The sequence below is a fragment of the Sphaeramia orbicularis genome, chromosome 22, assembly GCF_902148855.1.
Source record: "Sphaeramia orbicularis chromosome 22, fSphaOr1.1, whole genome shotgun sequence".
NCBI lineage: Eukaryota > Metazoa > Chordata > Actinopteri > Kurtiformes > Apogonidae > Sphaeramia > Sphaeramia orbicularis.
This window is the reverse complement of record NC_043978.1, coordinates 2,559,403-2,631,491: the sequence shown is the minus strand read 5'-3', so window position 1 is coordinate 2,631,491 and position 72,089 is coordinate 2,559,403. Positions and strand designations below refer to the sequence as shown.

Below are 72,089 nucleotides of genomic sequence, written 5' to 3'. Positions count from 1 at the left end.
ATCTGTGGATCAGGCTACACTCTGGGTATATGTGGAGTATCTGTGGATCAGGCTACACTCTGGGTACAAATATACAATGACTGTATTTAAATGTATAAACTAATACATATATGAACAACTAAATAGATAAATGAACTAATTTAACGCAATCTCTGCAAACAAACAAACAAACAAACAAACAAACAAACAAACAAACAAACAGGGATTATAATTAAATTCTACAAAGCCTAAATAAAAAGTGAACACATGTGATATTAAAATGACCCACTCTGGGTCTGATCATCCCTGGCAGGACCTTTCTTGGATGAGGGGTGTAGTGATAATGCCCCAAACACCTGATGACTCTAGGGTCCACTACTGATGATGTGTCCCATAGTAAATAACAAACAAACTGTAATACAAACAATTAACAGCCACACAACGATTGGGACAAAGGATACGTATTTTTGGGGTTTGAACATTAGTACAAGAGTTAAAGAAAACCAGATAGAGAATTAAAATAGTGAAAAACATACTTTAATAATCAAATCAAATCTTATTAATATAGCACCAAATCATAACAAAAGTTATCTCATAACACTTTATATATAGAGTTGGTCAAAACCAGACTCTAAGCCAATTTACAGAAACCCAACAGAATCCTCCAGGAGCAAACACTTGTGACTGGTGACAGTGGAAGGAAAAACTTCCCTTTAACAGGCAGAAACCCCCTGAGTAAAGCCATTACCAACTGGCTGGCCACCGCCATGCCTCATATTGTAGGGATAGACCAAACAAACACTGTAAAAAGAAGAAAAATATCCTGGAATATCAGTTACACAGGGATGTTCTGGCATATTTAAAAGACAGACATTTATCAGCTATCTACATCAGCTTAAACCAAGAAAAAGCTTTTGACAGAGTTAACCACTCCTTTCTCATGAGAACTTTACATGCTTTTGGGTTTGGATCACAATTTTTACATTGGATGTCTATTTTGTATAATAATTTAAGATGTCGTGTGAATGTTAATGGAAACCTCAGTCGACCGATTAAACAAACAAGAGGGCTACGTCAGGGATGCCCACTGTCTGCATTATGTATGTTCTGTACATAGAACCATTAGCCTGTTCAATTAGAGCTAGCAATAACATACAAGACTTAAAACTGCCAGGTGAAATTTTAAAGATATCACAATATGCAGATGATATAATACTTTACTTAACTGACGATAACAGCGCACAAGAGGTTCTTAAAACCCTTGAAAATTTGTCCTGTGCTTCAGGTTCAAAAATCAAATAAGAAAAAAAACATTTAGCAAATATATGGGGGAATGGCATTGGAGAACAGACCCTGTAGGTGAGTATACTTTATGTCAGGGGCACAGGAATGTCACTTTTGGTCACCCTGAGGGAGATAGTTTTTGGAATTGGAACAAAAGTTAAACTTGGTTGATAAAAACCTTGCTCTGTGTAAGAATAGACACCTGTCTTTGTTGGTAAATCTTTAGTTGTTAAATCAGAAATTTTGCCAACTTTGTTACATTTAGCGGATGTATTTCCGATGCCTGTTTCCATCAGAAAACTGCTTGTGAAACAGATCTTTAATTTCTTTTGGGGAGGTTATGAATACATAAAATGTGACAGAGTGTATCAGTGCATAGAGACGGAGGGAGAGATCTTACTAGTATTCCTTTGAAATTGGATGTGTTATTCTTCTCTGAAACCTGTTTGTTGTTGTCCACAACCTATACTCATAAATGTCAAGTCCTTTTGAAATTCTGGCTCACTATCCCTTTCATGTTTTTAACTAAATAGGATAATAGAACTCCAAAGGCAGAAATAATACCAAAACATCTCCAATATGTTGTGTCTTGGTCCAAAAAAATGGCCTGAATGTCAAGATGTTGAAATGGTTAAAAAGCATTGGTTGCTTGGCAGAACAACTGAGTCCATCAGAGTTCAGAATACGTCCTGATAGATGGATAAGAGCTCAGACCAAAGGACTGGACAACAGGCTCAAAGATTTGAACTGGTTAGTTTTACACAGAAAACTTCCAGTCAGATCTAGTCTACATGCACACAATATTAGTTTGAACAAATAATGTCCCAGAGAAAGGTGTTCTATGGAAGAGACCATATGTCATGTTTTATGGGAATGTAACTTTGCATCATCTGTGTGGGCTTTATTGAAACAGCCTTTGGAATGTTTGAAGACTCTGAATTATGACACAGTGGTTTATTTTAATATGAAGATGTTACAGAAGAATCATCTTTTTCCTTTAATGACATTGATCTCCCTCACAAAAGCAAACTGTGGAACGCCAGCCGAAGATACCACGAGGTTGGATTTATGTTTCTGATCAGATTCATACTTTCATTCATTTATTCTTCATACTTTATTTATTTATTGTTTATTCTGTCTTTAAAAATGTAGATCCTCACTAAGAAAGGCACAGTATTTAAATTTTGTTAAAGCACCTGTTTATTTGGATGCGTTTGGTTTAGTTTTGTATTCAACAAGTGCCCTTATTGGGATGCTTTCCTTTAGTTTTATGTATTATTTCTGTAATATACTTTATCTAATAAAATTTCTAAAAAAAAAAAAAAAAAAAATCTGTTCTCATCAGTTTGAAAGAGTTTGGCAGAATGTGATACAGACAAATCAAGCAACCCCTCAGGGTCTTTAACTACTGTACCATCCTCTTTTGTAAAGGCCTGAATTGTTCTTGTTCGTCGATGAATTTGTGCTTTTTTAAACCAGAAGGATGAGCATTTCTCATTGTTTTCAAACTACTCTCTTTGTAGTGTTGTGGGAGTTTTCCGTCCGTCAAAATCACATGAAGACTATATTCTAACACTAATTTACTGTAACTGAATACTAAGTCCTACTTTAATAGAAGTTAAAAAAACTTAACTATATGCTATACCTAAGTGGTTATCTGGTGCAGACACTTCTGAATCAAAAATGAGTCAAGCCAGTCAGTCCTCAGAGCCTTACATGTGTTTATTCATGAAGCACACAAAGTAAACACACGGGACGGTTCTCCGGAGAAGAGCAGACGTCGTTCTAAACTCACAAGCTTTTATACCCTTTTTCCCATCCTTCTAGAAGGTTCGGGTGTTTTTCCACTGGCAGAAACCATATCACGATTTCCATCATCCCCGGAAGCTCCCCCCATTAAAATCATCTTTGGTCTGGCACATCTGTGCCGTTTACCCTACTTTCTGCATATATACACTAGGTCATTTTCAGTCTTCTTATCACTTATTTTGTTTCTTCTCAATTAGGTAGTGCAGCTGTGCGGTCACATGTCCAGACACGTGCCGGATGAGCCACTAGCTGGTCTGGGCGTATTGCCCAGGAGTCACAAACCTTCTAGGATCAGTTGCACAAGCCAGCACCTACATGGTCTAAGCTCGCAGCTGCAGGGTCAGCAGCCGGTCACGGAACTTCATATCACAAACAGCAGAGAATCCTTCTATCACAAATCGTTTACATAAGCTTGCACCTGCAGGGTCACCAGCTGGTCACCAGCCGGCACATGCAGGGCCTTCTCCATGGAAAAAAACATGCAGGGCCTTCTCCAAACAGAGTATCCCTCTACATTAGTTACATTATTTAAACAGAGTATCCCTCTTTGGTCCTTTATGTTATGTCCCTAAGGGAGTTCCATCATACCGGACACTCTTAGGTCATTACCCAGAAGGGACTAGGATCATGTACATGCCATCTTACTGCCTTCTAAGTTCATCTCACAGCCAGATTTATTTTTCATCAGTAGTTTAAAAGTAAAACTCCTGGCATTCTGCTCCAGTAACTCTTGCTGCTGCTGCTGCTGCTGCAAAATAGAAAAACAGTCCTTATCAAAAGTACTTCCTGTCGTATTATATTGAACATATTTTCTGAATTTGTTGTTGTAAATTGTAGAGAGTTTTCTACTTGCTTTTAGCTCTCTGTTTGCAATAATACATTACATATTTTTTTCATACGCATCTTAGTATCGTCCCATCAAACCCTCAATGTACCATTCATGTATTTTAGTTCTATGCAATGCTCAAAAAAAAATCCAGAAGTTATCTCTGAAACCTTTCTCTGTAAGTATTTCATTGTTTATTTTCCAGTATCCTTTTTCATATTTTGGAGCATTTAACTTTAATGTTACTGAAAGTAAGTTATGGTCAGAATAGAATTTTGGGAAAACCTCATCTGAAATAATTTTTGTACTAACCGATGTAAAGACGTAGTCTATTCTGCTGCGCGTATCCCTCTACTGTTACACCAAGTAAAACCTAGATCGTGTTGGTGAACTGCTTTAAATGCATCCTTGAGACTGAACTTTTTGTATGAAGGATTTCAGAAGTAATACATTGGTACCTTTATTGAGAGCTGAGTTAAAGTCGCCTGCAATAATAACAGTCCTATTTGTCATAAACCATGTATCCAAATTTTCTAACAGTTCTCTGTGTAATACAGATTCAGTATGAGCATACATGTTTATTATTCTTAAATTGTTATCATTCCAGTTTAAATCAACAACTAATACTCTACCTTGAAATGTAGAAAAACTGCCTACAATGTGCGTATTTTTATTACCGCACAACAAACCCACACCTGAGGAGTGCACCCCTCCTACACTCCATCTAGAGTCCCCTTTAAATCATTCCTTACAAAACTTACATGTCTTTATCATCCTTCAGATGAACTTCTTGTAATAAAGAAATATGAAAACTTAAAGTGGACAGATGGGAAAATACTGTAGCCTTCTTATCCCTATTCTGTCAACCCTGGATGTTCAGGGTACAAATTTTAAAGTCCATGTAACTTAATTTTAGATATAAAAATAACAAAAAGGAAAGTCAATATGACTTGATTTAAGTAAATCCCAACTAAAGAAATTAATCCTAAAAAAGGAGGGATACTCAGAATGTATCAATGGTCTGAAAATAATGCTCAAAATTAACACTACACTTCTACAGCAAAAGTACATTTCCAGAGTTTTTCTTGCCTGCCTCTTCCTGGGCAGGAACTCCATGGACATCAAAAGGAGTCTGACAAAACAGGTCACTGAAAGAAAGTATTTCTATCTCCTCAGTCTGACTGTCAGAAGCCAAAGAGGCTCCACTGGGTGGAGCCACTGGCTCTGCTCCAGAGGAGTCTGCACTGGGGGGGACCACTGACTCCACCTCAGATGGTTGCGGGGTGACAATAATGTCACTGGGGGGGCCCTGGACACATCTCCAGCAGGATTTCTGCTGGGTGGAATCTCGGTGCTGCTTCCAGACGGTGGTGGAACAATGGTGTCATGCTCCGCCTCCTCTATCGGGTGCGTAGTAGCTGCTGGTCTGGACCGGCTCCGTGAATCCATCTTGGGGAGGTGAAGGCGGGCTGAGGAGTCGTCTTTTCTTCAAACGACGTCTTCCTCGTCTCGACACAGTCCAAGGCGCCTCGTCTGCCGGTGAGTCTTCAGCATCGTTGGTCACAGCCTCCATTTGAATGTCTATGGGTGTGGCAGTGTGTGTCGGGCATTTTGTCCTCACCTGCCTCCACTTGTTTCTGATTAGCCGTATAGTGCGTCACTTCTTTCACGATTTCCTCAAGGTCCCTCAGTTCAAAAATATCGTTGTGTGTATCACTGTTGTGTGCTGAGGCCTCACCCTCCGTGCTCCTCCGGTCCTTCCTGCCGACGTCCTCATGGAAAGCAACACCATGCTTCACAGCTGCAGCATTTGGTCTGGGCCTGAGGCAATCTCTTGCCAGGTGTGTCTCTGAACCACAGGTCACATTTCTTCACTTCTACATAGTCTTTCATCGAATGTCCCAACGGCCGCAGTTGTGGCAGTGAATCTCCTTCCAATTATCTGCTACATGTTCAACAGTGTTACACTTCCGACAGTACATTGGTTGAGTGGCATAGATATTCGCGGTCCGTTCCAATGTTAACCGTCACTGGTGGTGCACGTAGCCGTCGTAGCCATTTGGGTCTTCATTTAATAAAACCTGAAATTGTTTCTTGCCTGTCGCCTGTTGCCTAGCGCATCTTTAATGTCTCTTTCTCCGGGCAAAACTTTAACGTATCTGTTTAGAAAGTATCTCAGTGTCTCTTCAGTAACCCAAGGGTTATACATGTGGATTGTTATGATAACGAAAGTTTTTTCTACATCTAGACATGTGATAAAATGTATTAGTTAAAACATGATTCATATTACATTTCTATGCTTCTATATTATGCTTTTACATTATTGATCTGCTGCACATGCACATGACTGCGGTACGCCCTCCTGTCAGTACTTTTTCACTTGGGTACAGAAAGGAGCAAACAACTCCTAATTTAGTAACGTGAACTTATCAGGGGTCAGCAGAACAAGAGTGTCAGCAAATGTCACTAGACAGCAAAACTGGATTTAATCAGATATGATATAAGTGAAAAAAACCCTAGACACGAGAAGAGGAATTACTGGTGGGAACGGTGTCACAATATAACTTGCTGTGTTTCCACATGTATTCAGACCCTCGCTTGGCTGCTTATCAGGTGGAGTGCGTTCCACTAAGCTTGGGTCTCCAAGATCTTTGTTCAATAAACGAGTGTGTTTACTAGAAGAACGGCTTTTTCTTAAATCTCTTTGAATTTCATCAACGGACTCGGGGAAGACAAGGGTGTCTTCGACAGACATCACACTAAAGGCATTCAGTCTCGGGTCCTCAGACTGAACTGCCAGGCCACATACCTCCTCCATTTGTCCACTGCTGTGAAAAGTCACATCATAGTAACGGGTAACAGAGTTTTGCTGCAAGCAAAGTATCTCCTCTCGTTTGATCCTCAGGCTTTCGAGGACGACACATCCAAAGTAAACCTTCTCTGGAAAAGCTGCTTCTTTGTCCTTGATCTCAACGTGTTTTTTTTAAACCAGCTGGATCTCCCACCGACACAGCCAACATCCTGTTCCCACTTAATCTTAACCCAAAGGCAGAGAAGCGATGCAGAGAGGAGGTCGACAAGAGCGGCCCATTCTCCCTGTTGTAATTCTCCATCACGGGTTAATGGAGTGTAACCCGAGCCAACGGACACATACTTATGGAGCACTCGCAATACAGTCAAACATGAAAACAAAGGTACGTTACAAGTGTCCATTTCTTATAGATAATTAATAAAACCACCAAAGACACTTCATGGCATTTCTAGTCATGTGACTTGCTACTGTCTAAATCAGCGACATCTGCCATCTTAAGCTTAAACCTAGCCAAAGCTTTTTCCTTCCAGTCACCCTGTATACGTACATGTACTTTGTTCCAAAAGCAACAACATACACTGGCTAAGGAGACGCACAACTCCAGGTTCCAAGCGGCATCTCGGTGGAACTCAGAGCGCCGTCCACTCTCTTGAATAAAAAAAAAGTAAACTTTGTTCTCTGCCGCGCCCTCCCCCTGTCTGAGCCTGAACTCATCCTTCAAGGGGCACTGACCAAAGCAACACAATAATCACTATAGGTTAACTCGGCATGACGATAAGGACGTGCTTTAAAAAGAGACATACAGCTAGCGAACCTGCGGGGCAGAACTCAAAAGGTTTTCCACAAAAACTGAAATGAAAGCTATTTCATTATATGTTAATGATGACATGAATTGCCCGATTTCAGAACTGTTGACTTGTTCCATTCTGTAGCAAGGACAGAGCGACTACTCATTCTCACAGGACCTTGGTCAAGCACCAGCATTACCGCAATACTTTGTCCACAGCTCCTTTTCTTCCCTTGGTGTCAAGGCTCAGTGTGTACCTGTTTTTTTCCTCTTTAAACATATTATCAGGGTAGAGCACAAACGCAGTCCCCCACTACCAGAAATTATGCAGTCAAGATTCCCACATTTGGGGAGTTCGCAGGGGTCAGCACAACCCCAATGCAATGGTTGAGCCTCGCCCTGGGCAAACCACCTTCCTGACTGTGATGTTTCCCCTGCCAGGTAAGTATGATGCACAATGTGCCACAAAAGGGAGTGTTTTACAGACAGGCCCAGCTGACCTATGGTGGCCATCATCCACACGGCACCCAAAGCACAGTCTAAAAGCGCCATCAGTGACATTTTTACCTCCAACAGGTGACCAGCCACATGAGAAATCTGTGAGCAATTTCCATTTGGGGGACAAACATGCACCAAGGAATTCGCACACAAGGCTTTTCTCCTCTCCTCCTCCTCCTCCTCCCCTCCTCCTCCTCCTCCTCCTCCTCCCCTCCTCCTCCTCCTCCTCCTCTCCTCCTCCTCCCACACTGACTGTCGACAATTGTGCCTTCTGATTGGTCCAGGGCCCTGATAAAAAGAGTGTGGTTTTCCAGACCCTTACTTGTCTTGAAACTACCGAGTGAAATCTTACCTAGCCATGGGCGGGCATTTAGATATCCCAGCGGAAACTGGTGTTTAAGCCTAATCAAAAGGGATCATCCTGTTTGAGCCACCACCCTGTGGGGTGCCATTTGGGGCTGAGAAAACCCACACTGGTAAATCTCAGCCCAGGCAAAGTGAAACAGAGGGGCGCAATGTGTCAGAGACCCTCTTCCACTGTTTGTGGGTGAATGGCAGTGGTCTAACCAAAGCCCTTTCCAAGGAGACACGCATGCTTCACTCATGCTTACATCTAACAAGGGCAACAGCTGGCTCTTGCCATTTGACATGCGGAGAGAAAGGGTTGCACGGTTCCAGGAAGTACTGCAAAACCAGGTTGATGCATGGAGTGGGTGGAGGAAGCCCCTATTCCAGCTCCCTGTTGCAAAAATCAATTTAATATATGGTCCTCGGGTAGGGGATGTATCAGAGATAAAACTGTTAAGAACAGATTTTTTTTTTTTTTTAAGAAATTTTATTTGATAAAAGTGTATTACAGAAATAATACATAAAACGAAAGAAAAACATCCCAATAAGGGCATGTGTTGGATACAAAACTAAACCAAACACATCCAAATAAACAGGTGCTCTAAGAAAACTAAAATGCTGTGTCTTTTCTTAGTGGATATCTACATTTTTAAAGACAGAACAAAGAATGAATAAATGAAGTACAATACATGAATTGGTTCAGAAACATAAATTCAACCTCATGGCATCGTCGGAGGCTCTGGGAATATTATTTTCCATCTGTCTTTGATTGTATCCCATCCCCACCTTTGTATGTTTGTCTAAACATATCTTAATGTCCAGTTCAATCCATTTTACAATTCCATATTCAGTCCATTTGTAAGATTCCTTCATGATTGATTGTCTGGCGTTCCACAGTTTTGCTTTTGTGAGGGAGATCAATGTTATTAAAGGAAAAAGATGATTCTTCTGTAACATCTTCATATTAAAATAAACCACTGTGTCATAATTCAGAGTCTTCAAACATTCCAAAGGCTGTTTCAATAAAGCCCACACATTTAATGCCAAGTTTTATTCCCATAAAACATGACATATGGTCTCTTCAATAGAACACCTTTCTCTGGGACATTATTTGTTCAAACTAATATTGTGTGCATATAGAATAGATCTGACTAGAAGTTTTCTGTGTAAAACTAACCAGTTCAGATTTTTCAGCCTGTTGTCCAGTCCTTTGGCCTGAGCTCTTATCCATCTATCAGGAGGTATTCTGAAATCTGGTGGACTCAGTTGTTCCGCCAAGGTTTCATACAGCAACTGATGTTTTATAACCATTTCAAATTTTTTACATTCAAGCCATTTTTTGGACAAAGACACAACATATTGGAAATGTTTTGGAATTATTTCTGCCTTTGCAGTTCTATTATCCCATTTAGTTAAAAACATGAAAGGGATAGTGAGCCAGAATTTCAAAAGGACTTGACATTTATGAGTATAGGTTGTGGGCAACAACAAACAGATTTCAGAAAAGAATAACACATCCAGTTTCTAAGGAATATTAATAAGATCTCTCCCTCCGTCTTCTATGCATTGATACACTCTGTCACGTTTTATGTATTCATAACCTCCCCAAAAGAAATTAAAGATCTGTTTCACGAGCAGTTTTCTGATGGAAAAAGGCATCGGAAATACATTTGCTAAATGTAACAAGGTTGGCAAGATGTCTGATTCAACAACTAAAGCTTTACCAACACAAGACAGGTGTCTATTCTTCCAAGGACCAAGTTTTTTTTATCAACCAAGTTTAAATTTTGTTCCAATTCCAAAAACTATCTCCCTCAGGGTGACCACAAGTGACACCCAGTACATTCTTGTGCCCCTGACATAAAGTATACTCACCTACAGGGTCTGTTCTCCAATGCCATTCCCCAGAAATTTGTATGTTTTATTCTTATTAATTTTTAAACCTGAAGCACAGGAAAAATTTTCAAGGGTTTTAAGAACCTCTTGTGCACTATTATCGTCTGCTAAGTAAAGTATTATATCATCTGCATATTGTGATATATTTAAAATTTCACCTCCTGGCAGTTTTAAGCCTCGTATGTTATTGCTAGCTCTAATTGAACGGGCTAATGGTTCTATGTACAGAACATACAATAACGCGGACAGTGGGCATCCCTGACGTAGCCCTCTTGTTTGTTTAATCGGTCGACTGAGGTTTCCATTGACGTTCACACGACATCTTAAATTATTATACAAAAAACATCCAATGTAAAAATTGTCATCCAAACCCAAAAGCATGTAAAGTTCTCATGAGAAAGGAGTGGTTAACTCTGTCAAAAGCTTTTCGCAGTCTAAGCTGATGCAGATAGCTGATAAATGTCTGTCTTTTAAATATGCCAGAACATCCCTGTGTAACTGAATATTCCAGGATATTTTCCTTCCTTTCACTGTACTTGTTGATCTATCCCTACAATGTGAGGCATGGCAGTAGCCAGCTGGTTGGTCATGGTTTTACTGCGTTCATGCTCTTCCCTCATTATTTGCAGAATAAAAGCTTGTACTCAACAATTACATTAACCTAAAAGTTGTGTAGTACCATAATATACACAAGACTTAAAGTAATGTTAATTGTCCCTGGTTTCAATTAGCTTAGTTCTCCACTAGAGGGCACCACAGCTTCATTGACTATAGTGGAGTTGATTCATAGTACAGAAGGGATTTATTGTTTCTTTGAAGGGAGCTGGATCTGAAGGAGCCGTTCAAAGACTGGCTCATTGTTTTATTTAATTTTTAGAAGTCAATCAGGGGTCACTGGTTTACAATCACTGATGGTAGTTATAAGATCAGATCTGGATCAGAATCATTCAAACTTACACATCCCACCCATTTATTCTCTATTGGTGGGAATTATTTTAAATTATTGGTTCTAATTTCATTTGGTTTGTGTTTTCATTGTACACATTCCATAAGGTGGTGCTGTATCCACATGCTTTGACAGTCACGCCACTATTTTGAATTTTCCCTCACCTAAAAAACTTTGTGGCACAACAAATACTACGCAGGCTACAGATAATGTCCATGCAAAAAAACTTTACTGTCAAATTTTCCACACAAGAACATCTTAACAATACAGAAAAAAGAAGTAAAGTAAATCAATCCCTAACCTCAGTACCTGGTCCAGAGGGTCTCTGTTTGGTCCCTTTAGTCGGCCCCCAAGCCCAGATAAAGGAGGAAGGTTGGAACAGGGACATTAAACTAAACTAGAATGGTCAGAGTAGGTCTGGAGTTCTGAACAGATTTAGGATGTTTTGAGTCTCACTTTTGTCTCTAACTCAATGTTATTCCTCTGTCCTACATTGATCAGTACAATTACATGAACATTTACTATTATGCAAATTAGGTGATGATGTCATTTAGGAACTTCTAGTGACTGTAGAACAGAAAAGAGATACTTTCACTACTGAGGAGTTGGAAACACTGCTAACAGTCAAATGATTGACAAGTCCAGTTTATTCCAGTCCAATTCAATTCAATTCAGTTTTCTTTGTTCAGCCCTATATCACAACAGTGTTGCCACACAGGGCTTTACAGAATTAGTTGGATATGAAAACAAACAACAGTGAAACAAACAGTAGATGAAGGAAATGCATTAATGTCCTGGTCATCCCCGTCCTTAGACCCTCCTTCTCAGCAAAGAAAAACTCCAAAACCCAGTGGGAAAAGAGAAACCTGAGGGAAGAACCACAGTGAAGGACAGATCCACTCCCATGGACAGACAGGCTGTAGATGCACCAGGACTGATGGACGTCCATTTACAGATGTAGTTCCAGTCTGTAAACATGCAGTAGGGTGGAGGCACATGAGGGGGTCCATCTCAGATCTCATCATCCTTGGGCTGCAGGTGGCTACAACTGAAACAGTAGTCCCTCCCCCAGAGGGGAGTGGGGAAAAGGGACACTGGCTGAAAAGTGGTCACATGCGATGTTCTTGGACTCCATATGAGTTTTTCAGAGTTTCTTTACCGAGGCAGGTTCCAGGCTTTGGTGGGTGTGGCGTCCTCTGATTGCTAATGCTGTTCAGTCTTCCACTGGATGTGCGCAGAGAGGTGAAAGCCTTACTCAACCAGCTGTTCTTTGATTCCTGCAGATTGTTGGTCAGGGTTCCTTTCTGGTGTTCCAGCTCCTGTTCATGAAGAACACAGAGGTGTGAGTGTCACTTAAGGACTACTTTATTTTCATTGACACAGCCTAGTCTTGTTTAGTCTGTAGTTTAGATGTTGATACGCATGTTTTGTGGCGTCAGTTCAGTAAGCTTATATCATGTCATAACATTGATTTCCATCTCTTTTTTTTTTTTGAAGAACCTGGATTTGACCAACTGAACCAAACCCAGATCATAAATCAGCTTAAAGAATTATATAAAACTAGTGCGCTGACATGTGGGGAACCACAGGCTCTAGATGTGGTAGTTTTTTATGCTGGGGAGAGCAGACTTTTGGGAAAAGATCTTCCACCTCCTGGACTTCATCATTATCAATACTGAAGGTGGGATGCAAGGGGGGGGGGGGGTTTCAAATCCATATCCCGACCCCTCAGGGTCGGGATATGGATTGTGTGTTCATGCATGGTTTGTTGTGTATTCATGCATGCTGTACAGAATTTGTCCAGCAGTCACCGCCAAACTGTAATGTTACCCCATTGTTCTAAGTGTAGGCAACATGATTCTGGCCATAGCAACATGATTTTAAGACTACTGTATTAAAACTTACTAATATCTCCCAAAAAAATTGGTCTGATCAACTTGCTGTTTTTCCTGGTTTCTTCGTGAACAAAAATACATAAGTATGACAAACTGCAGCAGTCAGCTCTGTACGGGTTTAGTTTGATGTCTGCGAGACACACACACACACACACACACACACACACACACACACACACACACACACACACAGAGTCCACTTCCCTTTTACAATATCAGATACATTTTGGATAAAACAGTCTAATCCAGACCTGTGTGAAGTTGGCCCCCCCACCCAGGGAAAGTCTCTGGCTAAATATTCTCATTCGTTTGTGCTTCGTTAGTGCTGGTTTGTGCCGTTAAAATTTTCGTTTGTGCTGTTATAGTTACTGAGTTATGAACAATTCTTTTATAGGTCATTCTGAGGTCAGCCAGCCCCCCACTTACTCCAAAATTAACCGAAATGGTGGCGTTTGTTTGTGCTTTGTTAGTGCTGGTTGGTGCCGTTAAAGTTGTCATTTGTGCTATTATGGTTTTATAGATATTACAAGATTTTTTTCAGCCGATGACGTCACACAGCCCCCCACTTCCTCTAAACTGAGTGGAGATGGTTGCGTTTGTTTGTGCTTCGTTAGTGCTAGTCAGTGCCTTTTTAAAGTTTTGTTTGAGCTGTTAGCATTAACCCCGTCCCCCTCCAAGTTAACTACAAAAATGGTTTGGTCCGTGTTTCCCGTTCATTAAAATGCATTAAAGACACATGAAGCACAAACAGATTCTAGAGGTTATGTTGTGGTCCACGCTTGTCTTTTGTCCTCCTGGTTCTGTCTGTTTGGGTGAGTTTTTCACTCAGCCTCCAGTCAACCAGTCAAGCTCTTGGGATGTCACCCTGAACAAGAACTCCAGGTAAATATTTTTACGTGTTTTGCTTGTTTTATGACTGTAGAAAACAACTGCAAGGATATGATCATCATCAGATCAGTTAGCGATATCAATATTGTTGTTTAATGTTCAGTTTTCCTTATACATTTGTGTTGCTGTGCTTTGACAAACTGCTAGGCTACACGATATTTTTGGTAACAGCTGTTTTAGGTTATTGTGCTAAACAGTAATTATTTGAGTGATTAGTATTAATTGGTTTATAAGGCATTGTTTTTTCAGGTAGCTAGAGTAGACAGAATATCAAACCAAAGATGAGTATTTTAGGATGCACCTTTGAACAGTGAAGTTACCAACAAAGTGTAATAACTTACGTTCATTTATTACTCATTTAAAATGTATTTATGTTACTTATGACTTTGTAGCTAAATTAATTAATTTCATTACTTTTAATTTAATAATTATTTTCCTTCCCTAAAAATGATCTTGAACAGATTATTCCTTGGGGAACTAAACACGCTTTATTTTATTTTATTTGAACATTACATGACCTTAACTCAGTAGAAGAAAACCTAGAGTTGTAAACACTGCAGTGTTTCATCACCTGATGGGACACAGTATGTAATGTACTGTGAATAATACACATGGAAACAAAAAATCCAAATGAACGAACTCTCTTCTGACTTGTAAAGTAATACTTTCTGCGTTGTCCCTCATAAAAACAGCAAAGATCAGCTCATTGAATAAAATGTAGAATGTGATATAAGAAGAGTGTTTAACATTTTGTTCATCTTTGCAGTGAAACATTTAGCAGGGCCTTAATGTTTACAAGTGAAATAGTGATTGTATCTCATTAGCAGAAGCTTCTCAAACCTCTGAGCAGAAAGTATGTTTCTTCAAGGAGTGAGAACCAAACCTCCTTTAGTACTGGAAAAAAGTAATTTAATTACAGTAATATTACTAGCAGTGCACTACTGCCCAGCACTGCCTACAAACAACAAAACTGTAGATTGATATAAATCTACATGTGTATAGATATATGTATGTATATCTATAGATCGCTGGTCCTCAACCCTGGTCCTCGAGAGCCACTATCCTACTTGTTTTAGATGTCACCGTCTTCCAGCACACCTGACAGTCATTATTAGGCTTCTGCAGTGTGTGATGATATGCTCATCATTTGAATCAGGTGTGTTGGAAGAGGGATACATCTCAAACATGCAGGATAGTAGATCTCGAGGACCAGGGATACAGATATGCATTTGAAGTTGATGACTGCATGAATAAAAATCACTAAGGTTTGTAGTACTGACTTTATGTGCAAAATAAAACATAAAATAGCTGTGTTTTAAACAGGAGGACACAAATTATGAACGTGAACTATGAACTGAAGTAAGGATTTTGTGAGGATATTTACAAGCATGAATTGTACCAAAAAGTAAGAAATGATAAAATAATACTGCAAATGAATTAAATGAAGCAATGAAGTGATCACTGTTTTGTGTATAGCACAGCATGTGGGCATATTTTGGTGTTTTTTGATGCTTTTTTCTGATGCTGTTTTCACTCCACTTCCTAGGTCTTCATCCATCTCACAGATACATAATGTCTAAGAGCATCCTGGGTCAAGCCTCCCTGGAAAGCAACGACTTCCCTCAAAGTAAATGTGTTTCCTTAGAGCACCAGAGTAGAGGGAAATTCACTCAAAGGGAATTCTCTCTACAGCTCTAAATCATCATCAAAACATACTGTTGAGTCAGTTTTCTGTCATAAGGTTCGGATCTCCAAAGTCCATCAGCGTCTTTGCCTGTGATGCCTGCCATACATGGGGTTCCATCCTGCCTTCACATATTTCTCTGGCGATCTGCACAAGCATGTTTCCAGACATGAAACACTTTGAACAGCCAGTGTGCAGGGAGTCACCAGCATTGTTGATGCAACATTTGAACACCATTTGGCTGTTAATTGCTGGCTCTATCTCACATGTTATGTCAAGATGACCATGGCGCTCTTTACAGTAGCTCCTGACTTCAGTGTAATTGTAATTGATGGAAAGACCTTGGCTCTTTTATAAATAAATGTGCAATGACTTTTGACTGCTTTCCAAATCTGCTCATTTATGACATGAGTCCAGGTGCCAGGCTTCAAATGGTATATTCTTTTGTTTTTTTTTTTAGAAAATTTGTGGTACTCAGCCTTTTCTGGAATAAATTCTCTCCATTTGTCAAAAGGGTTACTTTAATACTGAGCAATATTTTGTGAGCAATTTTTGAGTCAATATTCTGCTAACTTAGTTTTAAAACATTTCATTTACATTGACCAGAAATCAGATTTTGCAGAGGGTTGTAAATCCTATGCTGAGAAGCTAAAACTTGTAAAAACATGCAATATTAGATGTGAATTTCCTGCAGCACAAACTTTTTTTCCACAGGTGTACTTCAGGTTCAAACCTGTCCACCTCCCACTAGTGGTAAAATTGTGAAGTCTCATGATGCTCTATTTACATAAATCAGGAACAAAACTACTGAACAAAACATTTACTTTGCATTGCTTTTTTTATTGAAATTTCAAACATTGTTGACAGGACAACTTTACCAGGTAAACAAGGAAGAGGCATCAAGAGGTTATGATCAGGTAAGACCATCGTGACAGCTATGATGAACAGAAGAACAATTTGGAATCCAGTGCAAATGTAGCTCCTGTAAAAATACATTAAAGACCATTGCGGGTGAATTTGTAGCGGGGGTGGGTGGGGGTGGTGGTGTTGCTTAGCGTCATCGGCTGAAAATAAATGTAATATCTATAAAACCATAACAGCACAAACGAAACTTTAAACAGCACTAACTAGCACAAACAAAGCACAAACAAACGCAAACATTTCCACTCAATTTAGAGGAAGTGGGGGGCTTATGTAACATCACAGCTGAAAATAAATCTTGTAATCTGTATAAAACCATAATAGCCCAAACGAAAATTTTAACTGCACTAACTAGCACAAACGAAGCACAAACAAACACAACCATTTCCACTCAATTTAGAGGAAGTGGGGGGCTGTGTGACATCATCGGCTGAAAATAAATCTTGTAATATCTATAAAACCATAATAGCACAAACGACAATTTTAATTGCACAAACCAGCACTAACGAAGCACAAACAAATGCCACCATTTCGGTTAAATTTGGAGTAAGTGGGGGCTGGGTGACCTCTGAATGACCTATAAAGAATTGTTAATGACTCAATAACTATAATAGCACAAACGAAAATTTTAACGGCACGAACCAGCACTAATGACGCACAAACAAACGCAACCATTTCCGCTCGATTTAGAGGAAGTGGGGGGCTGTGTGACGTCATCGGCTGAAAATAATCTTGCAATCCATAAAACCATAATAGCACAAACGAAAATTTTAACGGCACAAACCAGCACTAACAAAGCACAAATGAATGAGAATATTTATCCAGAGATTTTCGTTGGGTGGGGGGCCAACTACACGCAGGTCTAATCCAGAACTGTAATGTTAAAAGAAAGGAATCTAGTTATGTTGTTCTGTTCTGTTCTTTAATTAAACATCGAATTTATCCTTTTTTTCATTCAGTTTTGTGTTGATATGTGAAAACATGGTGAGTTCATGTGTATGTTTGCATCTTTAAAATGATCTAAAATATTATTTTTATTTATTATTTAGATGATTTATGATGATTTTAGGTGTTTTTATTTAGTCTCTTTTCCTTTCCAAAGAATGAATGAATAGATAGATCAGTGGTTCTTAACCTTGTTGGAGGTACTGAACCCCACCAGTTTCATATGCGCATTCACCGAACCCTTCTTTATTGAAGAATAAAATATGATTTTTTTTCAAATTCAAGACACAGGCATATGTTTTACTGGTGCACAAAATGAACCGTGCATTAACATCATTGTGTTCAAAGAACAAAACCAATACAGTGCATGAACTCACAACAATTACATACCTTTTCACAAAGACATGACCTTTTTTAATACTACCACACTGAAATGGTTTTAATTTTTAACCTAATGTATTCCAATAATGAACTTATTGTATTTATGCTATTTATCATTTTCAACCCGGTTTTCATTTCATCTCGCTCCGAACTTTCCGAACCACACAATTTTGACATAAAAAAAAGATAATTGCATGTAGTGTATCAAAAAAAGTTCTCGTTATACTCCTTCAGTATTTTTGTGATTATTGTTTTATTATGGCACTAGCTTGGCTTTAGCATAATACGATTTCTCCATCTGCGACGGGTGGTCGGTCATCACATGATTGTAACTGACCAGTGCGGTGACCAAAAAATGTAAACAAACGCTATACATTGCTGCCTCCGTGGTTAACAGGAAGTAGCAAAAGTCATAACAACGATGTGGAAAATAGTCAAATAATTCATCGTCAGACGAGTGGAAGAGATTATAAACACTTCCAGATGTGTTGTAGTGCTATAAGCAACAACAATACACTACGTATATTGGATGTCAATCAAAGAAAGAGTCTCCGAAGCCGTTTGTTTACATACACGGACCTAGCCCGACACACACACCCGACTAATGAGTCGAGTGTGTGTCTTGACCTCCGCCGAACCCCTGAGACTGACTCACCGAACCCCTAGGGTTCGATCGAACCCAGGTTAAGAACCACTGAGATAGATAGATAGATAGATAGATAGATAGATAGATAGATAGATAGATAGATAGATAGATAGATAGATAGATAGATAGATAGATAGATAGATAGATAGATAGATAGATAAAATGGACTCTGACACTTCTTTGTAGGTCTTGTGGGTTCAGCTGGACTGGTTTAGATCTTTTGAAAACATTTCATCTCTCATCCAGAAGACTTCTTCAGTTCTGTCTCTTGGATGACAGATGAAACATTTTCAAAAGATTTAAAGCCCCACACTAAAATAAAATGACATCATGTGGATGTCAAAGGGTTCGCTTGGATATTAGGTTCACAAAAGGGCATCGTCGGTAAAACTACCCCTGTCTAGTGTGTGATGATTGGATCTCACCTGGATCTTACACTTGGCCTCCACCACCTGGAGTTTGGTCTGGGCCAGCTCCTGTTCTAGATCCCTTATCTGGGCTCTCAGGGACTCCTTTTCCTGGTCCACTCTGGTTTTTGTCACCTTTCTGCGGTCTTTGTTGTCCTTATCCTGGTTTTGTTCTTCTGTAGTAAAACCTTCTGCTGATCCGTGCTCGTCCTGGTCTGATGGTGCTGCGCTCACGGACTCGATAACGTGTCGGCAGCGTCTGCAGGCCTTCACTGATTTCTGGCAGGTGGAAAGTCAGGGTGAGGAGGAAGACATTCAGCAATCAGAAAGCACCCACACCTGCTGCTGTCAGCGGTGAACCATCAACTACTCAAGTCAGTCCAGAATGAACCAGGGGTAAGAGATCCTGCTAATGTGAAAACCTACGATGTTGGGTTTCAAACCATGTGAAAACTGAGATGAAAATAGAAGAGAGTGGTGGTTTTTTTTTAAAATTTTCTCTCATTCTCTTCAACTGCATGCCAGTGCTATTTTTTGTAAGGCTGCTATACCAGGCCATGTTACATTTCTATATATCAATCTGTGTAACCATAGAAGATAACTATTCAAAAGGAAGTACCAGAACAGCTGTATTGTGCATTAGCAACCGATGTTTACACAGAACTGCAATTACACAGGAATGTCAATAGGGGCAGCTGAAGGTATTTTTAAAAAAGGTAATTAGCGAAACATTTGACTCCATTAGATACAGCATGTATGAAACATACCACATATGAACTCGGGATGCAAATTATTGATTAATCCATTAATCATTAGTTGGTTGACCTTATCGATCGATTAACGATTAATTGATAAGCGACGATTTTCCTGAGAACCTGAATTTCTTTCTCAATACTGTCTATAAGAATAAAAGCTAAATATTGTTTATGTAGTTCATGATAAAAACATGTCATTTTCCTTAACGATTGATTTATTGAGCCATTGGATACAGTCAGTGTTTCCTGTGGAATTCATCTGTTGGTGTGGCGGTGTGTAATGGGGGGGTACACGCATGTGCATTTCGCCGTTGGGGGGGTGGGTGCTCGCACATGCGTTTCATCGGTGTGTGTGTGTGTGTTGTGTGGTGGTGGTGGTGGTGGTGGGTGGTGGGGTACTTGGCCGCACACGCACAGTTCGGCCGGGGGATGCGTGCATGTTGGTTGGTGCGTGCATCACTTTCCGTCCTACTTCTAATACTATGGGTGTACAAGGTGGTGCCTCCACAGAAGTGAAAGTGAAACTTTTCGGTCATTTATCTTTTCCCGACCTCCTGAAGCTTCGCAAATACTCGACATACCTGTGGACTAGACCAAGAAAACACTCCGATCCGATACCGACCCCACATTTGTGCACGTATTTAGGTGGGGCTGCACCGCTCCAACAAACAGACTGGCTGGTCTGTGCTTGGCTCCCCTATGTTCATAAAGACATTCTAACTCATCAACGCCATGATCCGGTTCGATGACCGGCTATCCCAGCCGCGGCGTTGCAGCACGGACAAACCGGCAGCCTTCAGACATTTGTGGATGGGCGGAAAAGAGCAATTAACCGACAATTAATAATTTAATCGAGCAATTCTTATCGACAATTAATCATTAGTCAATTATTGTTTACATCCCTAATATGAACTCATGGGGACTTTAAGCGCCCCAGGGGGTAATATATAATATTTAAGTCAGTCTTATTCACGCTGTAAACTGCTTTATCGGACACACCATTAGAAACTAATTTAAACATAAGGCAGGGAAAGGTCATTCTGACACCATTAAAAATAGCTGTTAAAATATGGTAAAAAAGAAAAGGGCATGTTCTAAGGCCATATGCGCCCCATACACACACCAATAAAAGGTGATGTTGTGTTTATAAACTCAGTTGTTGTGCAGAACTGGTCAGTTTTTTACTCTGTACTGAAGAATAAAACTCTCTGGACTCAACTCTGCTGGACTCCAATGGCTCATTTTACTCTGTATTTTTTTCAGAAGAAGATTTGAATACTTACAAAGTTTTAGAAAAATAGACTTGGGGCCAGATCTGCTAAAGGTTTGCATGTATTAAAACATGTGCAAACTCATTGCACATGCAAAAATGTACAAACTGATTTTACTAACAGTGCACACTAAGGGTTGCGTCTTTCAAAGGTGCAATAAAGCGTGTCTGATCCAGTTAATACATTTGGCACAATGAATATGCAATATGGGGCGGAGAAAATGTAAATATATTAATTTAGCATGCACAAAGTGATTTATCAAACCTCAAAGCAACTTTACTGATAGAAACTGTGTCCATATTTAACACATCTCAGAAGGAGGTGAAAATGGTTTGGATGTGGAATTGTGCACACATGGAAGTGGTTAGGAAACACAGACATGATGAAACGAGATGCAGAGAATGCATTTTTCACCCTCGTGAACATTTTTGGAATAATGGAAGCAAAAAATAATAGAGACGTACACACACCACCCACCCCACCCACACCACTTTATGGGACTTTTTTCACTCCTGATGATTGTGATTAAAATACGCACCAACATTCAGGCTACAGTGGGACTAAATTATGGGCACCTTACAGTCATTCAATCCACCAACCTTCACAGCCCTCCCCAGCTCTAAAATGAAAAAATAATTGAATGAATGAGACATGTTAATACCTTCTATGACTACAACTCCAGCCATCTTTACATTTCTTGTGCTGGATCATTCAGTTCACTGTTCCCATTAATGCTGGCAAATCCCAGAGCAGTTTTTACAGTGTATTGTCTCATGTAGCGCACACAAAACCCTCAATAGGGCGGTCTCCAAGACTTTGCACCTGTTGTAATTTTGCACAATAAACTTTGTAGATCACCTGCAAACCACGGTTACACCCCACACGCAAAATTCTGGATTGCACAAGCAAATTAGTACACACAAATTGGAATCTTAGCCGATCCGGCCTTTAGAGTATAAAGAGTAAGGTGTTAAGGCTTAGGCGGGACCAGGCTTACAGTCTGATTTACTAAGATCGCAAATAACAGCATGTGACAAACAGCCGTTTGTCACTTAAGTATGAATACAGGTACCTTTTTTTACTTAAGCACTTTAACTTGCACATGTAGTTTACAGCACAGCACTTTAAACAAACATATTTGCGCAAACAGAATTGCACGTGATTGGTTTAAAAAGTAGTTTATTGATTTTATTGTCTTTCCTTTTCAGTTTTTACATCCAGTGGTACTTGTATTTAATTGATTGATTGATTGCTTGGCCCTGGAGAAAAGGGAGACACAATTAGGTCACAAACAGAAGCAGTGCAACGTAAATGGCAATATTAAATTTAGCTTTGTTTAGTGTTTGTGTGAGTGGATTTTGAAGTGTTTAGTGAATTGGTGTTTGGTGTGTTGTACTTACCCTGTCCTTGTATCCAGGTCGTCAGGGAAAAGAGTCCCTGCATGAACAGCAGCCGTTAAGAAGGTTCTGGCCTGGACCAAAGTGTGTAGGGGAGCCTGGAGATGTATTTTATTGGTTTATGGGTTTATTTAACTTTGGTATTTAGATTTAGAGTTTTTAGATATATAGCTTGGGTTTTAGATAGGTATGTTTGTAGGTTTTAGTTATGAGGGTTTTAGATTAGTTTTAGAAATGTATGTAGATTTGTAAGTCCCCTGTGGAGTTGTAGTGGTTTTATCCAGTCAGTTGAACAGTATAAAAGGCGCCCATTTTCATCAGTTGTGGTTCTGCTGCTGGAGAAGACACTGCTCCTCTAACCTCCATATGCACTTGCACTTTTTTTGGCATTTGCACTTTTTAGCCTTTGCACTTTTCAGCACTTGCACTTTGTGTGAAATAGGTATTATTGAAAATATTAAAAAAATCGTGTACCACGCCATCTCCTGCCTCTGCCTCATCTCCTTCCTCATTTCACTGACCTCCAACCACTAAACGGCCAGCCTACACAGCACAAATTTTCTTGCTCGCATTAAAAATGTGTGCTATTGATTTGCATGTCACAGGTGATCAAGTAAGATTGTCTGACAAATGACAACAGGTGCAGGGTCTTGGAGACCGCCCTATTTATTAGGGGTTTTGTGTGCTACTGGTTGTCATCATGGAGACAGTCTGCTGTATAAACTGCCCTGGGATACGCCAGCACTATTGGGAACAGTGACTGGAATGATCCAAAGCACAAAAATGTACCGTTGGAGGAGTTTAGTCATAGAAGATATTAATGACTCCTCCTGTGACTGGACCCAGATCAGCCCCTAGTTCATCTAGAAGTTCTCCAATGGCACTGTGGTAGGACATACGTCTCAAATATTTTTCTTCCCTCATTCCATAATGTCGATGTGAAGCTGTGCCAGTTCAAACCTCCCTTTCAGACGTGCTAAATTATGGATGCAAAATCAGACACCGCAAACCAGTTTTCAGGTTTGGTCAATCACATTCCAAACACTAAATAAATATTTGCATCTACTCCTCCAATAATTTTGTGCGTTCTGGCAGACACGCCCATATTAACATTCGTCAAGGCAAACACGCTAAATGGGTTGGACGAGTTATTTTGCCTGTTTGAGAGACACAACCCTTGGTGTGTCCTGTTTGTAGATAACTCCAGTGTGTTTTTGCGTGTGGAGTCAAGTTTGAGCATGTTTGTTACGCGTGCAAACATTTAGTAACTCAGGCCTTTAGTCTCCAGCCAGCCCTAGACTGGCCCTAGACTGGATCTTCAAGTGCGGCCTGAAAATCCATATCAGATCCACAGAAACAGAACTCTTCCTCACCTGGTGTGAATCTAGTTCCTCTCTGTGAGCAGCCCGTTGTTCCTCCAGACGCTTCGTCAGCTGAGAACAGATCTGAGCGAAGGAAGAGCAAACACCATCAAGTTCAAACATCCTTTAACCCACAAACCAGGGTAGTTTTTAATGCTCCTTCATGATGTCCTATGTCATTTTGTGAATCTGAACATGTCACTGGACCTGTTTGTATTCAGTGATGATGCCTGAAGACCTTTTCACATCCTGTTCAGCTTGTCCATCTCTCTCCGAAATACTTCTTTTAACTGCGGGAAAGGAATGTGATTCAGTGAATTTGTGATTGCATTCAAAGGCCAATGTGCAATGGTCTTATATTTGTAATACCACTGACAGCCACGAGGACTTACAATGAATTTCTCAGTCCGTCCGTTTTTTCCAGTCTGATCTGTTTTATTTGAGCCTCCTGTAACTAATGTGGTCCACCTTTAATTTGTTTCTGACAGTCAGCTTAACTGTAGTTGTGGTTAATAGGTTCCACTAACAAGACAGTAAAATGACTTTGTTACGCATAAAGTTCACAATTTACCTAGTCAGTAAGCTAACACCCCCTCTTAGCCCTTCCCCTCTGATTCATCAAGTATCAGGACACCCCTACCCCTTCAGGTTCTCGAATTGATTTCAATACATTTGTAGTATTTACATGCCATTCATATTTTTATACATTTGTATATCTTTCAAAAATGGAACAAATTTTGTTGAATCCCAGATGATAATGAAGACATAATTCTGGTTATTCTGCCTCTGGGGTGTGTTACAACATTGTATCGCATCATCTCGTTACGGTCATCTACCCAGTCAGATAATTCTGAATTAAAGGTGCCGTATGTAGGATTGTGGCCAAAACTGGTACTGCAATCACATTCCAAACACTGTAGAGCATGGTATCCTCTCCGCCTCCCCCCAGACTAGGGGTTGCCAGATCCAGCATGAGCATCTTCTACTAGCGTTTCCACTAATCCTTGCCACCACGCCATAAATTTCATAGAAAAAGTCATCACCACACCAATAAGTATAATATATAATAGAATAGGACAAACGTCCTGCCGCTCAAATGAAAGTTTATGAAGATTCAGGAGACAGGGGAAAGGGAAATTAGCCTTAAGTTTCACTTTTGCTTCCGCAAAGTACAAGCGGCATAGATCGCTAACCGTACCCCCCCCGCACATAGTATTATAAGAAACCGGCCGACCCATGACCCCCCCCCCCCAAACGAGCCATGGACGTGCCCCCCACCCCCTTCCAGATTATACACCGCTACATGAAGAGGTCACTTCCACAGAAAACACTGAACTACAAGCAGCTACCATGGCAAGAGGCAAGCTACAGTGGTACCCGGTGTCTTCACCAGTCCTACACCGGTACCCGGTCTCTTCACCAGTCCTGGACCGGCAGTCTCTTCATCAGGGCCAGGAGAAGAGACTGCAGCCAGGCCCCTGGTGAAGACATCGACGAACTGGGACCGGGTGCAGAGGCCGCAGCCCAGCTCTCAGTGGTCAGACTAAGGCATCGGTCTTCAAATCCTTCTCTGCTTTCATCCATCTCCATGTTTCAAAATCATCTCCTATACATATCCTTGTTTTGTTTCTCACTTTGCACGACGTATTTGGAATAATAAGAGGCCTTAAGGTTCATTAACGTCAGACATTTATGATCAGAAATGTTCCAGCTGCAGCTCAGTGGAACTGCCAACTTGATGCTGAAAGGCTTCTGACTCTGTGATTGGCAGACAGGTGATGGGCGGAGCCTCAGACCAAACACACAATAACAACATAAACATCATTTTGGGGCTGACACTGAGCTTTTCAAATGCAAAGGTTCTGGCTGGACTACTACTGTCAGTGACATCAGTATTTGAAATTAACAGGATTCCTTAATGTCTGGTGACAGTCAGGATGATTTTATTATTACTTAGAACAGATTCCTACATACTGCACCTTAAGTTTTCGCAGAAGCTGCTGTTACATTCGAGAGTAGCATGAAGTGCATCTTGGGATATTTCCGGCCAAGTCTACACGAGTCACCAACCAGTGCATCCTTGGTTTACGCTAGCAGACCAGAACAACATCCAGGTATTCCATGTGTCCTTGGTTTGTGTGAACTTTCAGCTGGAACAGAACTTGGGCCGCAACTGATAAAGTTTCATGAGATTCCGAGAACAGAAGAACAGACAAGAACGGATATTGAGAAACAGCTTTAGTCGTCTTTTTTAGGCAGAGGTAAGTTTTTGTTAAATTTGAAGAGTCCGTTTTTTTCTGTGAACTGGAGCAGAGATGTGTGCTGCGGCTGCCGGTGGGTTTTCACCGTAACTTTCCTCATGTGTGTTCTGGGGAGTGGAGGTCTGGAGCTGCTGAGAGCGACAGCAACATCAGGGAGTGACTACCCATCAGAAAGTGTTCAGTCTGAGTGTGTGTTCAACTAAGGGTTCATTTATGCTCTGTGTTAAAGATGCAGACGAATATGGACGGAGCGTTCTGTCCGTCCTCTGCCTACATTCCGTACGTAATTGTGTCCATTTTCCAGGAGCTTGCGGATGCGAATCCAGATGGAGAATAGGGAGCAGTACCACCTGGAAGCACAGGGGGCAGTGTTGAGATTTGAAGAGAATAATTTCACGAGGTAGTGGAACTTTTCAAAGAGTTAGTGAAAAACTACCGACATATTTATGACAACTACCCTTCTGAATATTAGTAAAACCTCCTCCTCTGTCATCGCCATGTTTGTTTTATTGAATTTCTTCTTCTTCTTAAAAACTTTTACTCTTCTTTGTGGTATTTGTCCAGTATGGTAATACAAGCGGCGCCCTCTGGTGGATTGATTGAGAAACGCTCATTCCAACCGAGGTTATTATCGTTAACAAAAACTAACAAAATGACGAAAACTAGAATTGAAAAAAAGAACATTTTCATTAACTGAAATAAATTAAAACTATAATTAAAAAGAAAAAATGATAACTAACTGAATCTGTATTGTGTGCTTACAAAACTAACTAAAATGTATAAAAATTATGGATAAAATTCCCTTAGTTTCTTCGTTGTCAATATTGGATTGATATGAAATCGATTTATTTTGCTCCAGCAATTTGTAGCTAGCGGCACCATACGGCACTTCACGGTCCATCACTTGTGGTTTAGAGTCGTCTTCTGGTCCCCACTCTACCTGGAAACATGGAGATAAAATTGGGAGAAAGCAGCAGAGTCCTGTCTGGGATTTATTTGAGTACGACGGAGAAGAAGAGAAAAGACCAAACTAAAATCAATACTAAAACTAAACTAAAACTCAGCAGAAAATAACTAAAACTAATAAAAACCAGCAAACCTGCTCTAAAAACGAATTAAAACTAATTGAATTAGAGAAAAAAAGTCAAAACTAAATAAAACTAAACTATAATGAAAAATCCAAAACTATTATAACCTTGATTCCAACGCACTGGACATGGAAGTATGAAGGCACTGATGCATGACAATGTTAGAAATGGATGAACCTATTTATGTACAATAAAGGGAACATAATGAGCCCTGAGCACATAAACTCATAATGTGTCTGAAACTGGGCAGGTATACTGAACACATACACAGACACACACACACACACCCACACATCACACATCTATATATCAGTAGATATTGGGTTGATTAGCACGAGAAGGGTATGAGTATTTATTAGAGCTGCAGCTATCGATAATTTTTGTAATCGATCAATCTTTTGACTATTTCCTGATTTGATTAAATGATTATTTGAATAGGCAAAAAAATAATAATAATAATGATAACAACTACTTGTCTTTTATTCCAGAACCAACTGAAACAACAACCACAAATAATATCAAAGTAAAATGATACAGAAACAAGTGTTCAGAGAACGCAAACCTCTGCAAGCACCCCAAACAGTGTGCATGTGTGGACTGACTATTTCTTTTATATTAAACAGTTTCAAGGTTGTTCCATATAGCAGAAAAAGTTGAAGCTTGGTAGCAGTCATGTGTTTGTCAATTATATTAAATTCCAATCAATATTTGTTGAGTTATAATGAAAAATGTGTGGTAAATGGGATTTCAATGTTAAATTGAATATCCACACAGTCCACATTCCTCTGTAGATGTGGACAATTTTGTGCCAGATACAAGATATTGTTATAAGCTACGGGTGGATCAAAATGGAGGCTAATCGGAGTCATTTGAATTTTTTATGAATTTTGAAAATTGCTCAATGATGAGGGATAGGAAAATTTGAGATTTTGTGACCTTGCTGTGACCTTGAACTTTGGCCTACTTGGCCCAAAATTTAATGGGTTTGTCCCGGGGCCTAGGCCTATCTGTGGGTAAAATTTAGTAAAGATGGTTGGAATATTTTTCCCGTTAGGTTGCTAACAAACAACAAACCAACAAACAAACAAACACACAAACAAACACACAAAGCAAAGTGATCACAATACCTTCTGGCTGAAGTAAAAAGATACCTTAGAAGTAACAGCAATAACAACAGTATAAAAGTCTATATATAAATATCTATATACTGGTCCAGTCCAGTCCAGTTCCATCTCTAACCTCTAATCTGTCAGCTCAGTCTGAAACATATTTGGATCCAACTGAACATGGAACGAACATACAACTGGAACAAACATTTAGAATGTTTGTGTTAAAGAGTCAAAGTTTAAAGGTGTAACATATAGACACAACAGTGGAACCAATGTTTAATGGCAGCGAAAATAAGGAAATGAAGCTTTGATTCAGGAAAATTGTAATTGAATATTTTTTTTAATCAATTCAAGTTGATTAATTGATTAAAGCTATACCTACTGATGTGGCATTTCTCACAGCACTTAGTAAAAGTTTGAATATGACAACCTGCCTCCCTCCAAAGCCCGCCCCCTTCCCTCTGCCTGAGCTCTGAGGCTCCTCCTCCTCTCTCCTGCTCTCACCTGATGCGCGCGGAGGAAGCAGAGGCAGAGGTCCGGTCTGCTTCGGTGTGTCCGTGGACCCCTCCCTCAGTAATCAGATACATCATCCACCTGCCACGGGTCCGCGGCCCCTGTTCCATCAGTAAACCCTGTATTTAAGGGTGTGGTCTGTGCGGTACTGGGTCAATGTCTTCACTGCACCACGGAGATGAGATGTCCAGGCGACGGGCGTGCGCACTGTGAACGCGTGGTCTCCACGAATTTTCCGTGGACATTTGAGGTTTCATAGTCCGTACATTTATCATCCTACATAATCCTACACTGTGTGACACCATGTACATGTACCTGTATGAGTCCCACAGTCATAAAAGCTGAGCTTTGTGCAGACCTGTTAGTCCAGTACATCCGACTTCTAGACTTTTATCTCCATCCTTCATTCATTCGGACTCCTGTTTGTTCCCCTTAGTGTTGTTGATGTTAATAAATCCGTTTTTTCCCTTCCACGTGTGCATTTGAGTTCTGTCCATTCACATCCTTAGACAGTAGACTGTGGTCAGTGACAGGAGGAGCAGCGCAAGTGAAGCGTCAGATTTAGAGGGACCATATCGGATGCGGAAACGGCGATAACGGATCGGATGCTGGATGGCCGTATGGATGACTGACAGGAGGCTCAGCCAAGTTCGGCCAATATTCATTTGGACCGAATAAAATGATTGGTCAGACTTTTATCAGAAATATATGACAATTACACATTTTTGAGTTTCAATACCTGGTGGGTTCTTTACATTTTAGTTTGACACATGCTTATTAGGAGCATTTTAAGATGACAAAAGAAAAGTGTAAAAATGCCACATCATACGGTATCACTTTAATTGTTTCAGCTCTAATACAGCCTAGTTCTACGCGGTCCAAACTCAGCAGATTCTAATTCCTGATTAAACTAAAGGACCACAATTATGACTAATATGAATAGTTCTGTGGTAATATATCTTCACAGGTAAATATGATGCAGTCTTTAGTTGTTTTTTCCATCCTTCCCCCAGTGTGTGAAGTTCTTACCATGGCAGCTTCCTCCTCCTTCCCTCTCATCTCATCTTCTGTGGCCTGGAGTCGACGTCTGGTTTGTAAAGGTCTCTGCTCAGTTCATCCGCTCTGTCCTCTGCCTGCAAGAAAAAAAAAACAGCTGTTCTACCCTTTTATGTGCAGTAACATTAAAAGGAATAACACCATTAGGGTATGTACAGCACATTTTAAAACGCTAACAATCTATATTACAAAAGGGAAGTGGACTCTGTGTGTGTGTGTGTGTGTGTGTGTGTGTGTGTGTGTCTTGGGTATCACACTAAATCCGTACACAGCTGACTGCCGTAGTTTGTCATACTTATGTATTTCTGGTCAAGGAAGAAACTGGTCTAAACAGTAAGTTGATTGGACCAATTGGTCAAATTGGACAAATTTTGGGAGATATTAGTAATTTTGAAATACAGTAGTCTTACAATTACGTTGCTAAGGTCAGAATCACATGAACGCTTTGGCAGTGACTGCTGGACAAATGCGGTACAGCATGTGTGCAGCATTGCTTAATATTTTTGCTAGTTTTCATTCAATTTCTTGTCATTTGTTGTATAGTTTCTTCATTTGATCAGCTTCACAACATATAATCGGAGTTAACCTAAGTTCAGTCTTTTTTTTCGTTCTTTTTTCTTATTTAATTGGTGACATGTCCTGTAGTTCCACATAAACATACTCTTTCTCCCACATTGGTTTGGTGGACCTGTGTCAGTTGCAGTAAGACTTAATTTCCTGAATTTAAAGCTTCTTTTTAATGACTTTGGGGAAACCATTTTGGATTTGACATTTCAGAGTGTCCCCGACATCAGCTGGCTGTACCGTGTCCAGGGCGTTCCTCAGGGCGATCTTGCCGGTGATCAGTCTGTAGGCCAGGTTATCGTTCTCCCTGCTCCAGACAAAGGCTGACCTGCTGAAGGCGACGGTTCTCCTTCTGTAAGACAAACAACCACCTTCAGATCGAGCAGAAAACAAACCCACGTTCACAAATGAGATGGTGCGTCAAACTTCCACCAGACAAGACAGATGAGCATGGAGGGGAAGTTTGTTTGAGATTCCTGACCAGGTATTGTCCAACTGGTCCTCTTCTTCGTCGTCCATTATCTGGAGGCAGCTCTTCCTCAGTTTGGCTTTCTTTGTGGGGACCTGAGGGAAAAGAGTCCAGGTGGATTTAACCCTTAAAGACCCAAACAGCGACTGACAACCCAAACCATCACTGATCTAAAATGTTGAATAACCTCTGAAACATAAACCTATCAACATGTTGAAACACTGATAGGATGACAAACGTCCAAGTTGTTGTAATTTTTTTCTTCATAGTCATAATAAGAAAGAGATAAAGAAATGTAATAAAGCCATGCAGAAATAAATAGGCAACGCAGAAATAAATAGAGGAAGAAAATACAAAGGGGAATACTGAGAGGTAAATATGACTATGAATAAAAAAAAATGACAATGAATGAATAAGATGTCAGATTAAAATAAAATATAGAAATAAACAAGAAAAGACATGAAGAAAATCCAAACCAAAAGCAACGCAGAAATAAATACAGGGATAAAAATTAAATAAGGAAAAATCTAAATAAGGACAAAATAGATAGATAAATGGTACGGAAAATGAACTTATCAAGCCATTTTTATATTTCTGTATATATTTTTTAATATGGCAGGTTCAGTCCTTCATATTTAAAGAATTAAAATCCTGACAATAATTGAATGTTTGTAGTTCTGAGCAGGGTTGAAGTTGTTTAAGAGATTTATGAATAAAAAAAAGAGGTATGATGATTCTATAGAAGGCTTTTTTTATGCTATCGTACAGTGGATGGAAAATGTCACCAGGGTTCAAGGGTTAAACCACAGGTGTCAAACATGCGGCCTGGGGGCCAGATCCGGCCTGCCAAACGGTCCAGTCCGGCCCCTGGGATGAATTTGTGAAATGCAAAAATTACAATGAAAGATATGAATCAATTTAGTTCAGGTGCCACAAACAGACCAATTTAATCTGAAGTGGGTTGGATCAGTCAAATACTGTCATAATAACCTATAATTACTCACAAATGCAAATTTTTTCCTTTTGTAAATGTAAACATTTTCATGTCATTTTACTGTATTTACACTAAAACAACATTTCACCAAAAACGCAAAAAACCCTGACAAATATGAACATTTTGAAATGTCTGAAGTTTAATTTGTACCAATATTCTTTCTGTGATTAAATGTTTTGTGTATTTGTTGATCCATTGTATGTTGTAATTTACTGTGTAAATGATAAACTGAGGCATAATATTGTTAAAATTGCGCTTAGTTTTTCTTAACAAATTTCAGTTTGTTCATGTTATTCACATTGTTTTAAAGGATGGCTGGTAGATGTTGGAAATGTAACGATATGAAAATTTCATATCATGGTTATTATGACCAAAATTATCACAGTTATCTTTATTATCGCGGTATTATTGAAATTGTGCTCAAAATGTTCAAAAGTACTTATACACACACTGAAATAATTTAACGAAGTTGTATTTAAAAAAAAAAAAAAAAATTGGCACAATGTACTCTCTTGGCAGAAACATTCAAATATTAACCCTTAGTGGTCTGAGCTTATTTTGGCCGTTTTTCAGTACTTTTGATTTTGCCTGTATATACTATATAAACAAATGTTCACTATACACGTTGGTATCTTTTTTCAGCACAGCTTTATTTATATCATCTGGCTATTATTTTTTCACTTTAACCTACTATAAAAACATAAAAGACCAGAAAACACACAAAAAAAAAAAAAAAAAATCCAATTTGAAAAATGTATGTACTTTATGCATGAATAACACACAGATGCTTAAGCTTTTCAAAGACTTTAAAAGTGAATATTGGTTCCAAATTTAGGCATATAAAATCAAAATTTTAATAAATTAAAACTATACTCAAATATTTGACATAAAACCAGATCTTTACATAGGTGTTTTTTTTTTCCCCTAAAAGTGTGGTAATCAAACACGGTTATCATGATAATTTGAATTTAAAACGGTAATACTACCATCTGCAATTTTACAGCGGTTTAGCATTATACCAGTAATCGTTACATCCCTAGTACACTGTTAAAAAAAAAAAAAAACAAAAGCGCAAAAAAAACTGTATTATTCCGGCATTGTTTTGGGGTGCCAAAACAATACTGTCAAATAGCGAAAAATAACCATTTCATAAAAATATGCTAATTTTCCATAATCAAAATACAGTTTTTTGCCATATCTGTCACGATGGGGGGGAAAAGAGAGGACTCAAATGCTCGGTACTGAAGGGAAAAAAAACACAAGTTTATTAAACAAAAATAAAAATTAAACAACGGAAAGCACAGAACCAAGAACAGAGTCCATAAAGGAAGACAAAAAAAACACACAAAACCTGAGTCAGAGTCCGTAGATGAAAATGGATAATGTCCGGGTTATGAAAAAGAGTGAAGAGGAAAAATGGACCAGCGCTGCATGGCTGCAAACCAAAGCCTTAAATAGGCTAAAGGTAATTGGCTGCAGCCACGCAGCGCCAGCAGGTGAGTCTGATGACGATTATTAAGAGATGGAGGAACTGAGGGTCACACAGGCACAGACCATGACCAAGAGGGAGGAGCAAAGAGTCACACAGTCACAGATCCAAAACCAAGAGGGAGGAGCGGAGAGTCACACAGGCACAGATCCTGACACTAACTTTACATTTGACTTTTTAATGTTTAATAAAGAATATTTACATGTATTAAAACAATCAAATTACCTATAAATATATAGAAATAATTTTCAATGAGACTAAGTTGTACAATCCACTGATAAAACTGTATTTTGACAGTTTATCAGTTTATTATACATGTTATACATTCACAAAAACACATTTATTCAACATTTTTGTTGTAAAACCTCCCGTAACTGCACAAGATATTTGTCAATTAACAAACAAGTCTTGTTAAACTTACAGAACAAATACTTCTTTTAAGGTTAATTGTCAGTAATTTTAACTGGTTTTTATATATGTATATTTTTTACAGTATTGAACTTTAAATTAACAGTTTAATCTCATAAATAGAAAAGAAATATTTGTGAAATTACGATACATTTGCAAATGTATTTTAACTGTATTTTTCTGTGAAAAAAGAAAAAATTTCTTGAAAAAATGGAAATTTTATGGTTATTCGCAGTTACAGTTCTTTCGTGTTATTTTACATTTGACAAGTAAAATCACAGTCTGTTTTTGTCATTTCATTGATATTTTCCTGTATCTTAAAAATACAGGAAAAATCTATAACATAAACAGTAAAATTCTGTTAAATTACAGATTTTTTTACAGTGCAGATATAAACGTTTTTATCGCTTTTTTTTTTTTTTTTGCTCTAAAACATACAGAAAAGTTTGGAGTTGACATTATTTATATATTATTATGTTATTATTTCACTGGTCTAGCCCACTGCTGATTAAATTTGGCTTAATGTGGCCCCTGAACTAAAAGAACTTTGACTCCCCTGGGTTAAACTCAGACTGAATGTAGATATTTTAGACATAGATTCCCATTACGTACCAAAGGTGAATAGTTTGTTCTTACCGTGAATTTGGGCCCAGTTTCAGCCACCAGACAGGCCAGGATCTCCTCCTCACTCATCTGGTCCACAGCCCGGGCATCACAGGCCATGACGGACACCTCCTCCATCATGGTGCTCTGACTACACACACACACACAAACACACACACAAACACACACACACACACACACACACACACACACACCACACACACAGTGCAGATGTTCCGTTCTTCAGATTTTCTAAAGCCAACTCCAAACCATAGCACGTGAAAGTAAACAGGATAAAGTCCAAGACGCCAAGGAAAAAGTCTACTTCAGGTTCAAGGTAACCAACAGAAATCCTCATGAGGCTCGTACCTGCTGGACTGGAGTCAGAGCAGAACACACACCAAACACACGCAGACACACACTGCGTCAGGTTGAGAGTGTGTGTCACAGGTTCAACAGGGTTTTTGTATAAGAGCTGAGACAGTGTGTGAAAGAACGCAAGACACACCCACGACAGGGCTCACCTTTCATATTCACGCACACACACACACACACACACACACACACACACACCACACACACACCCACACACACACACACACAGGTATCATGTCTTTACAACCCAACACATGAACTACAAACCTGTACTTGATGTCCTGTGTTTCTAGTATTCTTCTAAGACTTAATACATATACATCACAAATACATCATTAATACTTTGTTACTGTACTTCTCTGATCACTTTTATCTTACACTCACATGTATACATTAACACAAATATCTGTACTTCCAGCCCATACTTCAGTTTAACACATAAAGACCCAAACGTCCACCTTTAACCCTTCAAGACACAACGTCCACCTCTAAACCCTTAAAGACCTAAACGTCCACCTTACCCATCAAGACCCAAACATCCACCATTAACCCTTAAAGACCCAAACATCCACCTTTAACCCATAAGACCCAAAGTCCACCTTTAACCCATAAGACCCAAAGTCCACCTTTAACCCATTTAACCCTTAAAGACCCAAATGTCAACCTTTAACCTTAAGGACCCAGACGTCCACCTTTAACCTTAAAGACCTAAACGTCCACCTCTAACCCTCAAAGGACCCAAACGTCCACCTTTAACCCATTTAACCCTTAAAGACCCAAACGTCCACCTTTAACCCTTAAGGACCCAAACGTCCACCTTAACCCTTAAAGACCCAAACGTCTACCTTAACCTAAACCTTTAACCTAAACCATCTACTGATCTAAACTGTTTAATTCCTGTTGATCCACTAATCCTATCAATCCATGTCAATAATTGGTGTCAATACAGTTCCTCATCTTTTCATGGTCATCAGACATGACCATATTTGGACGTTCAGAGGCTCCATAGTTACTGTGGAAACACCGTCATCTTCTCCAACATTGATTCACCAGTCAAACCCATGGAGTTGGATCAATGACAGTGGATGGACACACTGGGTTATGTTCAGTTATTTTTGCTTTAAAAGTCCCTTTTTCTTCAGTTTTCTCTGTTTTGAAATAAACCTTTGAATTTACTCTGAGCATTTATGAACAGCTACATGATCAGTGAATTAAAAATAGGAAACACATGATTTACACTGAAAAACGCGAAATACAGAGGATAATATTATTAGAATAAATGATGATAAAATCCCTTAAGAAAGATTAAATACGAGAACAGATCTTTGGGAACTATTAGCTCTGGGTCTTTATGGGCTAAATACATGTCAGAGGTACAGTACATCCACATTAGTGGATGATCTACTGTTGTGTCTCCACCAGGCCCGGACTGGCTAATCGGGAGGACTGGGACAATTCCCGGTGGGCCGGTATAATATTTGGGCCGCGAGGGCCGGAGTTCACTTTAAATATGTATTTAATATTTTATTTATTTATTTTTTTGGGGGGGGCCGGTGTTCAGTCATAGCACTGAGTTGACCACGTAATCTGCAGCTGCTGTTCTTGGCCCCACACCCCTCTACTAGTAAACTGTTTGTTTTCTTCCTGTTTTTTTTGCGGACACACCGTGACCTGGTGTAACATCTCCTTGCATACGGTTAGTAGCTCTGTACTGTAGCTGTGGAGCATATACGATCTCTGCTCTGTAGCTATGTCGATGCTCAGCTGTGTTTGCTGTTGAGACATGGATAATAGAAAGAGCAAAGGTGGTGTGGAGAAGGCAAGAATTAAGAGGAAAGCTCTGGAAGCAATGCAGCCAAATGTGCCAAATCTGCAACTTTTTCACTAAAACGACCTCCCGGTTGGAAACAACTAATGAGGACGATGAACCGGGTAAACCACCTTTCAAGTTAGTTAATTATCAAGTCAGTGAATTATGTGGCATTGTGACGTGTAACATAACGTTATGTAATTTAAATAATAGTATGATGTGACGCCACGTAAGTGGGAAACTTTGTCTTGTAGCTCCTCAGATTCAGAAAGCAGATCCAGCAGCAGACACCAGCCATGAGCCCACAAGTCCAGAGTGGGCAGGTAGGACTGCTCAGAGAGGGAAGATTATGAATAAATAGGCTACAACGAAGAGTATGGTGTAGGCCTGTTCAGTATGAAAGGGGCTCTGAGATGCTTGATGATTCAGCACTACATGAATGAAACTGACACCAAGGCTTTGCAAAATAGAAGATTTGTGCTGAGAATTCTGAGCATTTTTAAACTGTGCTTTAGTGTCAGAAGCAGAGCCAGGAGCCAGTAGTGATGAGGGGATTGTTCCTGTCAGGATGGAAGGAAAAGGTGAGCTGTTGGAACAGACTGTGTGAACAAGCATTAGTTCCAGTAAAACCACTTTCTATACCCAAACGCTAATACTGGCCTATTTTATTTTTTTGTTATTATTAAAAGTGAGACCGTAAATACACAAAGCCCACAACTGAAAGGCAATAGCATAAAGCAATATTAAATAAGCCTGCATATTAGCCAGTGTAAAGATCTGAATTGGTTAAGTAAGTCAAAATGTCTGTAGATATTATTTTTTATTGTGATACAGGTGCAGGAGAGTCTAGAGAAACTGGAGGAAGTGTGAAAGGGAGAACAGAGTCTACTGATGACAGAGGAGCAGCTCAGCAGCACAACCCTGAACCACTAGGCACAAATGACACAGATGAACAGGAGTCTGTTGTTAGCTTTGATTGCTTTGCTCACCCTCAGTCACAGGATATACATATTTTTTCTTATCATCCTCATCAAACCCCTAATATCACTATACCAAAGTTTTCAATAGCATCGATGGAACAAACGCAAGTAAGTTGTGATGGAAATCTTTTGTTGCAGAGGATACAAAAATAATAGTTATTAGAAAGTGCAGCAAGCTTTATTTTTATTTTTTTTAATTTTTAATATTTTTATACTTTCATTTCATTTCAAACATTTTAAAGGTTTGAAAAATGTTAACACTTATAAGAACAAAAATATAGATTCTGTTATTGTTGTGTTGTGAGGAATAATAATGTTGGAGATGTCAATGTGCACTCACTTTTGAAATAAATCCACATTGTGAAGCAACCTTTACTTGCACTGAATTGGAAATATTTTAGAAAATACACTGAATTAGAAGGCTTTGCAGAACAGTGTGTAGACCTAACATGTAAGGTTATAATTGCATGATTTTAATAATAATCGGTCGTGATCTAAAGTGGGCCGGTCTGAGGTATGAAACTCCAGGGCTGAAAATGAGTCTCAGTCCGGCCCTGGTCTCCACCTTCAACATATTAACACTGATTTCTACATCAATGGGTGAAATCTGGAACACAGATCCCTCAGTCCAGGGACATCAAAGTCTTTTTAGTTCAGGAGTCACATTCAGCCCAACAAGTTTAATAATAACAAGGGAAAAAAATCCAATATTCCATTATGAAAATCAGTACATCTACAAAGTTCCCTTAAACATCTGAATAACATGAACATGATTTCAGAAAGATCAGTGTAACTGTAACAATATTATGCATCAGTTGATCATTTACATTGTAATTTACAGATGATAGTGGATTTACGAATAGACAAAACATTTAGAAACAGGCAGAATTTTGGTACAATTGCACTTATTTCTCTGAAGACATTGTGGGTCGTTCGTATTTATTCGAGTTATTCAAATTTTTTTTGTTAAAGGATAGTTCATAAATGTAAACATTTGTATGTAATTTGACTTTTTTTACACTAAAACAAAGAACATTTTAGGTTTATTCTTATTTATTGGTTATTATAACAGTATTTTACTACCGGTAGTTTGGACCCGTGGACCAGACTGGACTCTCTGGTGGGCTGATTCTGGCCCGTGGGCCATATGTTTGACACCTGTACCTTAGTAAATCCATCTGTGAATATAACACATGCAGGGCCAGATTAACACTTCATTGTACCCTGGGCAACAATATTCAAGGGCCCCATCATCACAACCCCAGGATCCCTATAATCTGGCAAAATACAGAATAAGTTCCAGGAATATATGTAAATATACCCCATACTTCAATATCTAACTATCATCAAATGCATTTTGATGTACAAATGTGTAAATGCTCGTAGAACTACAAGTGCACCACTATAGCCTCTTGTCAAGGCCACTCACTTGCATATGATGATATGAAAACAAAACACATTAGCATCAGTATAATCTAAAATTGATCCACTACATTAGAAAGAGAGGGAAGTGTCCTCCATTTTCACAAAAAATAAATAAGAAACCATTTCCAAAGTATCCAGTATATATTTAAGAACACTTTTTGCCAACACAAATGTATTGAATCGTCAGAAAAGCCCACAGACAAAACACAAACATAATCTGATAGACTCAGATATGAATTTTAACTCTTTCCCTGCCAGAGCATTTTCCAGTGAGTTGGTAGCCAGCGCCAGCCTTTTTGGTCATTTTCACTAATCTTTGGAGGCTCACTGAAAATGTTGTGTTAGGAGTATGTGAACACTGAATACATCAAAAGAAAGAACAGAACTTCAACTTTTAAACACAAAAAACGATTTTATTCTATCTTCATTCGTTCGTGAGATATGAATATTTGAATATTGGTCATTTTCAGGAAAAAAATGAATTTAGAGCAAAAAACTGAGAAAATTGAATTTTTTCAAAGACATTGATTTTCAAGATAAAACTGATTTCCTATTTACATTTTTGACTCTTTCTTCTTTACCAACAGTAACACTGTATTCAAAATCACAAAATAAAATAATTATAACAACAATAATAATAACAAACAGCTCTAAGATATCCCATCATTCCACAAAATGTTAGTGGAATCCACACCAAACTTTAGACCAAACACCTTCTAAAGCACCAGGTTCCTTCTAAACTTTACACTTTGACATACATCAGTTATAAGTAACAACATATTAGTTTAGCTTTTTGATATAAACACTTCAATATTCCTCATTTTCAAGAAAAAAAGAAACAACTTCACTAAATACTGCAGATTTCTGGCCTTTGCTTGGCTGCACCACATCCTCCTGTTGGACCACCTGCTGTGTTTGATCTGTAAATAATTATATGGACATGTAGTTATTTATCTTTGGATGAATATATGTATTTATTTATTTATTTCATACAAAAGCTAAATCCAACAGTGTCTTACCTCTGTCCCTGCTGACATTACGGAGCTGAAGCACATCTGTGTCCTCAGTCTGAATCTGAACTCACTCTGTCTAACAGATGAACACGAGCTGTCCTTTATCTTGTCCCACGTCTGGTTGTCTGTCTTCTCCTTGAATGTCCCCTAGAAATGTCTCTTTTCTCTTCCTCCTGTCCTGTCATTTTCTCCGTGTCGCTCCGTGCCCCCCCATCCCATCTCTGTGTCGGACCTGAGCCGCTCCGTGTTTCCCGTGTTCCGTGTCCGTCTCCCTCACCTTCTATTTCTCCGTTCCTGTCTCTAAATGGTTCTTCTGTAGCTCCATCACATATTGAACTGTCAGACTCTGTCTCCATAATCATCTTTAAGGCTTTGAAACTGCACGCGGTTCCTGCACAGTCTGCACTTCCTCATTCAGTGACTGCCGCTGGATGCGTTGCCATGGGATACGGAGACTCCAGTGCAAAAACCCGGTCCTTCATTTTTCCGAAAAAACTGCTTACTGTTTGTTTTTGGACTAAGGAAAGTATTTCACATGATCCGCAACACCTCCAACTATAGCATAACAGTGAAAACACGGATTGACGGAAAATCTCGTCATTGGCGAAGAAAGAGTTAAACAGAAATCCACTTGTCACCTCAGAATTCAACAAGAGAGTTAAAGTAAGTGCAATGTAAACATCGTTTTGATTCGCGTACGTATGTCGCATAGTTCTTGACGTCTCACATCCCGCTCAGTGCACGCACGTTGATTTGCGTCACAGCTGATTTGCTTTTGGACTGACCAATGAGGAGAGGGTCTCAGCTCACGGTCACAGACAGCAGGAGCAGGGTTTCTGTGCAGTGCAATAGCTCCGGACAGCGGACAGTTTCATTTATAAGCAAAAGATAACCAGATATTTTCGTTATGCCCGAGCTACCCAGGGCCCTTCAGACATCGCGGGCCCCTGGGCAATTGCCCAGTTGCCCATATGGTTAATCTGGGCTTGAACACATGACAAATGTAACAAGATGAAACATGCAGAAAAGACATAATAAAACCTATAACAGTGGTTCTTAACCTTGTTGGAGGTACTGAACCCCACCGGTTTCATATGCGCATTCACCGAACCCTTCTTTATTAACTCTTTCCCCGCCAGAGCATTTTCCAGTGAGTTGGTAGCCAGCGCCAGCCGTTTTGGTCATTTTCACTAATCTTTGGAGGCTCACTGAAAATGTTGTGTTAGGAGTATGTGAACACTGAATACATCAAAAGAAAGAACAGAACTTCAACTTTTAAACACAAAAAACTATTTTATTCTATCTTTATTCGTTCGTGAGATATAAACATTTGAATATTGGTCATTTTCAGGAAAAAACTGAATTTAGAGCAAAAAGCTGATATAATTGCATTTTTTTCAAAGATATTGATTTTCAAGAGAAAACTGATTTGCTATTTACATTTTTGACTCTTTCTTATTTACCAACAGTAACACTGTCTTCAAAATCACAAAATAAAATAATAATAACAGCAATAATAGTAACAAACAGCTCTAAGATATCCCATCATTCCACAAAATGTTAGGGGAATCCACACCAAACTTTAGACCGAACATCTTGTAAAGCACCAGGTTCCTTCTAAACTTTGCACATTTACATACATCAGTTATAAGTCTAACACATAGTAGTTTAGCTTTGGATATAAACACCTCAATATTCCTCATTTTCAAGAAAAAAAGAAACAAATGCACTAAATACTGTAGATTTCTGGCCTTTGGCTGCACCAGGTCCTCCTGTTGGACCAGCTGCTGTGTTTGATCTGTAAATAATTATATGGACATCTAGTTATTTATCTCTGTATGAATATATGTATTTATTCATTTCATACAAAAGCCAAATCCAACAGTGTCTTCCCTGTGTCCTGCTGACATTCTACAGCTGAATATGTTCTGTGTCCTCAGTCTGAATCTGAACTCACTCTAACAGATGCAGACTAGCTTTCTTTTGTCTTGTCCCATGTCTGTATGTCTGTCTTCTCCTTGAATGTCCCCTACAAATGTCTCTTTTCTCTTCCTCCTGTCTGTCATTTTCTCCGTGTCGCTCTGTGCCCCCGCCCCCCCCCACCCGCACCTCCGTGTCGGACCTGAGCCGCTCCTTGTTTCCCGTGTTCTGTCTTCGTCTCCCTCACCTTCTGTTTCTCCGTTCCTGTCTCTAAATGGTTCTTCTGTAGCTCCATCATATATTGAATTGTCAGACTCTGTCTCCATAATCATCTTTAAGGCTTTTGAAACTGCGCGCGGTTCCTGCAGTCTTCATTTCCTCATTCAGTGACTGCCGCTGGATGCGTTGCCATGGGATACGGAGACTCCAGTGCAAAAACGTTAACCCGGCCCGTCATTTTTCCGAAAAAGCTGCTTAATTGTTTGTTTTTGGACTAAGGAAAGTAATTCACATGATCCACAACACCTCCAACTACAGTATAACAGTGAAAACACGGATTGACGGAAAATCTCGTCATTGGCGGGGAAGCGTTGGAAGCAATTGACGGAATATCTCGTCAATGGCGGGGAAAGAGTTAAAAAATACAATATGATTTTTTTCAAATTCAAGACACCGGCATATGTTTTACTGGTGCACAAAATGAACCGTGCATTAACATCACTGTGCTCAAAGAACAAAACCAATACAGTGCATGAACTTACAACAAATTACATACCTTTTCACAAAGACATGACCTTTTTTAGTACAATCACACTGAAATGGTTTTAATTTGTAACCTTATGTGTTCCAATAATGAACTTATTGTATTTATGCTATTTATCATTTTTAACATTTTAACACACATCCATCACCTAATTTCCATCAGGCTACAATAATAATGAATATTTACTGCAAATCAGTGTGACTTCTGCTGTCGTGTATATGTACAGGGGTTGGACAAAATAATGGAAACACCTTCACCTCAAGATGATAATGCCCCAATCCATACAGCTAGAATTGTTAAAGAATGGCATGAGGAACATTCTAATGAAGTTGAGCATCTCGTATGGCCGGCACAGTCCCCAGACCTCAACATTATTGAGCATTTATGGTCAGTTTTAGAGATTCAAGTAAGACGTCGATTTCCACCGCCATCGTCTCTAAAAGAGTTGGAGGGTATTCTAACTGAAGAATGGCTTAAAATTCCTTTGGAAACAATTCACAAGTTGTATGAATCAATACCTCGGAGAACTGAGGCTGTAATTGCCGCAAAAGGCGGACCTACACCATATTAAATTATATTTTGTTGATTTTTTTAAGGTGTTTCCATTATTTTGTCCAACCCCTGTATGTGTAGGCTGTCAGGTCAACCTGGTTTTCATTTCATCTCGCTCCGAACTTTCCGAACCACGCAATTTTGACATAAAAAAAGATAATTGCATGTAGTGTATAAAAAAAAAAAAAAAAAGTTCTCGTTATACTCCTTCAGTATTTCTGTGATCGTTGTTTTATTATGGCACCAGCTCGGCTTTAGCGTAATACGATTTCTCCATCCGCCACGGTGCGTCGGTCGTCACATGATTGTAACTGACCAGTGCGGTGACCGAAAAATGTAAACAAATGCCACACATGGCTGCCTTCGTGGTTAACAGGAAGTAGCAAAAGTCATAACAACAATGTGGAAAATACTCAATAATTCATCGTCAGACGAGTGGAAGAGATTAGAAACACTTCCGGATGTGTTGTAGTGCTATAAGCAACAACAATACACCGCGTATATTGGATGTCAATCAGAGAAAGAGTCTCCGAAGCCGTTTGTTTACACAGACCTAGCCCGACACACACACCCGACTAATGAGTCGAGTGTGTGTCTTGACCTCCGCCGAACCCCTGAGACTGACTCACCGAACCCCTAGGGTTCGATCGAACCCAGGTTAAGAACCACTGACCTATAACAAAAGATGTAAAAGACAAAGATGAAAATATGTAAAGGGCAAAAGACGATCATGTGACACAACAGACGGTGAAGGGAAAAGAAATCACTTTTTTCACTTTGACTGCAGTAAAGAACCCTGGTCTACAAGTAGGGCTGTGTATCGGCAAGAATCTGGCGATACGATACAAATCACAATACTAGGATCACAATACGATATATCACAATATATCATGATACTGTTAAAAAGGCAATTTTTCAAATTGGTTTTGTTTCTTTTTTAAAAGATTTTTTCCTGGAAGAACTGAATTACACCAGAAATCTGCACAAATACTAAACATATTTTTATTTGATCAGAACAGGATCTAATGCTATATCACAAAATGTTCCTGTGTTCAAACTGAAATTCTGTTTTACAGACATTACAGATGAAGATCCTGTTCAAATGTTCATATTCTATTAGTTCAGAACTAACATCAGAACATTATTTTAGTTCAATCCCAACAAAGGAACTAACATTATTTAATAAAAGAGTGTTAAATAATAATAACTAAAATATAAACAAAAAACAAACAAACAAAAAAACTAAAATGAACCTCCACAATATCTGCATTTGAATAAATACCTAAAAATATCGATACAGTACTTTTTAATATCGATACAGTATTGTGAAATGAAATATCATGATATATTTCAGAACCAATATTTTCTTACAGCCCTATCTACAAGTTAAGTGGTTCCACAATAAAAAATAAAATAAATAAAATAAAATAAATAAAAGTATAATAAAATGAATAAAAGTAGTGAAACTTTACCAAATCTGAGTCACTAATCCAGTCCTAAATGCTGGATGGTTGTCGTTTCACAGATACAGTCTGGGCTAAAAATGAGAAATTGTGTTAATTAATGAAAGAATGGGTTTAAGTCCAGATGAATATTAGTGTCAGATCTACCAGATCTACTTCAAACACTGTCTGCACGTGACAGTACATGTAATGCTGATAGCACAGACCCAGAACCCAAATGCAGAACACGGGAGCGGATGTAAAAGTTTACAGAGTTTATTGTATACAGTTAGGATGATTATGATAATGAACAGGATCTTGAGGACAGCGGCCAAGGAAGTCCTCGTCTGAACCGTCCTCCGGGTTTCGGACGCGAACCCACGGTTCGGCTCCGGATTTAGTGCCGGCTCGCCGACTAGGGGAAAGCAGAGGGAGGTCAGGGACGGAAACAGGTCATGCACGGAGAGGCAATCAGACAGGCGACAGGACATAGGGAAAAGGCAAATCGAATCGATCAGAACGGGAAGCTGCAGAGACACAGAATCAGAACAGAGGAAAACCAGTGGAAACTGACGAGACGAAGATGATAGACATACAGTTCTGCTTAACAGGGTCCCCTCACCTGACTTGCCCTCAGGCTTCAGAGGACAATTGGCGACTCTGTGGCCCCCCTGTCCACAGTATAAACAGAGGCCCTCGGTCAGGCGTCGTCGTCGTTCTTCAGCGGATAAATGGGTACGTCCCAGCTGCATGGGTTCCTCCTTAAGCGATCTACCAGTCTCTTTTACCGGGAAATGAAAAGTCTCTCGAGCGACCACAGTACCAGACGAAGCGGATGGGTGATTCTCAGATCCGTCTGCCTGCCAAACTGACTCCTGATCAGCGACCCGGATCGCCTCAGCGATGACGTCATCCAGAGAATGGAGCTGTTGACGGAGCGCCATCTCTCGGCCCACTACGCAGCATAAGCCGCTTAGGAAGGCGGTAATCAAGGCCTGATTGTTCCAGCCAGATTCTACCGCTAGGGACCGAAAATCACTAACATACTGCCTGATAGGCCTATCTCCCTGTCTCAGCCTCATTAGCTCGTGACCGGCTAGTTGGTTTCTAACAGGGTGATCATAAACCCTTTTTAGCTCAGCCACCAAACCGGAAAAAGACTGAACAGCTGGTGAGCCTTGTTCAAAAAGAGCATTAAAGTAGCTCAGAGGAGGGCCTTCCAAAAGACTAGCTACGTAGGCAATCTTGACAGAGTCTTTAGAAAAACGAGTGGGTTGAGAGTCAAAAATGAGTTGAAGCTGAGTGAAAAAATTACGACAAGTATCAGGGTTACCTGCGTACTTTGAGGGAGGAGGGATGTTAGGCTCATCCGAACCTCTCGCTGGAAGATTGGTAACCCTGGATTCGCCTGAGGCGGCCGTGGCCGCAGCCTGGGTACTGGTGAGCAGCGAGACCTGAGTAGTCAGCTGATTCATCTTGTCCAGCAGGGTATGGAGGGCTTGATCATGTCCCCCTAGTCTCTGTCCCTGGGACTGAATAGCTTCCCGGACCTGATTAAGTTCTGCTGGGTTCATTTTCTGGCCAGTTCGTACTGTAATGCTGATAGCACAGACCCAGAACCCAAATGCAGAACACGGGAGCGGATGTAAAAGTTTACAGAGTTTATTGTATACAGTTAGGATGATTATGATAATGAACAGGATCTTGAGGACAGCGGCCAAGGAAGTCCTCGTCTGAACCGTCCTCCAGGTTTCGGACGCGAACCCACGGTTCGGCTCCGGATTTAGTGCCGGCTCGCCGACTAGGGGAAAGCAGAGGGAGGTCAGGGACGGAAACAGGTCATGCACGGAGAGGCAATCAAACAGGCGACAGGACATAGGGAAAAGGCAAACTCACGTACCGAAAAATCAGGCGAAGACGTCAAAAAACCAGGAAGGCAGATGGAGGCTGACAAAACCGACAGGGAGCAGGCAAAAAACAGGCAAAACAGGATGACAAAAACAGGTCGAAACACAGTAAGGCAAATGAACAGACAGGATCAAAAACGCTGGTAAGTAATCTACAAGAGAAAACGAACTGGCGTCTGATCAGGGGAAAGGACAGGGTATAAATACACAAAAGGGAGGGAAGACAACGAGACACAGGTGGAACACATTAGGGCGGAGTCAGGTAATCAGGGAAAAGGTGAACACGAACCAGGAGGGGAAGTAAAGACCACAGACAAGACACATGAGGAAAACTTAACAAAATAAAACAGGAAGTGACAGACAACAAAAGACAGACAACCCCAGACTAACGTCCGGTAACAGGCTTCACAGTACACTTTTAAAAAGGCTTTTGGGGGTTGGTAAATACAAACTATGGAAATCAGTTCCATTTGAATCAACAGTATTATTTAGCCAGTGAAATCTATTAGGACTGGTTAAAGTCTACCTATTTGTCAACAGTAACAATTGCTACGTAAAATAATGTAAAAAAATCTACCCCATAACATTGTGATGTGTTGGAGGAGCAGCTGGGGGGAGTTTCCCAGCATGCATTGGGACAAACTAGTTGGGACAATTTTTATGTGTTTAACAGTGTTCTGAGTTGATAAGAAGTGTTTTTTTTTTTTGTTTTTTTTTTTTAATATATAGCGCAGTTATGGTGTGTTTGACTGTTTTGATCATTTATTTTTTTGTTGAATGAATATTTCTGTTGAGTTGCACATTCTTGCACCATGAGTTAAGTTGCTCCATTGTTTCATTCTTCTCTGTAATGGTTTTCCATATAGTGGTGGGTCAAAGCAAAATACCAGACTGAAGTCCTCAATTTATCATTTGTCACATGCTTCTTGGGGTTGGGGTTGAATGATGAATACATCCTGTGACTGGCAGTTTTTCAACTAAAACTAACCTTCCTTGAATAAGTAATGGTTAAATAGTTATATTGATTAGTTGTTAATAATAACAATTAAATTAACGGTGGGCGATACTGAGAATTTTGGTATCGATCTGATGTTTATGTTTATGCATTTGGCAGATGCTTTTTTCCAAAGCGACTTACAGGGGAAAACCAATCAAATCACTCAATCAATCAAATTTTATTTATATAGCGCCAGATCACAAAAAAGTTATCACATGACACTTTATATATAGAGTTGGTCAAAACCAGACTCTAAGCCAATTTACAGAAACCCAACAGAATCCTCCAGGAGCAAACACTTGTGACTGGTGACAGTGGAAGGAAAAACTTCCCTTTAACAGCAGAAACCTGGAGCAGACCCAGACTGAGGAGGAGGGACCAGTGACAGGACCAGTTGGGGTTAAAGAGAGAGGGTAAAGAAAGAGAAAAAGAGAGAGTGATAGAGACTGGGGGGAGGGGGAGAAGGGGGGAGTAGGGGGAGACACATGGAGGCAGTTGAGGATAAGTGAGTGGTGATGATGAGGGCAGGGAAGAGGCAGGACCACCGCAGCAGGTCCAGAGATAATCCTGGAAGAATCTGTGGTTATCTGTGATAATCCTGGGAAAAACCTTATTAGAATATATATATATATATATATATATATATATATATATATATATATATATATATATATATATATATATATATATATATGTATGTATATATATTATATAATAGGAGGTGCTCTCAGAAGAGCTGGGTCTTCAGGAGCTTCTTGAAGATAGGCAGGGATGCCTCTGTTCTTGTAGCACTTGGTAGAGCGTTCCACCAACGTGGAACGACCCATGAAAAGAGCCTGGATTGTCTTGTACAAGGTCTGGGGACCACCAGACAACGTTCCCCAGACGAGCGGAGTGGTCGTGGGGCAACATTTGCTTTTATCAGTGCACCTAAGTAGGTAGGAGCAGACCCACTGAGAATTTTGTAGGCTAGGGTTAAAGATTTGAATTTGATGCGGGCAGCTATGGGTAGCCAGTGTAACTCAGTGAGTAAGGGCACCCCCTTACTCACTGAGTTACACTGGCTACACTGAGTTACATGAGGGACATGTGCCCTTTTAGGCTGATTGAAGACCAGACGCGCTGCTGCATTCTGGACCATCTGTAGTGGTTGGACAACACAAGCTGGGAGGCCTGTTAGAAGAGCAATACACACACACCTTAGTATCGATACTATCAATATTTAGATTGATACTCCCTGCCCTAAATTAAGTAGATTAACATATTCCTATTAACAACTGAAAGTTAATATTACTCACTTTTTATGAGTAATTTGTTGTGTAATCTACTGGGGTATGAAAGGTGGATTTCACGTCATTTCTTTTAGTGTGTTATAGCTGTTAAATTTAATCACATTTTACTCAAAATATGGGGTAAAATCTGATTCTAAAGGTTTGTTTTTACAGTGTACATGGACTGTACAGGTTCTATCAGTGGAACATTTAGACACAAACCAACATATAGTTGGAAGAACACACAGTCATATTTATTAAAAACATGAGCTAAACAGCACTTTGGTCATTTGTTTTCTGTTTCATCGTATTAAAGTATGTCAGATTTATTTAATAATATTTATTAAGACATTGTAGGGCAGTGGAATCAGCCTGTTGGAATTTTCTGTTTTTCTACACAAATAAAGTACGCTGCAAAAAAGGCCTGTACAAAGTATAAGAAAATTCAACTCATTATTGGAATAAAATGTATCGAAACTGCATCACAGATGCTCTCACAGTCACACCTTTACACCTGTCTGACCACTATTTCATTCAGTTCAGTGTGTCTCTCCCTGAAAAACACTCTGCTCCCTCCCCCATGGTCTCTTTCCGCCGCAACCTCCGCAATTTGTCCCCCACCCACTTCTCCACTGTCGTAGCCTCCGCTCTCCCTCCCCCCAGCACTTTTTCCTCCTTAGAGGTTAATGATGCCACTGAGTCTCTGTGCTCTACACTTAGCTCCTGTCTGGATAATCTGTGCCCTCTATCTACTAGACCCGCTCGATCCTCCCAGTCCCACCCATGGCTCAATGATAACCTCCGGTCGCTGCGTACCAACCTCAGAGCCGCAGAGAGAAAATGGCACAAAACAAAAAGCTCTTCTGACCTGATCACATTCCAGTCACTATTGGTATCCTTCTCATCCAGTGTCACTGCTGCGAAGAAGGCTTACTATAATAACAAAATTCATTCTGCCACCGACACCAAGAAACTATTCTCAACCTTTAAAACACTACTCAACCCTCCACCTCCACCGCCCACTACTAATCTGACAGCAGACAATTTTGCTTCATTTTTCATAAATAAAGTGTCTACTATCAGCAGTCAGTTCACTGATCCACCCATAGACTGCATGCCTCCTTCTTCAACATCATCATCACACACTGCTTCTTCTCCCCTGACTATGGCTACTACTAACTCAACTGATAAAAGCCCAACTGCGTCATTCCCCTCATTTACTCCCCTCACAGAGAACGAGGTGTCTAAACTCCTTTCCTCTAGCCGTCCTACAACATGCCTGTTGGACCCTATTCCATCCAACCTCTTACAGTCTGTAGCCCCTACTATCACAGCACCAATCACACATGTGATTAATGCTTCAATGACTTCAGGAACATTTCCTACAGTATTTAAACAAGCGCAGGTAACACCACTTCTCAAAAAACCTTCCCTCACCCCCACTCAAGTGGAGAATTATCGACCAGTCTCACTCCTCCCATACCTTTCTAAGACCATCGAAAGGGCGGTCTTCAAACAGGTCACAGAATTCCTCTCCCAAAATAACCTCCTTGACATCAACCAATCTGGCTTCAAAATCGGCCACTCCACTGAAACGGCTCTGTTGTCTGTGACAGAAGCCTTGAAAGAGGCTAGAGCAGCAGCCAAGTCTTCAGTACTCATTCTACTGGACTTATCAGCAGCATTTGACACTGTCAATCATGATATCCTGTTATCCATACTCTGGAACATGGGCATCACAGGCCACGCACACTCCTGGTTTCAATCTTACCTTACTGGTCGGTCCTTCAGTGTGTCCTGGCTAGGGCACACATCAGCAGTTCACCGCCTCACCACGGGGGTCCCCCAAGGCTCTGTGTTGGGCCCCCTCCTTTTTGCCATATACACCACCTCACTCGGTCAGATCATCCACTCACACGGCTTCTCATATCATTGCTATGCTGATGATACCCAGCTCTATCTGTCATTCCCACCTGATGACTCCACAGTCTCAGTGCGGGTCTCAGATTGTCTCTCTGACATATCTGCATGGATGAAAGCCCATCACCTTCAGCTGAACCTGTCCAAAACTGAACTGCTGGTCTTCCCAGCTAAGCCAACCATACAGCAGGACATCTCCATCACTATTGACTCCATACCTCTGGCTCCTACCAGTGTAGTACGTAACTTGGGAGTCATGATTGATAATCAGTTGACCTTCACGGATCATGTTGCCTCTGTCACCCGATCATGCCGTTTCACTCTGTTCAACCTAAGAAAGATCAGGCCATACCTAACCGAACAGGCCACCCAGCTCCTATGGTTATCTCCCGTCTTGACTACTGCAATGCTCTTCTAACGGGCCTCCCAGCTTGTGCTGTCAAACCACTACAGATGGTCCAGAATGCAGCAGCGCGTCTGGTCTTCAATCAGCCTAAAAGGGCACATGTCACCCCCTTACTCATTGAGTTACACTGGCTACCCATAGCTGCCCGCATCAAATTCAAATCTTTAATCCTAGCCTACAAAATTCTCAGTGGGTCTGCTCCTGTCTACTTAGGTGCACTAATAAATGCTTATGTCGCCCCATGACCACTCCGCTCGTCTGGGGAACGTAGTCTGGTGGTCCCCAGACCTTGTACAAGACAATCCAGGCTCTTTTCATGGGTTGTTCCACGTTGGTGGAACGCTCTACCAAGTGCTACAAGAACAGAGTCATCCCTGCCTATCTTCAAGAAGCTCCTGAAGACCCAGCTCTTCCGAGAGCACCTCCTATCCTAGCACTTTCAAACATTCCATTTTAAATATTCTAATAAGGTTTTTCCCAGGATAACCACAGATTCTTTCACGATTATCTCTGGACCTGCTGCGGTGGTCCGGCCTCTTCCCTGCCCTCATCATCACCACTCACTTATCCTCAACCGCCTCCATGTGTCTCCCCCTACTCCCCCCTTCTCCTCCTCTCCCCCAGTCTCTATCTCTATCGCTCTCTCTTTTTCCCCTTCTCTACTCTCTCTCTTTAACCCCAACTGGTCCAGGCAGACGGCCATCCTCCAGGAGTCTGGGTCTGCTCGAGGTTTCTGCCTGTTAAAGGGAAGTTTTTCCTCACCAGTCACCAGTCACAAGTGTTTGCTCCTGGAGGATTCTGTTGGGTTTCTGTAAATTGACTTAGAGTCTGGTTTTGACCAACTCTATATATAAAATGTCAAGAGATAACTTTTTTGTGATCTGGCGCTATATAAATAAAATTTGATTGATTGAGTGATTTAATTGGTTTTCCCCTGTAAGTCGCTTTGGAAAAAAGCGTCTGCCAAATGCGTAAACATAAAAATGTCTTATTTCAAGTTAAATTATCAGTGCAGTAAGAAAATTACACTTATCAAGTTTTCTTAAAATAAGAAAATATTATCTAAGGGTTATAGAATGATGCAGTTTTTATTTCAAGCAGAATATACTTGTTTCAAGTCTTCATAGTAAGATTAATTTTTAATCTATGGTATATTTATTTATATGGTTTTATGTAGATGTACTGACTCCATATATATGTATTTTTAGGTAAACCTGTCTAATCCAGTCCAAATGTGTTGAGGTTTAACACTTCCTGTGTCCTCCATACTCTTCCTCCAACAGTGGAGCTGGTTTTATTATAAATATGGTTTTAAATTAGTTGTAATATCTCAGTGGAGTTCAGCTCACGATGAAAATCCTTGGAATAAATCCAATAATCTTAATAAGATTAAGTCTGAATAAGTAAATAAATCTAAAAAATGATCTTTCAGATAAATAGTCCACATTCAGGTCAGTTTGTCTACATCAGATATTGCTGTTTTTTCAGTGTCGTGACTGTTTGCTTTTTGACCCCTCTGATGCTGACCCTGTGTAAACCTGTCAGACGGGTTGATGATACCAGGAAGTGAAGCTGGTGCTGCTGGATTTGGGCAGATGACTGCGGTATGTGTGATATTTGTCCTGGGGCTGTTAATGGGATGGAGGCCTGAGTTGTCTGGCAGGAGACAAAACCAGTCCAGCAGGAAAAGTCAAAGAACACCAGAGCAGAGGAACAAAGAGGATGGAGCCCCACCCCCACCTCAACCCGTAGGCCACACCCACCCCGTCCTCTCAGTCTCAGTTTCCACTTGAGTGACGTCATTTCAGTTAAATCCTCCTTTTTTCCTGGAGTCTGTCATTGGACTCTGTTTCCTGACAGTAAACCTGTTGAATGTTCCTCCATGTTTCACTTATGTCTTTTGTTTGGAATTTCCACTCATGAGCACTTTTCTCACTTCTGAATTTTATTTGACACCATTTGTGTCAGCAGTGTTTCCAACTCCTCAGCAGGGTTCTAATAGTTTTGGATTTTTCATTATAGTTTAGTTTTATTTAGTTTTGACTTTTTTTCCCCCTCTAATTCAGTTAGTTTCAATTCGTTTTACGACTGTAAACTACAAGTGACCACAAGTGATGGACTGTTAAATGTTATATGGCGCCGCTAGCTAAAATTGCTTGAGGGAAATAAATAGATTTCATATCAATCCGACATTGACAAAGACGAAAACGAAGGGAATTTTATCCATTTTAGTTAGTTTTGTAAACACACAATAGATTTTCAGTTATTGTTTTTTTCTTTTAATTGTAGTTTTTATTTATTTCAGTTAACAAAAATGTTTTTACAATTCTAGTTTTTGTCATTTTGTTAGTTTTCGTTAACGATAATAACCTTGCTCCTCAGTAGTGAAAGGATCTGTTTTCTGTCCTAAAAGTCTCTACAACAGGGCTCTCAAACTCATTTTCCACATTCTCCAGTGGGCCAGACCAATAAAATAATTGCATATTAACCTATTAAATAATGACAACTCCAAATTTTTGTCTTTGTTTTAGTGCAAAAACCCCCATTAAATTACGAAAACACTTACTTTTACAAACTATCCAAACAAAAAAGAAGTGAATAACCTGAAAAAACTGAAATTTCTTAAGAAAAATCAGTGCAATTTTAACAATATCATGCCTCAACTTATCATTTTTACATGTGCATTATGGATCAGATCTACAAAGACACTGTTGTTGGTCCGTCTCAATGACAACCTTGACTTCAGTTTTTGTGGGTCCTGGAGTGGGTTGTCGGCACTATTTTTGCCCTGAAGACACAAAGATATTAAACACTGAGGAACAGGCAGAAAATTGTGCTTAATTTCTTTTAGACATTTCAGGTTGTTCATATTTGTTCAGGTTATTCACATTTTATTGTTTCAGGATAGTTTGCAAATGTAAATATTTTCATAATTTAATGTTATTTTTTGCACTAAATCAGGGGTGTCAAACTCCTTTTAGTTCGGGGGCCACATCAAGCCAAATTTAATCAGCAGTGGGCCGGACCAGTGAAATAATAACATAATAATATATAAATAATGTCAACGCCAAACTTTTATTGATGTTTTAGAGCAAAAACAAAAAAAAAAAAAATGATGCGATGAAAATGTTTACATCTACCAACTATCCTTTAAAACAATGTGAATAACATGAACAAACGGAAATTTCTTAAGAAAATCAAGTGCAATTTTAACAATATTATGCCTCAGTTTATCATTTACACATTAAATTACAATGTACAGTGGATCAACAAATACACAAAACATTTAATAACAGACAGAATATTGTTAAAATTACACTTCAGACCGTTCAAAATGTTCATTGTTGTTAAGGTTGTTGCATTTTTGTGAAATGTTAGTTTGTTTTAGTGTAAATACAGTAAAATGTTTACATTTACAAAGAGAAAAAATTTGGATTTGTGAGTAATTATAGGTTATTATGATAGTATTTTAATGATCCAACCCACTGCAGATTAAATTGGTAATTTTTTATTTTATTTTTTACAAATTTTTATTAGGTGGTGGTGTGGTTAGCACTCGTGCCTCACAGCAAGAAGGTCCTGGGTTCGATTCCAACTCCAGTCGACGGGGGTGGGACCTTTCTGTGTGGAGTTTGCATGTTCTCCCCGTGTCTGTGTGGGTTCTCTCCGGGTACTCCGGCTTCCTCCCACCATCCAAAGACATGCACTAATAGGTTAATTGATTAATCTAAATTGCCCATAGGTGTGAATGTGAGAGTGATTGTTTGTCTGTATATGTTCAGCCCTGCGATGAACTGGCGACTTGTCCAGGGTGTACCCCACCTTCGCCCCTATGTAGCTTGGGATAGGCTCCATGAGACCCCTGTGACCCGAGTGAGGATAAAGCGGGTTCAGAAAATGAATGAATGAATTAAATTTTATTTAAAAAAAATAGGTTTTTCAAACGTTTTGAGCCTGATGGTTAAAAATGAAGTAAAGAATAAATTAATAGGAATTAATTATCAATAAAGCAACTTTGACTAAGTTGTAGAATGGCTATATACCTAAGTTTGTCCTGGGTGGATCTGGACTTCATTCTCATGCCTGGCCCTAGAATGTCTCAGCATCGAGGAGGTGCTTTTGTTTAAATAGGAAAGTTTTGTCCAACAAATGCGACATTTAACCTGCAGAAAATAATATGAATAGTAAACTAAGAGTCACTTTGAAATGAATTTGAATTCAGATAGATCAAGTGGAAACTCTGAGAGGAACAGGATGAAACAACAAGGAAATTATTAAAGCCGCAAGCGGCATCTAAAGGCCCTCGCCACGGGCACATCCAGTAGAAGTATGTCCATCGTTCAGCAGGTGGCGCTCTATCACCAAATTTCAATGTCTTCTGATGAATGGGTGTAGGCCTTGGAGATTTACAACTGATTGAAATTTGAGGCAAATCTTTGTTTGTATGCTCGAACTAAAGACATTTTTGTATAAGTTAATCTGTAGGGGGCGCTATGCAGCTAAAATTAAATTTCTTCTGTTGAATGGGTGTAGGCCTGTGAGATGTACCACTGAGTCAAATTTGAGCCAAATCGGTGTTCGTATGTTTGAATTAATACAATTTTCGTGAAGGTAAATTTGTAGGGGGCGCTACTGAGCGAAGTGGCAATTTCTTTTGATGAATGGGTGTAGGCCTGGGAGATTGACAACTGATTCAAATTTGAGCCAAATTGGTGTTCACATGTCTAACGTGAAGTCATTTTCATAAAGGTAAAATTGTAGGGGGCGCTATGGCACCGAATTTATATTTTTTCTGATAAATGGGTGTAGGCCTGGGAGACAGATGTCTGAGTCAAATGTGAGCCAAATTGGTGTTCGTATCTCCGAACTGATGTCATTTTTTTAAATGTACACTTGTAGGGGGCGCTAAAGTGCGAAATTTCAATTTTTTTTATAAAATGGGTTTAGGCCTGGGAGATGGACATCTGAGTCAAATTTGAGCCAAATCGGTGTTCGTATGTCTGAGCTGGAGCAATTTTTGTAATGGTAAATTCGCGAAGAAACGTTGCAAAGTTTGCGACGTCGTCACACAAAAATGGTGACACCAATCCAAAAAATAACTTTTGATGCCCCACTTCTCTAGATACTGATTCTGATGAATGGGCGTAGGCCTGGGAGATTGACAATTGACTCAAATTTGAGACAAATCAGTGTTCGTATGTCCAAACTAGAGAAATTGTTGTATAAGTAAATCTGTAGGGGGCGCTATGCAGCTAAAATTAAATTTCTTCCGTTGAATGGGTGTAGACCTGCGAGATGTACCACTGAGTCAAATTTGAGCCAAATCGGTGTTCATATGTCTGAATTAATGCAATTTTCGTGAAGGTAAATTTGTAGGGGGCGCTACTGAGCGACATGGCAATTTCTTCTGATAAATGGATGTAGGCCTGGGAGATTAACAACTGATTCAAATTTGAGCCAAATTGGTGTTCGTATATCTGAAGTGAAATAATTTTCGTGAAGGTAAATTTGTAGGGGGCGCTATGGCACCAAATTTCAAATTTTTCTGATAAATGGGTGTAGGCCTGGGAGAGAGACATCTGAGTCAAATTTGAGCCAAATCAGTGTTCGTATGTCCGAACTGAATCAATTTTAATAAAAAATTAAAGCTGCAAGCGGCATCTAAAGGCCCTCGCCAAGGGCACGTCCAGTGAAAGTATGCTCATCGTTCAGTAGGTGGCGCTCTAGCACCAAATTTCAGTTTCTTCTGATGAATGGGTGTAGGCCTGGGAGATTGACAACTGATTGACATTTGAGGGAAATCATTGCTCGTATGTCCGAAGTAAGGAAATTTTTGTATAAGTAAATCTGTAGGGGGCGCTATGCAGCTAAAATTAAATTTCTTCAATTGATTGGGTGTAGGCCTGGGAGATGTACCACTGATTCAAATTTGAGCCAAATCGGTGTTCTTATGTCCGAATTGATGCAATTTTCGTGAAGGTAAATTTGTAGGGGGCGCTATTGAGTGAAATGGCAATTTCTTCTGATAAATGGGTGTAGGCCTGGGAGATTGACAACTGATTCAAGTTTGAGCCAAATTGGTGTTCGTATATCTGAAGTGAAGTTATTTTCGTAAAGGTAAATTTGTAGGGGGCTCTATGGCACCAAATTTCAAATTTTTCTGATAAATGGGTGTAGGCCTGGGAGATAGACGTCTGAGTCAAATTTGAGCCAAATCGGTGTTCGTATGTTCGAACTGAAGCAATTTTAATAAAAAAATATTAATAAAATTTTTTGTAGGGGGCGCTGTAGTGCAAAATTTCAGTTTCTTTGATAAATAGGTGTAGGCCTGGGAGACAGATGTCTGAGTCAAATTTGAGCCAAATTGGTGTCCGTATGTCCGAACTGATATCATTTTTGTAAATGTACATTTGTAGGGGGCGCTATAGTGCAAAATTCCAATTTCTTTTAGTAAATGGGTGTAGGCCTGGGAGATGGACGTCTGAGTCAAATTTCAGCCAAATCGGTGTTTGTATGTCTGAGCTGAAGAAATTTTTGTGATGGTAAATTTTCGAAAAAACTTCGCAAAGTTTGCAACCTCGTCGCACAAAAACGGTGACACGATTCAAAAAATTCGGCTAACTTTTGATGCCCCACTTGTCTAGATACTGTACACCGATTTTGAGCTCATTTGGCCAAACGGCTTAGTAGGAGATAGTTAAAATACAACGTCAGCGAAAATGCTGACTCAGCATTTTGGAAAATTCAATCCAATATGGCCGACTAAGGGTTGGTTTTGGGGCGTGGCCATAATAACATTTTTTGTTTGTCTCCTCATGATGAATCTGTGTACCGATTTTCGTGGCTCTATGACAAACTTTATGTTGGACGTGCTCCCATTGGTGCAATGCATTTCCACTTTTCAAGGGGGCGCTGCAGCAACATTTCTTTACCGACATCTACGAAACCTATATGTAAATGCAATTTCTCACATTTCTGAATTTTGTGCAAGTTTTGGTGAGTTTTCGTAAATGTTAAGGGGGTCAAAATTGAGCTCAAAGCGCAGGAGAAAGAAAAATAACACAAAAAAAAAAAAAAAAATTAAAGCCGCAAGCGGCATCTAAAGGCCCTCGCCAAGGGCACGTCCAGTGGAAGTATGCTCATCGTTCAGCAGGTGGCGCTCTAGCCCCAAATTTTGTGTCTTCTGATGAATGGGTGTAGGCCTGGGACATTGACAATTGATTTGAGACAAATCAGTTGTTCGTATGTCCGAACTGAACAAAATTTTGAATAAATAAATCTGTAGGGGGCGCTATAAGCCGAAATTCAATTTGTTCCATTGAATGGGTGTAGGCCTGTGAGATGTACCACTGAGTCAAATTTGAGCCAAATCGGTGTTCGTATGTCTGAACTGATGCAATTTTCGTGAAGGTAAATTTGTAGGGGGCGCTACTGAGCGAAGTGGCAATTTGTTTTGATAAATGGGTGTAGGCCTGGGAGATTGACAACTGATTCAAATTTGAGCCAAATTGGTGTTCGCATGTCTAACGTGAAGTAATTTTCGTAAAGGTAACATTGTAGGGGGCGCTATGGCGCCGAATTTAAAATTTTTCTGATAAATGGGTTTAGGCCTGGGATATAGATGTCTGAGTCAAATTTGAGCCAAATTGGTGTTCGTATGTCCGAACTAAAGCAATTTTAATAAAAAAATATTAAAAATTTTTGTAGGGGGCGCTGTATTGCAAAATTTCAGTTTCTTTTGATAAATAGGTGTAGGCCTTTGAGACAGATGTCTGAGTCAAATTTGAGCCAAATCGGTGTTCGTATGTCCGAACTGATGTCATTTTTGTAAATGTACATTTGTAGGGGGCGCTTTAGTGCAAAACTTCAATTTCTTTTAATAAATGGGTGTAGGCCTGGGAGATGAACGTCTTAGTCAAATTTCAGCCAAATCGCTGTTCGTATGTCTGAGCTGAAGCAATTTTTGTAATGGTAAATTCACGGAGAAACTTTGCAAAGTTTGCGACGTTGTCACACAAAAACGGTGACACCTATCCAAAAAATTCGGCTAACTTTTTATGCCCCACTTCTTTAGATACTGTACACCGATTTTGAGCTCATTTGGCCAAACGGCCAAGGAGGAGATAGTTAAAATACGACGTCAGCGAAAACGCTGACTCAGCATTTTGGAAATTTCAATCCAATATGGCCGACTAAGGGTTGGTTTAGGGGCGTGGCCATAATAATATTTTTTTTTTGTCTCCTCATGATGAATCTGTGTACCGATTTTCGTGGCTCTACGACAAACTTTATGTTGGACGCGCTCCCATTGGCGCAATGCATTTCCACTTTTCAAGGGGGCGCTGCCGCAACATTTCTTTACCGACATCTATGAAACCTATATATAAATTCAATTTCTCACTCTTCTGAATTTTAGGCAAAATTTGGTGAGTTTTCGTAAATGTTCAGAGGGTCAAAATTGAGCTCAAAGCGCAGGAGAAAGAAAAATAAGACAAAAAAAATAAAAATAAAAATAATTAAAGCCGCAAGCGGCATCTAAAGGCCCTCACAAAGGGCACGTCCAATGGAAGTATGCTCATCGTTCAGCAGGTGGCGCTCTAGCCCTAAATTTTGTGTCTTCTAATGAATGGGTGTAGGCCTGGGAGATTGACAATTGACTCAAATTTGAAACAAATCAGTGTTCGTATGTCCGAACTGAACAAATTTTTGTATAAATAAATCTGTAGGGGGCGCTATGGAGCCAAAATTCAATTTGTTCCATTGAATGGGTGTAGGCCTGCGAGATGTACCACTGAGTAAAATTTGAGCAAAATTGGTGTTTGTATGTCTGAACTGATGCAATTTTCATGAAGGTAAATTTGTAGGGGGCGCTATTACGCAAAATAGAAATTTCCTTTTTAGAAATGGGTGTAGGCCTGGAAGATTGACAACTGATTCAGATTTGAGTCAAATTGACTCAAATTTGAAACAAATCAGTGTTCATATGTCCGAACTGAAAAAAATTTTGCATAAACAAATCTGTAGGTGGCGCTATGAGCCAAAATTCAATTTGTTCCATTGAATGGGTGTAGGCCTGTGAGATGTACCACTGAGTCAAATTTGAGCCAAATGGGTGTTCGTATGTCTGAACTGATGCAATTTTCGTGAAGGTAAATTTGTAGGGGGCGCTACTGAGCGAAGTGGCAATTTGTTTTGATAAATGGGTGTAGGCCTGGGAGATTGACTACTGATTCAAATTTGAGCCAAATTGGTGTTCGCATGTCTAACATGAAGTAATTTTCATAAAGGTAACATTGTAGGGGGCGCTATGGCGCCGAATTTAAATTTTTTCTGATAAATGGGTGTAGGCCTGGGATATAGATGTCTGAGTCAAATTTGAGCCAAATTGGTGTTCGTATGTCCGAACTGAAGCAATTTTAATAAAAAATATTTAAAAAAATTTTGTAGGGGGCGCTGTATTGCAAAATTTCAGTTTCTTTTGATAAATAGGTGTAGGCCTTGGAGACAGATGTCTGAGTCAAATTTCAGACAAATCGGTGTTCGTATGTCTGAGCTGAAGCAATTTTTGTGACGGTAAATTTTCGAAAAAACTTTGCAAAGTTTGCAACCTCGTCACACAAAAACGGTGATGCGGTGATAGATACTGTACACTGATTTTGAGCTCATTTGGCCAAACGGCTTAGTAGGAGATAGTTAAAATACAACGTCAGCGAAAACGCTGACTCAGCATTTTGGAAATTTCAATCCAATATGGCCGACTAAGGGTTGGTTTAGGGGCGTGGCCATAATAGTATTTTTTGTTTGTCTCCTCATGATGAATCTGTGTACTGATTTTCGTGGCTCTATGACAAACTTTATTTTGGACGCGCTCCCATTGGCGCAATGCATTTCCACTTTTCAAGGGGGCGCTGCCGCAACATTTTTTTACCGACATCTACGAAACGTATATGTAAATTCAATTTCTCGCACTTCTGAATTTTAGGCAAAATTTGGTGAGTTTTCGTAAATGTTCAGAGGGTCAAAATTGAGCTCAAAGCGCAGGAGAAAGAAAAAAAAATAATAAAAAAAAATAATAATCTGAGCAAGAACAATATAGCCGTTTCCGTGGCAACCACGTATTTGGCCTTATTTGAAAGCTCTCGAGCTCCCCTACATGTCTGTGGGGTCAGATGTCACGTGTCGTGCACTTACACCCATGTGACTGACCCCGAGTGGGCGTGTCCCATTGACTCCCATTCATTCCGTGCAGGTGTAAATATGCGATTTGTGCACATGTCATATACATCTTCGGAAAGGTCTCAGTGCCGTGAATGTGAATGTGTGTGAGAGTGGCGACAGTGGCGAAAGGCGACCGCGTCACTGGCGATTATGTCCCCATGCACCCACTGCAGACTCAATAGGCCCTGCGCCGGCTTTACTCGGCTCGGGCCTAATAATAATCAGAGCAAGAACAATATAGCCGTTTCTATGGCAACCACGTATTTGCCCTTTTTTGAAAGTTCTCGAGGTCCCCCACATGTGTGTGGGGTCAGATGTCACCTGTCGTGCATTACACACATGTGACTGACCGCGACTGGGCGTGTCCCATTGACTCCGATTCATTCTGAGCAGGTGTAAATATGCGATTTGTGCACATGTCATGTACATCGTCGGAAAGGTCTCAGTGCTGTGAATGTGAATATGTGTGAGAGTGGCGACAGTGGCGAAAGGTGACCGCGTCACTGGCGATTTCGTCCCCATGCGCCCACTGCAGTCTCAATAGGCCCTGCGCCGGCTTTACTCGGCTCGGGCCTAATTAAAGCCGCAAGCGGCATCTAAAGGCCCTTGCCAAGGGCACGTCCAGTAGAAGTATGGCCATCGTTCAGCAGGTGGCGCTCTAGCACCAAATTTCAATGTCTTCTGATGAATGAGTGTAGGCCTGGGAGATTGACAATTGACTCAAATTTGAGACAAATCAGTGTTTGTATGTCCGAACTGAACAAATTTTGTATAAATAAATCTGTAGGGGGCGTTATGGAGCCAAAATTCAATTTGTTCCATTGAATGGGTGTAGGCCTGAGAGATGTACCACTGAGTCAAATTTGAGCCAAATTGGTGTTTGTATGTCTAAAGTAAAGTAATTTTCGTAAAGGTAAAATTGTAGGGGGCGCTATAGCGCCAAATTGCAATTTTTTTCTGATATATGGGTGTAGGCCTGACAGATCGACATCTGAGTCAAATTTGAGCCAAATTGGTGTTCGTATGTCCAAACTGAAGCAATGTTACTAAAAAAAATTTAAAAAAAATTTGTAAGGGGCGCTGTATTGCGAAATTTCAGTTTCTTTTGACAAATAGGTGTAGGCCTGGGAGACAGATGTCTGAGTCAATTGTGAGCAAAATTGGTGTTCGTATCTCCGAACTGATGTCATTTTTTTAAATGTACACTTGTAGGAGGCGCTATAGTGCGAAATTTAAATTTTTTTATAAAATGGGTGTAGGCCTGGGAGATGGACATCTGAGTCAAATTTGAGCCAAATCGGTGTTTGTGTGTCTGAGCTGAAGCAATTTTTGTAATGGTAAATTCGCGAAGAAACTTTGCAAAGTTTGCGACGTCGTCACACAAAAATGGTGACACCAATCCAAAAAATAACTTTTGATGCCCCACTTGTCTAGATACTAATTCTGATGAATGGGTGTAGGCCTGGGAGATTGACAATTGATTCAAATTTGAGACAAATCAGTGTTTGTATGTCCAAACTAGAGAAATTGTTGTATAAGTAAATCTGTAGGGGGCGCTATGCAGCTAAAATTAAATTTCTTCCGTTGAATGGGTGTAGGCCTGCGAGATGTACCACTGAGTCAAATTTGAGCCAAATCGGTGTTCATATGTCTGAATTAATGCAATTTTGTGAAGGTAAATTTGTAGGGGGCGCTACTGAGTGACATGGCAATTTCTTCTGATAAATGGGTTTAGGCCTGGGAGATTGACAACTGATTCAAATTTGAGCCAAATTGGTGTTCGTATATCTGAAGTGAAGTAATTTTCGTAAAGGTAAATTTGTAGGGGGCGCTATGGCACCAAATTTCATATTTTTCTGATAAATGAGTGTAGTCCTGGGAGATAGACATCTGAGTCAAATCTTAGCCAAATCGGTGTTCGTATGTCCGAACTGAAGCAATTTTAATAAAAAAAATAAAATTTTTTTGTAGGGGGCGCTGTAGTGCAAAATTTCAGTTTCTTTTGACAAATAGGTGTAGGCCTGGGAGACAGATGTCTGAGTCAAATTTGAGCCAAATCGGTGTTCGTATGTCCGAACTGATGTCATTTTTGTAAATGTACATTTGTAGGGGGTGCTATAGTGCGAAATTTCAATTTCTTTTAATAAATGGGTGTAGGCCTGGGAGATGGACGTCTGAGTCAAATTTCAGCCAAATTGGTGTTTGTATGTCTGAGCTGAAGCAATTTTTGTGATGGTAAATTTTTGAAAAAACTTCGCAAAGTTTGCAACCTCGTCGCACAAAAACGGTGACACCAATTCAAAAAATTCGGCTAACTTTTGATGCCCCACTTGTCTAGACACTGTACAACGATTTTGAGCTCATTTGGCCAAACGGCTTAGTAGGAGAAAGTTAAAATACAACGTCAGCGAAAACGCTGACTCAGCATTTTGGAAATTTCAATCCAATATGGCCGACTAAGGGTGGGTTTAGGGGCGTGGCCATAATAATATTTTTTGTTTGTCTCCTCATGATGAATCTGTGTACCGATTTTCATGGCTCTATGACAAACTTTATGTTGGACGTGCTCCCATTAGCGCAATGCATTTTCACTTTTCAAGGGGGCGCTGCAGCAACATTTCTTTACCGACATCTACGAAACCTATATGTAAATTCAATTTCTCGCACTCCTGAATTTTCGGCAAAATTTGGTGAGTTTTCATAAATGTTCAGGGAGTCAAAATTGAGCTCAAAGAGCAGGAGAAGAAAAATAAAAATAAATAAATAAATAATAAAAAAATTAAAGCCGCAAGCGGCATCTAAAGGCCCTTGCCAAGGGCACGTCCAGTGGAAGTTTGCTCATCGTTCAGCAGGTGGCGCTGTAGCCCCAAATTTTGTGTCTTCTAATGAATGGGTTTAGGCCTGGGACATTGACAATTGATTTGAGACAAATCAGTGTTCGTATGTCCGAACTGAACAAAATTTTGTATATATAAATCTGTAGGGGGCGCTATGAGCAAAAATTCAATTTGTTCCATTGAATGGGTGTAGGCCTGTGAGATGTACCACTGAGTCAAATTTGAGCCAAATCGGTGTTTGTATGTCTGAACTGATGCAATTTTCGTGAAGGTAAATTTGTAGGGGGCGCTACTGAGTGAAGTGGCAATTTCTTTTGATAAATGGGTGTAGGCCTGGGAGATTTACAACTGATTCAAATTTGAGCCAAATTGGTGTTCGTTTGTCTAACGTGAAGTAATTTTTATAAAGGTAACATTGTAGGGGGCGCTATGGCGCCGAATTTAAATTTTTTCTGATAAATGGGTGTAGGCCTGGGATATAGACGTCTGAGTCAAATTTGAGCCAAATTGGTGTTCGTATGTCCGAACTGAAGCAATTTTAATAAAAAATATTAAAAATTTTTGTAGGGGGCGCTGTAGTGCAAAATTTCAGTTTCTTTTGACAAATAGGTGTAGGCCTTTGAGATAGATGTCTGAGTCAAATTTGAGCCAAATCGGTGTTCGTATGTCCGAACTGATGTCATTTTTGTAAATGTACATTTGTAGGGGGCGCTATAGTGCAAAATTTCAATTTCTTTTAATAAATGGGTGTAGGCCTGGGCGATGAACGTCTGAGTCAAATTTCAGCCAAATCGCTGTTCGTATGTCTGAGCTGAAGCAATTTTTATGATGGTAAATTTTCGAAAAAACTTCGCAAAGTTTGCAACCTTGTCACACAAAAACGGTGATGCCGATTCAAAAAATTCGGCTAAATTTTGATGCCCCACTTCTTTAGATACTGTACACCGATTTTGAGCTCATTCGGCCAAACGGCTTAGTAGGAGATAGTTAAAATACAACTTCAGCGAAAACGCTGACTCAGCATTTTGGAAATTTCAATCCAATATGGCCGACTAAGGGTTGGTTTAGGGGCGTGGCCATAATAATATTTTTTGTTTGTCTCCTCATGCTGAATCTGTGTACTGATTTTCGTGGCTCTACGACAAACTTTATGTTGGACGCACTCCCATTGGCGCAATGCATTTCCACTTTTCAAGGGGGCGCTGCCGCAACATTTCTTTACCGACATCTACGAAACCTATATGTAAATTCAATTTCTCACACTTTTGAATTTTAGGCAAAATTTGGTGAGTTTTCGTAAATGTTCAGAGGGTCAAAATTGAGCTCAAAGCGCAGGAGAAATAAAAATTAAAGCCGCAAGCGGCATCTAAAGGCCCTCGCCAAGGGCACGTCCAGTAGAAGTATGCTCATCATTCAGTAGGTGGCACTCTAGCACCAAATTTCAATGTCTTCTGATGAATGGGTGTAGGCCTGGGAGATTGACAATTGACTCAAATTTGAGACAAATCACTGTTTATAAGTCCGAACTGAACAAATTTTTATATAAATAAATCTGTAGGGGGCGCTGTGGAGCCAAAATTCAATTTGTTCCATTGAATGGGTGTAGGCCTGCGAGATGTACCACTGAGTCAAATTTGAGCCAAATTGGTGTTCGTTTGTCTGAACTGTTACAATTTTCGTCAAGGTAAATTTTTAGGGGGCGCTATTGTCTGAATTTTCAGTGTCTTCTGACAAATGGGTGTAGGCCTAGGAGATTGACAATTGATTTGAGACAAATCAGTGTTCGTATGTCCGAACTGAAAAAAATTTTGTATAAATAAATCTGTAGGGGGCGCTATGAGCCAAAATTCAATTTGTTCCATTGAATGGGTGTAGGCCTGTGAGATGTACCACTGAGTCAAATTTGAGCCAAATCGGTGTTCGTATGTCTGAACTGATGCAATTTTCGTGAAGGTAAATTTGTAGGGGGCGCTACTGAGCGAAGTGGCAATTTCTTTTGATAAATGGGTGTAGGCCTGGGAGATTGACAACTGATTCAAATTTGAGCCAAATTGGTGTTCGCATGTCTAACGTGAAGTAATTTTCGTAAAGGTAACATTGTAGGGGGCGCTATGGCGCAGAATTTAAATTTTTTCTGATAAATGGGTGTAGGCCTGGGATATAGATGTCTGAGTCAAATTTGAGCCAAATTGGTGTTCGTATGTCCGAACTGAAGCTATTTTAATAAAAAATATTGAAAATTTTTATAGGGGGCGCTGTAGTGCAAAATTTCAGTTTCTTTTGATAAATAAGTGTAGGCCTGGGAGACAGATGTCTGAGTCAAATTTCAGCCAAATCAGTGTTCGTATGTCCGAACTGATGTCATTTTTGTAAATGTACATTTGTAGGGGGCGCTATAGTGCAAAATTTCAATTTCTTTTAATAAATGGGTGTAGGCCTGGGAGATGGACGTCTGAGTCAAATTTCAGACAAATTGGTGTTTGTATGTCTGAGCTGAAGCAATTTTTGTGATGGTAAATTTTCGAAAAAACTTCGCAAAGTTTGCAACCTCATCGCACAAAAACGGTGACACCGATTCAAAAAGTTCGGCTAACTTTTGATGCCCCACTTGTAATGCATTTCCACTTTTCAAGGGGGCACTGCAGCAACATTTCTTTACCGACATCTACGAAACCTATATGTAAATTCAATTTCTCGCACTCCTGAATTTTCTGCAAAATTTGGTGAGTTTTCATAAATGTTCAGGGGGTCAAAATTGAGCTCAAAGAGCAGGAGAAGAAAAAAAAAAAAAAAAAAAAAAAAATTAAAGCCGCAAGCAGCATCTAAAGGCCCTCACCATGGGCACGTCCAGTAGAAGTATGTCCATCGTTCAGCAGGTGGCACTCTAGCACCAAATTTCAATGTCTTCTGATGAATGGGTGTAGGCGTGGGAGATCGACAACTGATTCAAATTTGAGGCAAATCTTTGTTTGTATGTCCGAACTAAAGAAAGTTTTGTATAAGTAAATCTGTAGGGGGCGCTATGCAGCTAAAAATAAATTTCTACCATTGAATGGGTGTAGGTTTGCGAGATGTACCACTGAGTCAAATTTGAGCTAAATCAGTGTTCGCATGTCCGAATTGATGCAATTTTCGTGAAGGTAAATTTGAAGGGGGCGCTACTGAGCGAAGTGGCAATTTTTTTTGATAAATGGATGTAGGCCTGGGAGACTGACAACTGATTCAAATTTGAGCCAAATATGTATTCGTATGTCTAACGTGAAGTAATTTTCGTAAAGGTAAAATTGTAGGGGGCGCTATGACACCGAATTTCAAATATTTCTGATAAATGGGTGTAGACCTGGGAGACAGACGTCTGTGTCAAATTTGAGCCAAATCGGTGTTCGTATGTCCGAACTGAAGAAATTTTAATAAAAAAATATTAAAAATTTTTGTAGGGGGCGCTGTCTTGCAAAATTTCAGTTTCTTTTGACAAATAGGTGTAGGCCTGGGAGACAGATGTCTGAGTCAAATTTGAGCCAAATCGGTGTTCGTATGTCCGAACTGAAGGAATTTTATTAAAAAAATATTAAAAATTTTTGTAGGGGGTGCTGTAGTGCAAAATTTCAGTTTCTTTTGACAAATAGGTGTAGGCCGGAGAGACAGATGTCTGAGTCAAATTTGAGCCAAATTGGTGCTCGTATGTCCGAACTGATTTCATTTTTGTAAATGTACATATGTAGGGGGCGCTGTAGTGCGAAAGTTCAATTCCTTTTAATAAATGGGTGTAGGCCTTGGAGATAGATGTCTGAGTCAAATTTCAGCCAAATCGGTGTTCGTATGTCTGAGCTGAAGCAATTTTTGTAATGGTAAATTCACGAAGAAACTTTGCAAAGTTTGCAACGTCGTCACAAAAAAACGGTGACACCTATCCAAAAAATTCGGCTAACTTTTGATGCCCCACTTCTCTAGATACTGTACACCGATTTTGAGCTCATTTGGCCAAACGGCCAAGGAGGAGATAGTTAAAATACGACGTCAGCGAAAATGCTGACTCAGCATTTTGGAAATTTCAATCCAATATGGCCGACTAAGGGTTGGTTTTGGGGCGTGGCCACAATAATATTTTTTGTTTGTCTCCTCATGATGAATCTGTGTACTGATTTTCGTGACTCTACAACAAACTTTATGTTGGACGTGCTCCCATTGGGGTAATGCATTTCCACTTTTCAAGGGGGCGCTGCGGCAACATTTCTTTACTGACATCTACAAAACCTATATGTAAATTCAATTTCTCGCACTTCTGAATTTTGTGCAAAATGTGGTGAGTTTTCGTAAATTTTCAGGGGGTCAAATTTGAGCTCAAAGAGCAGGAGAAGAAAAAAAATAAAAAAATAAATAAATAAATAAAGAAAAATAATAAGAATCTGAGCAAGAACAATATAGCCATTTCTATGGCAACCACATATTTTGCCTTATGTGAAAGCTCTTGAGGTCCCCCACATGTCTGTGGGGTCAGATGTCACATGTCGTGCACTTACACCCACATGACTGACCCCGAGTGGGCGTGTCCCATTGACTCCCATTCATTCTGAGCAGGTGTAAATATGTGACTTGTGCACATGTCATGTACATCGTCAGAAAGGTCTCAGTGCCGTGAATGTGAATATGTGTGAGAGTGGCGACAGTGGCGAAAGGCGACCGCGTCACTGGCGATTTCGTCCCCATGCGCTCACTGCAGACTCAATAGGCCCTGCGCCTGCTTTACTCGGCTCGGGCCTAATAAATAAATAAATAAAAATAATAAGAATCTGAGCAAGAACAATATAGCCGTTTCTATGGCAACCACGTATTTGGCCTTATGTCAAAGCTCTCGAGGTCCCCCACATGTCTGTGGGGTCAGATGTCACGTGTCGTGCACTTACACCCACATGACTGACCGCGACTGGGCGTGTCCCATTGACTCCCATTGATTCTGAGCAGGTGTAAATATGTGATTTGTGCACATGTCATGTACATCATCGGAAAGGTCTCAGTGTTGTGAATGTGAATATGTGTGAGAGTGGCGACAGTGGCGAAAGGCGACTGCGTCACTGGCGATTTCGTTCCCCATGCGCCCACTGCAGACTCAATAGGCCCTGCGCCGGCTTTACTCGGCTCGGGCCTAAAAACAAATATCTTATTTTTCGATATGAGATCCAAATGGTCCCACACAGCGGGACACCTTTCTTTTGGCTTGAGGCTGCTCCATAATTCTTGATGAATTTGACGATGAACCGCAAAAGATCAGGGATTCTTTTGGCAGATGCATCCCATTGACAGATGCGCTTCATTATAAACACAGTTTGGTGCGTCAGTGTCAGTTCCAAACACTTCCTGTATCGGTCACGTGACTTTCTTGAAGCAATACGCGCACCAACACAGAGTTTTGCTCTATGAGCTCGATGCATGCGCCGACGCATCGGTGTTGCCGGATCCATCACTACTGTACAGACCCTCAGACAGACAATTAACGAAAGGATTATCTGAGTTTAGAATGTGGACTGAGCTGGGATCTACCAGAGCCCTATAAAGAGAGTTACGTCACGCTTTAATGTCGCATTTCTGGTGATCACGTGGTTCATGTCAGCCTGAATAGGTCCAAACAAACTAAGCACTCCTATGTTATTTAATGGGACAAACAGCAGTGAACATGGTAAATCTGAAAATAAGCCCCACCAAACCGGTTGTGTCACTACTGTATGTACTGTTATGTGTGTTCTACTGCTGAGTAGTGGGGTTGACCACTGAAAGGACTGTCTTTATTACTGAGAAAACTTAAATTTTGGGGGGAAAGGTTGGTGTTAGCTTGGATAGGCTACGTACATGAGTGGTGCTAACTTTACAAGTTCATTCATTCTGTAATTATTCTGTATTCATAAGGAGATAAACAATTTACCATGTTTAAGTTTTCCTATTCTACGACTGTGGTCCAATCAGAAAACAGTGTTTAATCTGTGAACAGTATGTGTCTGCCAAGCTCTGCTCTGAGAACACACACAATAAGGCATTAACCACAGGATAGCATACAGGCTGACTTAGCATGTTAGCATTAGCACACACACAATAAGCCATTAACCACAGGATAGCATACAGGCTAACTTAGAATGTTAGCATTAACACACAATTAGGCATTAATCACAGGATAGCAGACAGGCTAACTTAGCATATTAGCATTAGCACGAATGGTAAAGTCATTAAAAACTCAACATTAGCAAACTCAAAACTCAACAGAATTCTTCTAGGATGAGTCAGATCTTACAAATGCAGTGACAGAAGTTTGTCCTCCTTTAACTCATGAATAATAACTAATGAACTTTTATTGATCAGAGCTCAGCTCAACACTAACTCTCCTCCTAATGATCACATGATCTCAGCTGACAAACTGAACCAAACACCACCAGGTTCAGCAAAACAATTAAAATAAAACCCACCGATCGAACATTTTTACTAACGTTACCTTATTTAAAAAACTTTATCATTTGGTTATAGTGGTTAAATTCAATAGCTGGACTAGTCAGCTAGCGAAGTATAGGACTACAGCTGACAATTGAACGTAACAGGTGTTTAAGATATAAATTTGTGCAAACCCTAATGCTAACCAAAGACTACTGAAATTACAACATGAATGTTGCTAATACAGGAAATACACTGGATAATTTAAAAGATGCAATCTATCAGCTGCAATAGAAATGAATGTGTTCCAACGGCATTACACTCAATGTTTGGAACTACTGGCCCCTCCAGAACCACGAAGAAGGTGCATATTTCCTTGACAACAGGAGTCTATGGAAGTGTCACTACTCTGATATATATGGAGGACTCTGGGATCTGCTAAAGTTAACCTCCTCAGACCCAGACATGGGTTTACTCAGGGACGTGCACAGGTAGATCTGTGTTGTCCCTCAAGACCTGCCCCTCTGGCCTCGGTGCCCTTCTGGTGATCGTTTGTTTGTTTGTTTTTTTGTTTGTTTTTTTATTTAATTTTTAAATTTTTTTTTTCTCATTCAAAGAAGACAATAGAGTCCACATCGACATGACATTATAATCATCTCTTAATATTCAGTTAAATCCAAATAATTCCCAGTGCCTCCTCCTCTCACTTCCTCTCTCTCCTGCTCAGTGCGGTTGGATCTCCGCTGTTGCTGATCACACATCGCATGGCCTTGACTTTTTGCAAGAGACAAACTGGTAAGAATAGTGGTACCTTTGACTCACAACTGTTTAAGCAAATCTTTGTCCCGTTCCCCACAAGTTTGTCTGGTTAGTGTAGCCAGTAGCCCAACACTAGTGTGTGTCAGCTGATTAGCTGTCGCAAGCGGAGAGGTCACAGAGGTCACAGCCCACGGCCTGGTGATGCTAATTCAGTGCATTTGATAATGTGAGGAGAGATGGAGGGGCGAACCAGCAAATCGACGAAAATCCTCTGCTACTTATTTGTGTGAAAAGTTGTGAGTACCCGGTATATTTCCAGAGTCACAAATATATAATATCCTATTAATCCAAACTGTGTCTAAAAGTGCGTGTTGTTGTGGTGTCAGGCTGAACAGAGGCAGTGGAGTTTGTAGTTTGTAGTTTGTGGGGAGTGGACCAGAGGAGCAGATCAGAGGTGAACACCCAGACGCTAGGTTTCATGTTATATTCGCACTGATTGGAGTATTACACATAATATTCAAGTGAAATCAAATCCCCTTTTTTGGAAATTACTGGGATGTGAAGTTTCAGATTATTATTGTCAAAGTCGTTGTTTGCCATTATAATGAGTTACACAAGCATGAAAAAAAATCTGTATGTATACAACATAGGTGTCCAACATGTGGCCCGGGGGCCAAATCCGGCCCACCAAAGTGTTCAAATCCAGCCCCTGGGATGAATTTGTGAAATGCAAAAATTACACTGAAGATATTAATAATCAAGGATGTTAAAATCATGTTAGGTCATCGGT

The 72,089-nt window shown here is 40.0% G+C and overlaps 1 non-coding gene and 2 pseudogenes across 1 annotated transcript; all 3 read right to left on the bottom strand.

The window, feature by feature from the left end:
* Positions 1–7,782: 7,782 nt before the first annotated feature.
* Positions 7,783–7,946, bottom strand: LOC115414428 (U1 spliceosomal RNA). The gene has a single exon (XR_003934636.1). It is a non-coding gene; the product is annotated as a U1 spliceosomal RNA (small nuclear RNA).
* Positions 7,947–8,654: 708 nt separating this feature from the next.
* On the bottom strand, positions 8,655–8,834 carry LOC115414458 (uncharacterized; annotated as a pseudogene).
* A 3,460-nt stretch (positions 8,835–12,294) lies between these two features.
* On the bottom strand, positions 12,295–34,483 carry LOC115413858 (rab GTPase-activating protein 1-like; annotated as a pseudogene).
* Positions 34,484–72,089: the final 37,606 nt, after the last annotated feature.